The 60,948-nt window shown below is 42.6% G+C and overlaps 3 protein-coding genes and 1 long non-coding RNA gene across 7 annotated transcripts; all 4 read right to left on the bottom strand.

The window, feature by feature from the left end:
- Positions 1 to 6,952: 6,952 nt before the first annotated feature.
- LOC106840914 (leukocyte immunoglobulin-like receptor subfamily A member 6) lies at positions 6,953 to 19,033 on the bottom strand. Its single transcript, XM_070498769.1, has 20 exons — positions 18,913 to 19,033; positions 18,776 to 18,811; positions 18,310 to 18,594; positions 17,756 to 18,055; positions 17,427 to 17,471; positions 16,950 to 17,024; positions 16,342 to 16,392; positions 16,051 to 16,194; positions 15,798 to 15,803; positions 12,162 to 12,302; positions 12,024 to 12,059; positions 11,558 to 11,842; positions 11,009 to 11,308; positions 10,680 to 10,724; positions 10,534 to 10,578; positions 10,388 to 10,432; positions 10,241 to 10,285; positions 8,161 to 8,289; positions 7,477 to 7,526; positions 6,953 to 7,396 (listed from the first exon to the last, which is right to left on the bottom strand). The coding sequence occupies exons 1-20, from the start codon at positions 18,944 to 18,946 to the stop codon at positions 7,259 to 7,261; spliced, it is 2,235 nt and encodes a 744-aa protein (XP_070354870.1). The 5' UTR covers positions 18,947 to 19,033; the 3' UTR covers positions 6,953 to 7,258.
- A 2,027-nt stretch (positions 19,034 to 21,060) lies between these two features.
- LOC123281286 (uncharacterized) lies at positions 21,061 to 24,874 on the bottom strand. Its single transcript, XR_011498375.1, has 6 exons — positions 24,639 to 24,874; positions 24,342 to 24,456; positions 23,620 to 23,919; positions 23,292 to 23,348; positions 23,011 to 23,060; positions 21,061 to 22,864 (listed from the first exon to the last, which is right to left on the bottom strand). It is a non-coding gene; the product is annotated as an uncharacterized lncRNA (long non-coding RNA).
- An 8,923-nt stretch (positions 24,875 to 33,797) lies between these two features.
- On the bottom strand, positions 33,798 to 41,662 carry LOC123275627 (leukocyte immunoglobulin-like receptor subfamily A member 5). Its single transcript, XM_070498768.1, has 5 exons — positions 41,575 to 41,662; positions 36,500 to 36,535; positions 36,032 to 36,316; positions 35,480 to 35,779; positions 33,798 to 34,729 (listed from the first exon to the last, which is right to left on the bottom strand). Exons 1-5 carry the CDS (start codon positions 41,660 to 41,662, stop codon positions 34,572 to 34,574), a joined length of 867 nt encoding a protein of 288 aa, XP_070354869.1. The 3' UTR covers positions 33,798 to 34,571.
- A 1,278-nt stretch (positions 41,663 to 42,940) lies between these two features.
- Positions 42,941 to 46,685, bottom strand: LOC106840909 (leukocyte immunoglobulin-like receptor subfamily A member 5). Of its 4 annotated transcripts, XM_044759789.2 has the most exons (7): positions 46,530 to 46,660; positions 46,392 to 46,427; positions 45,925 to 46,209; positions 45,372 to 45,671; positions 45,043 to 45,087; positions 44,775 to 44,825; positions 42,941 to 44,629 (listed from the first exon to the last, which is right to left on the bottom strand). In XM_044759789.2, exons 1-7 carry the CDS (start codon positions 46,561 to 46,563, stop codon positions 44,484 to 44,486), a joined length of 897 nt encoding a protein of 298 aa, XP_044615724.1. In that variant the 5' UTR covers positions 46,564 to 46,660; the 3' UTR covers positions 42,941 to 44,483. The 4 variants fall into 4 exon arrangements, with proteins under 4 accessions (XP_044615724.1, XP_044615725.1, XP_044615726.1 ...); XM_044759790.2 differs by lacking the exon at positions 46,392 to 46,427 and having other exon boundaries at positions 42,948 to 44,629; positions 46,530 to 46,685; XM_044759791.2 differs by lacking the exon at positions 45,043 to 45,087 and having other exon boundaries at positions 42,948 to 44,629; positions 46,530 to 46,650.
- Positions 46,686 to 60,948: the final 14,263 nt, after the last annotated feature.

Below are 60,948 nucleotides of genomic sequence, written 5' to 3'. Positions count from 1 at the left end.
TCCCAGCACCTGACAACCACCAGTCTGCTTCCCGTCTCTATGGAGTTCCCTATTCTGGAAGTTTCGCATAAATGGAGTCTCACATTATATACGAAAGCTAACTCAAAATGGACCAAAGACTTAAATGTAAGAGGAAAAACCGAACGTTCGAAGGTATTCATGAGCCGCCTAAAGTTTTATGCAGGCTTAAGAGAAAGGACATTTCCTCACAAGTGTGTCTTCTCATATTAACAGAGGCAGCTGTGCTTCTCCCTTCCTCCCTCAAAAGGCAAAGAACCTCTGTGCAGGATCCTCAATACCCTCATTTTTTTCTAGTTTGCAGAGTCTCTTTTGGTCCTATGATCTCCTCAAATTTGTCTTCAGGTCACATTTACCAGCAGATTTCATATTTCTTCCCTTTTTAAAAGAAATGATGGTGACTACTCCTTCCCCAGTGCCATTTATACACCAATCAGGTGTTCAGTGTACAATTTAGCCCTTGTTGAAAGGGTCGAATGAGGTCATTGTGTAAAGATGATCCTCTAAAACATGGAGAAGGGAAATTTAGAGAGGTTAAGTGATTGCCAATTTTTATCCATATGTTGTTTTGAGCCAATATTGTAATCAAAGCAGTCTTATTCCAGGACCTGTGATCTCAATTCCTCTGCTAATTGATTCAAATAGATACCATCCCAACATCCCCAGTAATCATATGGAAAAATAAGGACAATTCAGAAGAGAAAATTCAACTGATTAAACACAGAATAAAGTATTCTGCTAAACTAGAAGGCAAATTAAGTAAAACTTGTCAAAACCTAATGAGTTTTCAAGGCCGGTAATCATTATCCGATACACATTGTATGATTACAGTGGAAAATAGAAAAATTATACATGTAACATGATTCCAATTGCGTCAATGAAAAGAATCTTACATGGAAATAGTATATAAACATCCAAAAGTTCTGTGATTGCATTTACATTGCAATGCAGTGGAAGATTCTTATTACTAGTCTTGAGCTTTCTGTCTTTAATTAGCATATATTTTATTTGTATGAGGACATATTTAATAGAACAATGATTCAGCTACATTATGGAGAACTGTCAGAGAAAGACCAAAAAATATCCTTTGTATTTAGAAGCTAGATTGCAGAGGATAGAAACATGCCTGAGATGTCTTGAGTTGGAGGCATGGGCCTAGAATGCTACTTCTAGGAACTTGGCTAAAAAGAGAAACAGGAGATGAGACACCAGCTTCAGGAAAAATGAGAGACTGGATACCAGCCACACACGGCAACACATTAACCCATTGACTAGCAAGGGTCCCTTCACCCTTGATAGCGTGAGATGTTTACACACAAAACATGTTATTCTATGTTGTTCTATTTGGGCAAAGTTAATCCAATTTACGTTCATGTTTCAGTGACCTTAGGAAGCTGAGGTTCAGCGAGAGAAAAAAAAGCTGTTCAAAGTTAGGGAAGGAGTCATCTGCGGAGGCTCCCTTCCAAGATTGTTTCCACATTTGCACAGAGGGGAGGTTAACTTGAAACCTCGGTAACCCTTTGAAGGCATGACACCCAAACATTCCAAGAAAGAGAGAAGGAATTCTCATTCCAGAGATTTAACAATTGAATGAAGAAATAGATAAATGAAGTAAAGAAGCAGGGATGTTACTCACCTCTCCAGCACCAGGACCTGCTCCCTGACGGTGTGTGCCATAGGTATAGAAAGCCTCCTATAAAAGAGTTTCCCCTTCTTCCCAAGCTCTGTGATTGGCCCTTGGGACCCAATCCCATTGCTGAGAAATTCCTGCATCCACCATGATGACTAACAGGTGGAGACCGTTTCCTCAACCTGAGTGTCGTGTTCTTCCTAGACTAGCTGTTCTCAACCTTGGCTCATCTACCTCTGGCATCATTCCAAAGTATCAATGCTCAGAGATTCTGATTTATAGGTCAGATTGGGGCTGCCCAGGCGCTGGGGTTCTTTAAAGATTCCCAGATGATTGTAATTGCAGCCAAGCTTGGGAACCACTGCTTAGAACCTTCAGCTGTGATTAGCTACTGCCTCATGTCATACCAGGTACGTTAAAATCCATCCACATTTCATGTTAAATACAAGTGATGCATTAAATACAAGAGGTACATCTGGAGCCACGTTCATCAGTTTTACACTGACAATATTAACTTTTGTAGATATATAAGTAACACTTCAAAATTTTGGATTTTGAAGTTTCCCTGTTTTAGAACCAATATATCTATGTCCACATCTCTTTCCCTCCTCTTCGGATGCTCAAACTTGAAGAGTCTTTAGACCAACACAGTATACTATACAATAAATTGAATACAGTAAAATAATACAATAAGCATGTACTATAAGTCACATATGTAATTCTAAATTTTCTCATAGGTACATTAAACAAGTAAAAAGAACAAAGTAAAATTAATTTTTACAATATATTGAATCCAATATATCTAAGATATTTCAACATGTAGTCAATATAAAAATAATTCAGATATTTTACATTCAACGTTTCGTACTAAGGCTCAAAATCTGGTCTGTACTTCACACTTACAAAAATCTGGTCTGTATTTCACATTTCATTTAGATTAGCCAAATTTCTGGTATTTGATAGCCAGATGTCGCTCGGGGCTACCATATGGGTTAAGTCTAGACCCAAGGACAGGAAAGTGCTCTTTGGCTTTAAAAGGGAGGAGAGTCAAGGGATGCAAAGGGCTGGTCTCCTGGCATGGGGCTGTTTCTTTGAGACTCTTGATATGGAGTCCCCCAGTAAGAGGGAGATGAGCCATGAGCCCTCAGACCTGAGAATCAACCCACCAAGAGCTGCTGTTCAGGTCACGGTACTCAGAGAAGGTTGGTCATCCCTCCAAACCTTTCTAGGCTGTGCAAACTTGGTCAAGTTCCTAACCTCTGTGCCTCAGTTTCTTTATTTGTAAGATGGGAATGAGAATAGCACCTGCCTCACAGGACTAGACTATTTTCAATGACTTACCACTTGTAATGGATTTAAACAGTATGTGGAAGAAAGGAACTGTTATCAATTTCCGTTTGAAGATAAACATTTTGCCACATGCCTCAGAGGAGATGAGATGTTGGCAAACATCCTGCTGAAAGAAAAGTAAGTAAACTAAAGAGAAGGAAAGCAGACAAGTTTACTCTTATTTACTCAGGGATGTTAGGAGAAAGATATATTGGCCTGGGATGACTGGGGTATCCTCAACAGAACAAGGGGAACAAAGAATGAATTTGAGAGGAAATGTTCAAAGGCTCTGCTTTCAGGTCAGTGTTTCATAAACTCAGGAATCTTCAACTTCAAAGACATTTTTATTTATGTTTTCATGTTGGTAATGACACAACACATCATCTATGCAGTAGGTATGTTGGGGTCATCTGGTTGACTGCCTTATACCCAAGGACTGGGAAGCAACATTCGTCCACACTGGGAGTCTTGGGAAAATGCTTTCTGTTAAAAGAAATCGGTACATGGATCACACATGACAATATTTGCTCTTGAGAGTAAAGATGCTCCTTACCCTAGGAGTGTGTGGTTTACAAGGGAAATTGAGATGGCTCGTCCAGTGTTCAAAGCTTATATCCCTCACATGAAACCAGAGTGGCAACCCACTGAAAGATATTATAACTGGGTTTGGGTTGGCAAACTTTAATTTTCCTGGAAGAAGAGCTTTCTTTACATAGAACCCCAAATGTTCTATGTCCGAAACATACTTTTGTGAAGTGGGCATTCCCTTTACCTTAAATCTAGAAGAGGAAATATGTGATCTTCTTCCTGTGCACACTCTGAAACACTGAGAGCAGAGGCCGTTCCACACAGGTGCCAGGGAAGCCATATTAGTAATGTTATACATAGTAATCATTTTAATGACTAAATATTTTAGCTCTTATAGACTGAGAATTAGCCATCCTTCAAAAAAATGTTTTTCGGGTTCTTATGTAAATTTTCATAGACATGCAAAAATGAGGCAATGAATATTTTAAAGTAGATTTATTTTTATAGAAATATTACATCCTCCTGATTCAAAAGACAGAGGTTAGTATTAAGAACAAAGTAAACATGTCCTTTCCTGCCATCCAGAAGTAATCATTGAACATGCTCATCTGCATCCTGTTGTTTCCCCTTAAAATTATATCTTGAACATTTTCACTCCTTTCTCTCTGTCTCTAATGTAAATGAACATGAATTATATATATATAATTATGTACATGACCAAGTAGAAAACCATTCAGTCATTTAAATCACGCATATAGTATAATAGATAACAGTATATATATTACGTCTAATATGTTATACATATATAAATATATAAATATGCACATATAAATATATCTGCATAATTATATTACATATTACAATGTTAATATATTTAACATGTATAATATATAGTTTATTAAATATTATATAAATATATAAATACATAAATATGCCTGATATAAATGACTGAATAGTTTTCCATTTGGTCATGTACATAATTGTCTTTATCATTCTCACAGTTTACTTTTATATATTTTTTGTGTTTGTGTGTTTATGTGCACATGTGTGTGCCTGTGTTTGTGTGTGTGTGTGTTTGTGCGGCTATTTAAAGAACACTGAACTGAGAATTCCTGAGAAAAGGAGTTCCGCATTGTGTAACCATCTCTTGATGTCAAGTTTCTGGAATGGGTTTGTTGAGTCAAACGTAACCCACATCTGATATTTTGAGACATGTTGCAAACTGCCCTCTAGAAATTCTGCACCAACTGACGCTTCCGCCAACTTCTTCCTCTGACTCAACCACAGAAGCGAGTCAGGCACCGCAGACTCTGCGTTGCTACCTTCTGTGCAGCTCTAAAATCTGCTCCTGCTTTCCACACCAATGACCTTATTAGGCTCAGACCTGACCTTCTGTAATGTAGATTCTTTTGCCAGTCTTATGATGGACTCTTGTCTTCAGTCTCCTCCCTTGTAGTCCAATCTCCACGGTGGCCTCCAGGAAGATCTTTCTCAAACATAGTTTTGATCCTGTCCCTGCTCCATTCAAAACTCCTCCTTGATTCTCAATCCCTTTTCCATAAAATCCAGACTTAATGTGATTTTCAAGACTTGTTTAAATCTGGCCTCAGCTGATTCCCAACTGTCTTATCTCTTTTCACATTTTTCCTCCACTTGGTGCTCAATCCAAGCTAAAGGTTCGTGGTTCCTAACACATGAGGTAATACTTATTTACAGCGTCTCTTTATCAAAAGTGATGGTAGGCTTTTTAATTTTATTTTTTAAATAAAAATTGTGTATGTTTAAGGTGTACATGATGACGACTATAGTTAATAATACTGTTTTGAACTCTGGAATTGCATCTTATAGACGTGGGTCCTTTGCTATCTGGGTCCTTTGCTATCGCCTCTGTGGTTGATTTCTCCCCATCCTGTTAACTCCCACTGGTTAACACCCCATTGGTTATCACCTCCAGATAACTTGACCAACTGCATTGTTACAGAATATTCTACCTAACTTTCTTCACCTGCTAGACCAGGCGTTGGCAATGTTTTCTGTAAAGGGCCAGATAGTAAATATTTCAGGCTTTGTGAACGCTAATTCCTATCTCAGAGACTCAGCTTTGCCATGGTAGTGCAAAAGTAGCCACGGGCAATATGTAAATGAGCGTGGCAGTGTTCTAATAAAGGTTTATTTACAAAGACAGGTGATGGGCCAAATTTGGCCCATGAAGGGTGGTTTGCCAATCTCTGGTCTGGTGTAAAGTTCACCAAAACTGCAGGCTGAGGGTCAGTGTCTTGTTTCTGTAAATAGAGTTTTACTGGAACATAGTCGCTCCAACCATTCATTTACATATGAAGTTTGCTGACTTCTGCACTATATCACTGGTTCTCAACCTTGGCTGCACGTTAGAATAACCTGGGAAACCTTAAGAAATTTTACTGCCTGCAAGAGATTCTTATCTAATCAAAATGGTGGAAGGTGGAAATCTTTGTTTCCAGGATTTAAAGATTCTTTAGTTGATTTAAATATGCAACCAAGATTGAAAATCACAGTACTCGAGCCATATCTCTTAAGTTGTTGTCTCTTAATTGTCTGAATTTGAAACAGTGGGATTTTATACTTTTCCCGAGCCATAGAATCAATCTTCAACTCTCCTTCTCTATCTCCTTCCCCAACAATTCTCATCCAAACTAAAGTTTGGGAACCATTACACTAGACCAGGTGTAGGCAAATGTTTTCTGTCAAGTGTGGAATAGTAAATATCTTAGGCTTTGAGAGTCACCTGTTCTCTGTTGCATCTCTTTAACTCTGCCATTACAGTGTGAAAGCAACCACAGGTAATATGTAATGTGCAAATGAAAGTGCATGACTCTGTGCCAATAAACCTTTACTTATAGACACTGAAATTTAAGTTTTTGTATAATTTTTACAAGTTGGAAAATATTATTCTTTTTTCATATACTTCCATCCTATTTGGGGTCCTTTGGTCTTCATGAATATGGCTATGCCTATTAGCTTGATTGTGGTGATGGTACCACAGGTGTTTGCATGTGTCCAAACTCATCAAATTGCACACATTAAATATGTGCAGTTCTTTGTGTATCAATCAACCTCAATAAAACTGTTAAAATAGTATTCTTCTTTTGATTTTTTCAACCATATAAAATGTAGTGATGGCTGTACAACAGTGTGAGCGTACTTTATTCCACTGAACTTTACACTGAGAAATGATTAAGATGGTAAATTTTATGTTATGTACACTTTACCATTAAAATGAAGCAAAAAAAGGGAAAAAATATAAAAATGTAAAATATATGGGCTGTACCAAAACAGGTCACTTGCTAGATTTGGCCCTTGGGCCATAATTTGTTGACCTCTACACTACACAAGAAACTCTTTGGCAAGTGGGATGGTTTTAGGATCTTTTCCATGCGTCTAGGTTGTAACACAAAACCTCACACTCAAGAGGATTTAAGTATATGTGTTTAATCGATGAATAATGAAAACTTATGAAAAGTTACTGCGTCATTCTTTTGATAACTTTGGAGGGTTGAGGAATTGCTGGGCAATGATAGTAGAGATTCTGGAACTGATTGGGTGATAATCTTGAGGTCTCTAGATTCAGAGGGGGTGGCAGGACTTCTGAGTGAGAGGGGTCCCCTCAACCGGGCTGATGGCCTCAGATTTAGCATCAGCGATTCCAGAGGAGGGACCTTCCAATGGGCAGCTGTAAGTCCTATTGCCCATGAAATGCTGGCACCAGTGTGTGGCTTATTTTAGGGCAAGTATTGCATACTCGCTAGTCTGGGTCTGTTTGGGCAACGAGGGTGTGGCAGCTGTCCCCTGTGTGGGGACACTGCAGGTCACCTGGGAATAGGTGACCTCCTGAGGGTCTACAGCTTCAGAGGCCTGAGGAAGAAAGGGAGAATATGAAAAGCGGGTGTGACATGGGGGATTTCTGGGGGCAGCGTAGAGGAAGAAACTCTTACTTGTCCATCCATTGGTCCATCCTTGAGCTGTCTCTCTTTCCTAGCAGCATCTAGAGGGAAGAGGAGATTGTCACGGACTGCATATTTGTGTCCCCTCAAAATTCATCTGCTGAAACCCTGACTCCCAATGTGATGGTATTTGGAGGTGGTGCCTTTGGGAGTTAATTCAGTTTGGATGACATCATGAGGGTGAAATTCTCATGCTGGGATTCGAGTCCTTCTAAGAAGAGGCCAGAGGTCTAGATGCCTGTCTCTCCACTGTGTGAAGACACAGCAAGACGGTGGCCATCTGCAATCGAACTCTCACCAGGAACCGAATTGTCAGCACCTTCATCTTGGACCTCCCAGCCTCCAGAACTGTGAGAAATGAATGTTGTTTGAGCCTCCCAGTCTACGGTATTCTATTATAGCTGCCAGAATGCACTAAGATGGAGGTGGTCATGTTTTCAGAGAGGGCTGTAGTGGATTCCCCCAGCTCTCTGTTCTGGTTTCCCAGATGGGAGCCGGGTTGCTAGAAGTGATGGTAATCACAGCAGGAGGCAACAAAACAGCCCACACCTCCTTGCCTCTGGACTCCTTCAACCGCCTCCCCTGCCCCCAGCAAACTCCCCTCCCCATTTCTTCTGTACAATTTGCACCACCAGGATCTCTGTGTGGGCTCCCCTCCCCCTTTCAAGAACATACTGTTTTTGGCCTTGCAACGGTGGAAGATGAATAGGAGGAGGAGGAGAAGGAGCAGGAGAGTAATGGCCACTGGGACTCCAATCAGAATGTTCTGGTATTTCTCCCAGGAGTTTTGGTTGTCAGGTGAGGCTACAAAAGAGACAATAGCTTTGGAGCAGCTGCCCTTTATAAGGTACCTTCACACAAGGCACAGTTTCTGGGTGCCGTCTCAGATCCCATCACAGTCTCAAAGCACAGAACTGTTGACCCCATTTCTTGGAAAAGAGGAATGAGCTTTGACCACCTCACAGTCATAGATGAGGAAGCACTTGGAAACGGAAATTTGTGTCAATATAGAGATCAGCACGTGACGCAGATCAAACCTGGCACATCGCTGTTACTGTGTGGCCCATGAGCTCAGAATAGATTTTACATTTTTAAACTGTTGACACAAATCGAAAGAGGAACAATATTTTGCAACACGTGAAAGCTATCTGAAATCCAAACTTCAGTGACCGTTCGTACCGTTTCGTGGGAACATGACCTTGCTCCCTGGCTTTTGTATATTATCTGTGGTGGCTTTGGTGCTACAAAGTCAGAGTTGAGTAGCTGGGGAGACCAGATGCCCACAAAGCCCAAAACATCTACTATGTGGCCGATTATGGAAAATATTTGCCCACCCCTGAAGTAGAGGAAGAACAGCTCAGGAAAGAGCCAGCAGAGAAATACAGAGTGTGATGATAGCAAAGCTGAGGGGAGAGCTCATTTCAAGAATTAAGAATTCAGCAGTTATATCGAAATTTGTATGGAAAAAGTATGCATTTGCACTTTGAAAAAGCAGCCACAGACAAGACATAAAGAATTCTTTATGTGTTGGCTAGATTCCAATAAAGCTTTTTCTTTTTTTTAACCAAACGAGCACCGAGCTGGATTTAGCCCTCAGACCATAGTCTACCAATCTCTGTTCTGTCAATCTCTTAGGTATTTTGACCCCAATAGATTTTGTTTGCGAGCGTATTTGTCTTTTCCTTTAGGATTCTCTTCTCCCACTACCCACAGTGCCTGGATTATTTTATCTACTTGCTTTGTGATCTTCATGCTCAGCAATTCCACACTTGTGTCTCCAGTCCTTCATCCTTCTGGCTCAAGATTTATAAAGCTAACTTCCCATTGCACATTTCCCCCAGAATGAAGCACGGCCAACTCTAAAGCAACAAATCCAAGTTGAAACTTCTCCTCTTGCCCTTGATCTTGGAAACTCCTCATGTGTCTATTTCTCTGTGAATGGTCCCCCAATGCACCCACATCACAGACACCGATAGAGAAGTGACTTGGGATTGGAAGTAAGTTCATATTAAATTCTTCTGAGCATATAGGCAGGGAGTGAGAGCGGCCGCACCACAAAAAGTCTTGTCTCAACAGTCCTTAGTCATGTACAGAATTTGCTTCTATATCTGTGGGGAAAATGATGCTCAGCAGAGGGAAAAGACTTACTGAGGGGGACACAGTGAATTAGTTGTAGAAACAGTTTCATAATTTTAGTGTCATCAGCCCCGTATAGGGATGAAGCCTCCAGAGAACCCAGTTGAGTCTAGAGCCCACTAGAGCAATTATCCTGAGCTGATACTATGAGTATTTGCCCTTCTGGGAGTAGGGCAAATAGGTAAGGGGCTGTGAATCCTGGACGCTCTCAGGAATATTGGAAATGTGGATCAATGACGAATGACATCTATGGATAGTACTGATTTTATTTGCAATCCATACACTCTCTAACCTTCTGCTCATCCTTGTGGAGTGCAGCCCCTATATCTGTTTGCTGTCTCTGCCTCCAGCCATCAGAACTCCTCTTGAAAAGCTGGCTGTATTTCTGGTGAATAGCCTTCTACTCCAAGTCTGAGAGAAGAGAAAATGGAAACTCTTCCTTTCAGTTTTCTGCCTAAACTCAGTTACTCCCCAGTTGAATTTTGGGGGTTCGTGGGGTCTCCACGGTCAGGAGATCCTGCAAATAGAGATGAAATGTGGGTGGTTTTCTTTCTCTTTGCTCAGGCTCTCTTCTATTTGGATGTTTTTTAAAGTTTTCAACCTAAACTCAGTTACTCACCAGTTGAATTTCGGGTGTTCATGGGGTCTCCACGGTCAGGAGCTTCTGCATATGGAGATGAAACGTGAGTGGTTTTCTTTCTCTCTGCTCAGGCTCTCTTCTACTTGAATGTATTTTACAGTTTTCCACCTAAACTTGGTCACTCACCTTTTGAATGTCGGGGATTCATGGGGCCTCGAAGGCCAGGAGCTTCTGTAAATGGGGATGAAATGTGAGTGGTTTTCTTTCTCTCTGCTCAGGCTCTCCTCCACTTGAATGTTTTTTAAAGTTTCAAGCTAAACTCAGTTACTCACCAGCTGAATGTTGGGGATTCACGGGGTTTGGATAGTCAGGAGCTTCTGCGAATGGAGATGAAATGTGAGTGGTTTTCTTTCTCTCTGCTCAGGCTCTCCTCCACTTGAATGTTTTTTAAAGTTTCAACCTAAACTCAGTTACTCACCAGCTGAATGTTGGGGATTCATGGGGTCTGGATAGTCAGGAGCTTCTGCGAATGGAGATGAAATGTGAGTGGTTTTCTTTCTCTCTGCTCAGGGTCTCTTCCAGCCAGATTCCCAATGAGTACACTGCCGTTCCCAGCCCATGGGCATGTGGTAGGAGAGCAGCATTGGGGGTGAGGGGGAGTGAGTTCCTCCGAGCTTTGGTATAAACAGATGGCTCTCACACGGCCTTCCCACCCCACTGTCCTCCCCTTTCCCAGTCCCCGCTCTACCTGGACACTGTCAGTCTGCAGGAGGGGACCTGAGGATGGATGGGCTGGGGCTTCCTCACCTCTGACCTGAAGATGCAATGGGTCACTGGGGTGAGACCACACATAGGGCTCACGTTCAAAGAGTCCGTAGCATCTGTAGGTCCCAGTTTGTGTGGAGGAGACTTGATTCAAAAGGAAGACAGCCTCATGATTACCACCCTGGTGGCTGACGAGTTGGTTCTGGATGATGCGATCTCCATCTTCTTTGCTAAGAATAAATGCTTCAAACTTGAGTGTGGAGAAACATTGCAACTTCACATTCTCCCCAGAAGCCACCACATTTCTCGTCATGCTTGATAGGGACGGTTTGTCATAAGCACCTGAGGAAGAAGGAAGTTTGGTGACAGAGGGAGGGACACCTGCATTGTCACTTTTTGTTTCCCGGGAGCAGACATGGCTCTGGTTTCTATCACCTCATTGTGCTGCCCTGAGGAGTCTGTCTCTGCCTCACCTCTGATTCCTTCCTAGGGATAGAGGTTTTGGTCCTCTGTGCTTGATATCTGCAATGTCTAGTACTTCGCTCTGCAAAGAGGTCAGTCCTGGCTCTGCTGCCTCTGTGTCCCACTCACCGGTCATCACCAGCTGCAGGGGGTCACTGAACGGGGACCAGCTGCCTCCACTCTGATAGGAACAGTGGTACAGCCCTGTCCCGTCTGGTGTCATCTCTGCGATACTGAAGATGTTGATCATCTTAGACAGCAGTTGTTTCTCTCTGTCCAAGGGCTCAGGGCTTCCCACTTTAGATATCACATATTCTTCAGCATCTGCAGGCCCTTGGCACAGGATGTTCACAGGATTCTTAGGTCCAACCGTGGATCCAGGCAGAGCTGTGATACGAGGTGGGGAGAGATTTCCTAGAAGGAAGGGAACAGGCATGGACTTACAGGTGTGTGGGTTTCTCATGCCGTCCTTCCACTCCTCTCCTCTTCCAGCCACTGGCCCAAATGCGGAGTCCCATCTTCCCAGCTGTCAAGAGAACTGATATCTGGCCTAAACCAGGAGTAGGGACTTGAGAGTATTTAGAGGAATACTCACCCTTCTGTGCCTGAGTGCTCTGGCCTAGACACAACCCTGGAAGAAAACAGCGGGTGAGACAGTTTAGCCTCCTAGAACCGCTGGACCTGCCCCCCTGTAGCCTGTATTTGTAGCTGGGCCCTTCTCTCTCAGACTCACCAAGACAGAGCAGGGAGGGAAGCACCACGGACATGGTCCTGTGCCCAAGTCGGCCTGCTGGCCCCAGCAGTGCTGCTCTGATCAGGAACAGGCTTCTCTGCAAGTGACACAGACCTCCAGGAAGTGTGGGATGGCGTAGTTCTCAACCTTAGAGTGAAGGCAATCCACATCCTCTTTCCTCCTCCTGGGTGGGGCTTGCCGAAGTGCCTGACATCATGAAGACGTTCATCACCTGAACTTCCATCTACAATCAGTCCAACCTGATCCCTACTTCCTGTCCCAATGCCGCATGAGCCTTTTAAAGTTTGTATATAAAGCCAGAGGTAAGAGAAATCACAGGCAAGGAGCAGGACCGAAATAACTGCCAGGACTGCTCTGAAAGACCGCGTGAGCTCATAGCTCTCGCTCTGTAACACTGAGATTATATCTCTTTGTGTACAGCAGGGGCAACGATAACGAACTTCTGAAAAGCTGTCCTCACAGCGTGAGCACGTTGTCCAGAACAGGCTCTGCTAGAGAGGCAGTAGCGTAATTATTAGTTCTTCCTCTTCGTCCGTCGATAGTCCCAACACGTTGTTGGCATCGATCCTGTCCATGGGGAAAATGGTGAACCTAGAGAAGTTACTTTCATTGCATTTTGTCACAGCTTTGTTCTCAAGCAATCACATTGGCTGAACCTTACTGAGCAGCTATTCTGTCCATTCTTCTGGATCCATATGTAATTTAGATTTAAAATCTTCCCCTCGGGGGCAGCCCGGTGGCACAGTTGTTAAGTGGGCATGTTCCTCTTTTGCGGCCCGGGGTTCACCGGTTCGGATCCCGGGTGTGGACATGGTGCCAATTGTCAAGCCATGCTGTGGCAGGCATCCCACATATAAAGTAGAGGAAGATGGGCACGGATGTGAGCCCAGGACCAGTCTTCCTCAGCAAAAAGACGGGATTGTTAGCAGATGTTAGCTCAGGGCTAATCTTCCACAAAAAAGAAAAAAAAAATCTTCCCCTCATTCTGTTGACATGAGGCATTCTTCTCCATAAATCTGAAATAATTTAATAGTAACCCTCACTGAGTTTTCATTTACGAAGATCACATGGGGGAAGGTTACTTATAATCTTCAACAAAATGGTGGTGGGTTGGATTATTCCACCAAGTTATTTAGTCACCGCTTAATTCATCAGATTCTTGGACCTTAGGTCCATTTGTAGAATCATATATAGTTCTGCAAAATCACAAATATCTCCTGCTTCTGCTCAAATTTCTGTTTGGTTGTTGGGCATTACCAGCGTCTTCACAGCCCAGTCAATTAGGCTCAGACAAATCAGATCCCTATGTCTGTAGCCTTGGGTCACGGCCTGGTCATAGAGAAACGTGATGTGGAGTTTGTGATTGGAGGTGTTGGTGGCTGAGGAGAAGGGGTTTCTCCAGGACTGAGAAGATAATGGAAGGTTCCAACTCAGAGGAAGAGGCCGACAGGTCAAAAGTGGTTACACAGGGCTTTCCTCTCTTTGACACCAGGGGAAGTATCCATATCTGTCTATCTGACTCTCTATCTATCATCTCTCTCATCTCTCTCTCTCTCTCTCATTTCTCTCTGTCTTTCTATTTATCCATCATCCCCCTACATATTTCCATCATGTATATCTCTCATTTATCCCTATTTATTTATCATTACCTACATCTATCTATTAAACTTTACCATCATCGTCTCTCATCCATACATCATCTATCATTTATGTGTCTTTTATTGCCCTATCAATACCTATGTCTCATCTGTCTATGATCTATCTATCTATGATCTATCTGCCTATGGTCTATCTGTCTCTGCCACTGAACCATTAAAAGAGTCAAGAACATAGCAGTCACTATTTCCCAGGAGAACCATTTCCAGTCACATTAATTACTGTTTCTTTGCTCTCAAACTATTTGGACTCATTTTTTTTTTTTAAAGATTTTTTATTTTTCTCCTTTTTCTCCCCAAAGCCCCCCGGTACATAGTTGTATATTTCATTGTGGGTCTTTCTAGCTGTGGCATGTGGGACGCTGCCTCAGCGTGGTCTGATGAGCAGTGCCATGTCCGCGCCCAGGATTCGAACCAAGGAAACACTGGGCCGCCTGCAGCGGAGCGCGCGAACTTAACCACTCGGCCACGGGGCCAGCCCCTATTTGGACTCATTTTTAAAGGATATCTCATAGGACTGGATTGTTGTGTTCTAAAACCTGCTGTCTATTTTTTACAGTCTGAGGACTAAGAACAATTTTTACATTTTTAAAGGATGGAAAAAAATAAAAAAAATTTAATATTTTGTGATTCAATGAAGATGATTTGAAATTCACAATTTAGTGTTTGTAAACAAATTTTATTGGAACCCAGCCAGGTTCGTGTGGCTCTGTGTCACCTACAGTAGCTTTTGTGCGACAACAGCAGAATTGAGTGGTCGTGAAGAAGATCAGAAGACTGACAAAGCCCAATATATTTACTATTTGTCTCGTAGAAAAAGCTGTCATTTAGAACATGACAGTGATGGCAGGAAGAGTCTGAGCAGGCGTTCAGATAAAACATCCAAGAAAAAGTTATGCATGTGCTAACACTGAGAAAAAGTGTAGGAATTAGCCAGAAGAAGGGAAATTTGGTGAGGTGACAGCAGCCAGTGTTAGAGAGCTCTTAGAGAGTGTCATCATGGGACAGAGAGGAGAACAAAGAACAAGTGGTGGACCTTAGAATCTACCTGTGTCTACAGAACGGAGTATCCTTCTTGTTAAACTCTGAGGATATTTGTGATTTACTTCAGTAGGTTGGAGCTAAGAAGTTCCAGATTGATTTCATCAACTCAGCTGTAACAGGAGTCTGATCTGACCATTCTGTGAGTCTGTTGTTTTAGTGCCATTCTCTTAAAGGTGTTCCTTTTCAGAAAAAACAAAAATAAACCCCAAACTGGAACAACGGCTAACATCACAAACATCGGTGTTACTTGAATCGTGAAACAAACACACCAACATAAACGTTCATACTTTTACATTTGCTTTGTATATCCTTTAAAGTAAAAGTAAAGGACGCTATTGAAAAAAATCAGCATTTCTATTCCTAGACCAAGTTTTCTCCCCTCAAGTGCAATAACTCCGGAACTTACACATTCAGACATACAGAACCAGGATTCGTTAAGCATCTCTCTCTCTCTATTTAGATCATGTCCTGTCTCAAATTCTAAAGAATATTAAATATTCAATCCCCACGTCTCCCCCAGGAGTTAGTGCACAAGTGCAAGCACAGCCCTGCGCTATGGTCAGATGTACTGAGCTGCTGGACGTCGGCTGAATGGTCCCCCTCAAGTTGTGCTCGTCTAATTCCCAGAACTGTGAGTGGGACCTGCCACAGCAAAGGGACATTGTGAGGTGAGGAAGATGAGAATCTGGAAACTGAGAGATTATCCTGGATTATCTTCTTAGGCCCAATGTCATCATAAGAGTCCTTATAAGAGGGAAGCAGGAGGGTGGGAGCAAGAGAGAGAAGAAGGCGGGAAGGAAGCAGAGGTCAGAGAGGAGAGAAGATGCTACACTGGTGGGTTTGGAGATGGAGGAGGGATCCAGAAGGCAAGGAATGCAGGCGGAGCCCAGAAACTGGAAAAGGCAGGAACACAGACCACAACCTAAAAGAGGAACGCAGGCCTGCAGACACTTTTTAGACTCCTGCTCTCTAGAACGAAAAGAAAATGAATTGGTGTTGTTTTAAACTGAAGTGTCTGGGGTAGGTTGTTACAGCTTCAACAGGAAACGAATCTTCTCCATTATCTCAGTAGATGACATGGCCAGGGCACTATCTCCTCTGGCTGCTCCCCCAGGGTTGACACAGTACTTAGATGCCAATAGAAGGACATCGGTGCTGTCATTACACTCAGGTGGGGGCTTGTCTGTGTCCATTTAAGGGCATCTTCCGGCTGTACCAGGCCTCAGCCAAGAGCACCCCCAGGACCAAGAGAATCAGGCCAGCCATGCTCAGCCGGACTTGATTCTCTGCAGAAAGATGCCAAGCAGCAGGCTCTGCGAGAAAAAGGACAGAAGGGTACAGAAGAGGCATCAAGGCCCATTCTGCTAACATACTCCAAAACCCGAGCCCATTTCTCCAGTCTACTGGCTCTGGCATGTAGCCTGCCCAGCAAACCCCTCACTGGATAAGCCATTTCTTACCTTTCGTTCCTCCTGTCATTGAGACTGTGGTGGTGATCCTGACAGGGAATTCTGTGATCAAGAAAGACAGGAGTTGGGAACAGGGTGTGTCTAGTTGCCCCGTTGGAGCCCTGCCTGCTCTTTCCTTGCTATTTCCCTGTGATAAGCCATGGACTCAGCAAACAGGGACTGTCCCCCTTGACACTCTGTGGGCACGTGAAGCTTCTCTCTACCTCATGCCTTTTGCACCTGCTCTTCCCTGTGCCTGCCCTGCTCCTTCTACAAAGATCAGCAGTTATCAGGTGAACGTCTGGCGTTCGTGGGATCGGGATCGTCAGAAGATTCTGCAAACGGGGCTGAAATAGGAGTGGTTTTCTTTCTCTCTGCTCAGGCTCTCTTCTAACCGGACTCATAAAGACTGCACGGCCCTTCCCTGGCCCCTGGGCTTGTGGTAGGATAGCAGCATTGTGGGTGCTTGGGGGTGAGTTCCTCTGAGCTTTATGTATAAACAGATGGTGGCGACATGGCCTTCTCACCGTGCTGTCCTCCTTTTCCCAATCAATGCTTTAGCTGGACACTGCCAGTCTCCAGGAGGGGACATGAGGATGGAGGGGCTGAGGCTTCCTCACCTCTGTCTGGAAGCTGCAATCGGTCACTGGGGTGAGGCCACCCATAGAGGGCATTGCTGAAGACACCGTAGCATCCTAGACACTCTCAGGAATATTGGAAATGTGGATCAATGACGAATGACATCTATGGATAGTACTGATTTTATTTGCAATCGATACACTCTCTAACCTTCTGCTCATCCTTGTGGAGAGCAGTCCCTATATCTGTTTGCTCTTTCTGCCTCCAGCCATCAGAACTCCTCTTGAAAATCTGGCTGTATTTCTGGTAAATAAGCCTTCTACTCCAAGTCTGAGAGAAGAGAAAATGGAAACTCCTCCTTTCAGTTATCCACCTAAACTGGGTTGGGGGTTCATGGGGTCTCGATGGTCAGGAGCTTCTGCAAATGGAGATGAAATGTGGGTGGTTTTCTTTCTCTCTGCTCAGGGTCTCTGCTACTTGATGTATTTTAGAGTTTCAACCTAAACTCAGTTACTCACCAGTTGAATGTTGGGGGTTCATGGGGTCTGGATAGTCAGGAGCTTCTGCGAATGGAGATGAAACGTGAGTGGTTTTCTTTCTCTTTGCTCAGGGTCTCTTCCAGCCAGATTCCCAATGAGTACACTGCCGTTCCCAGCCCTTGGGCATGTGGTAGGAGAGCAGCATTGGGGGTGAGGGGGAGTGAGTTCCTCCGAGCTTTTGTATAAACAGATGGCTCTCACACGGCCTTCCCACCCCACTGTCCTCCCTTTTCCCAGTCCCCGCTCTACCTGGACACTGTCAGTCTGCAGGAGGGGACCTGAGGATGGATGGGCTGGGGCTTCCTCACCTCTGACCTGAAGATGCAATGGGTCACTGGGGTGAGACCACACATAGGGCTCACGTTCAAAGAGTCCGTAGCATCTGTAGGTCCCAGTTTGTGTGGAGGAGACTTGATTCAAAAGGAAGACAGCCTCGTGATTACCACCCTGGTGGCTGACAAGTTGGTTCTGGATGATGCGATCTCCATCTTCTTTGCTAAGAATAAATGCTTCAAACTTGAGTGTGGAGAAACATTGTAACTTCACATTCTCCCCAGAAGCCACTACAGTTCCAGTCATGCTTGAGAGAGAGGGTTTGTCATAAGCTCCTGAGAAAAAAGGAAGTTTGTAGATAGAGGGCTGGGCATCATACATGCATTGTCCCTTCTTGTTTCCTGGGAGCAGATGTGGCTCTGGTTTCTATCACCTCATTGTGCTGCCCTGAGGAGTCTGTCTCTGCCTCACCTCTGATTCCTTCCTAGGGATAGAGGTTTTGGTCCTCTGTGCTTGATATCTGCAATGTCTAGTACTTCGCTCTGCAAAGAGGTCAGTCCTGGCTCTGCTGCCTCTGTGTCCCACTCACCGGTCATCACCAGCTGCAGGGGGTCACTGAACGGGGACCAGCTGCCTCCACTCTGATAGGAACAGTGGTACAGCCCTGTCCCGTCTGGTGTCATCTCTGCGATACTGAAGCTGTTGATCGTCTTAGACAGCAGTTGTTTCTCTCTGTCTGAGGGCTCAGGGCTTCCCACTTTAGATATCACATATTCTTCAGCGTCTGCAGGCCCTTGGCACAGGATGGTCACAGGACTCTTAGGTCCAACCGTGGATCCAGGCAGAGCTGTGATACGAGGTGGGGAGAGATTTCCTAGAAGGAAGGGAACAGGCATGGACTTACAGGTGTGTGGGTTTCTCATGCCGTCCTTCCACTCCTCTCCTCTTCCAGCCACTGGCCCAAATGCGGAGTCCCATCTTCCCAGCTGTCAAGAGAACTGATATCTGGCCTAAACCAGGAGTAGGGACTTGAGAGTATTTAGAGGAATACTCACCCTTCTGTGCCTGAGTGCTCTGGCCTAGACACAACCCTGGAAGAAAACAGTGGGTGAGACAGTTTAGCCTCCTAGAACCGCTGGACCTGCCCCCTGTAGCCTGTATTTGTAGCCAGGCCCTTCTCTCCCAGACTCACCAAGACAGAGCAGGGAGGGAAGAACCAGGGACATGGTCCTGTGCCCAACTCGGCCCGCTCTTCTGAGGAACAGACTTCTCTGCAAGCGACACAGACCTCCCGGAAGTGTGGGACGGCCTAGTTCTTCCCCTTAGGGTGAAGACAATCCACATCCTCTTTCCCCTTCTTGGGCGGGGCTTGCAGAAATGCCTGACATGCTGAAGATGTTAATCGCCTGAATTTCAATCTACAATTAGTCTAACCTGATGCCTACTTTCTGTCTCCAATGCCACATGAGCCTTTTAAACTTTCTATATAAAGCCAGTGGTAAGAGAGATCACAGGCAAATGGCAGGACCGAAATAACTGCCAGGACTGAACTGAAAGACACGTGAGCTCATGGCTCTTGTTTCTTAAGGCTGAGCTTCCGTCTCTTTGTTTACAACATGGGGCCATGATAATGAGCTTCTGAAAAGCGGTACTCACAGTGTGTGCCCAGTGGCCGGAAGAGGCTCTGCCAGAGAGATGGTAGCGTAATTATTAGTTCTTACTCTTCCTCTGTTACAGTCCCAACAATTGTTGGCACTTATCTTTTTTTTTTTTTTTTTAATTTTTTCCTTTTTCTCCTCAAAGCCCCCCGGTACATAGTTGTATATTCTTGGTTGTGGGTCCTTCTAGTTGTGGCATGTGGGACGCTGCCTCAGCGTGGTTTGATGAGCAGTGCCATGTCCGCGCCCAGGATTCGAACCAACGAAACACTGGGCCGCCTGCAGCGGAGCGCGCGAACTTAACCACTCGGCCACGGGGCCAGCCCCATGTTGGCACTTATCTTGTCCGAGATGAAGCACCTAAACACGGTACTTTCATGGGTTTGTCACAGCTTTGTTCTCAAACTATCACAGTGGCTGAACCTTCCTGAGTAGCTATGGCATCCATTCTTCTGGATCAATGTGTAATTTAGGTTTAAAATCTTCCCCTCGTTCTACCTATGTGAGGCACTTTTTTTCACGAATGTGAAATAATTTAATAGTAACCCTTCCTGAGTCTTTATTTATGAACATTATACGGTGGAAAGTTACTTATAATCTTCACCATAACAGTGGTAGTTTGGATTATTGCGTCAAGTTATTTAGTCAGCTCTTTTTTTTTTTGAGGAAGATTAACCCTCACCTAATTGCTGCCAATCCTCCTCTTTTCGCTGAGGAAGACTGGCCCTGAGCTCACATCTGTGCCCATCTTCCTCTACTTTATACGTGGGACGCCTACCACAGCATGGCTTGCCAAGTGGTGCCTTGTCTGCACCTGAGATCCGAACTGGGGAACCCCAGGCTGCTGAAGCGGAACGTGCAAACTTAATGGCTGCGCCACCGGGCCGGCCCAATAGTCAGCTCTTAATTCATCAGGTTCTCTGGACTTTGGATCCATTGGTAGACTCATATATAGTTCTTCAAAATCGGAAATATTTGATTTCTGACAGGTCAGAAGTGGTTACACAGGGCTTCCCTTTCTTTGACACCAGGGGAAGTATCCATATCTATTTATCTATGTCTCTTTATCTTTCGTGTACCTTATCTCTATCTGTCTGTCTATCTATCTGTCTATCTATCTGTCTATCAATCTATCTATCTATCTATCTACCTATGTACCTATCCTCTTTCTGTGTCTTTCTGTCTATTTATCCGTCATCTACCTAGATATTTGTATCATATTTATCTCTCATTTATCTATATCTATCACTTACCTATGTCTATTTATTAAACTTTACCATCATCGTCTCTCATCTATCCATCATCTATTATTTATCTGTCTTGTATTTATCAATCAATATCTATATATCATCTGTCTATAATCTATCTATCTATCTATCTATCTATCTATCTATCTATCTTCATCCTCTGAAATAGGGAGCCCTTGAACACACCAGTTGCTATTTCCTAGGAGAACCATTTCCAGACACAGTAATTACTGTTTCTTTTCTCTCAAGCTAAGTGTTTCTTTTCTGTCAATTTTTGAAGGACAATTCATAGGACTAGATTGTTGTGTTCTAAAACTTGATGTCTGTTTTTTACAGCCCCAAGAGTAAGAACAATTTTTACATTTTTAAATGCTTGAAAAAATAAAAAAAATTAATATTTTTTGGCCCATGGAGATGATCTGAAATTCAAGTTCAGTGTGTGTAAACAAATTTTATTGGAACACAGCCATGCCTTTGTGGCTATGTGTCACCTGAAGTAGTTTTGTGTGACAACAGCAGAACTGAGTGGTTGCAAAGAAGATGAGATGACTCCCAAAGAAGAGAAATTTAGTAAGGGAACAGCAGCCGGTAGCAGAGAGCTCTCCGAGAATCTAATCACAGGGCAGAGATGAGACCAAAGGGCAAGTGATGGAACTTAGTATCTCCATGTCTCTACAGAGCACAGTGTCCACCTGGTTTAAGTGTGAGGATATTTATTCTTTACTTCAGTAGATTGGAGCTAAGAAGTTCCAGAATGATTTCATCCACTCAACTATAACAGGAGTCAGATTTAACCATTCTGTTGAGTCTGTTGTTTTAGTGTCATGCTTTTAAGGACGTTCCTTTTCAGGGGCTGGCCCGGTGGTGCAGTGGTTAAGTACGCACGTTCCTCTTCTCGGCGGCCCAGAGTTCGCTGGTTTGGATCCAGGGTGCGGACATGGCACAGCTTGGCACGCCATGCTGTGGCAGGCTTCCCACATATAAAGTAGAGGAAGATGGGCACGGATGTTAGCTCAGGGCAAGGCTTCCTCAGCAAAAAGAGGAGGACTGGCAGTAGTTAGCTCAGGGCTAATCTTCCTCAAAAAAACAGAAAAAAAAAAGATGTTCCTTTTCAGAAAAAACAAAAATAAACCCCAAACTGGAACAATGGCTAACATCACAAACATCGGTGTTACTTAAATCGTGAAACAAACACACCAACATAAACGTTCATACTTTTACATTTGCTTTGTATATCCTTTAAAGTAAAAGTAAAGGACGCTATTGAAAAAATCAGCATTTCTATTCCTAGACCAAGTTTTCTCCCCTCAAGTACAATAAGTCAGGAACTTACACATTGTGACATACAGAAGCAGGATTCGTTAAGCATCTCTCCCTCTCTATTTAGATCATGTCCTGTTTTAAATTCTAAAGAGTATTAAATATTCAATCCCCACGTCTCCCCCAGGAGTTAGTGCACAAGTGCAAGCACAGCCCTGCGCTATGGTCAGATGTACTGAGCTACTGGAGGTCGGCTGAATGGTCCCCCTCAAGTTGTGCTCGTCTAATTCCCAGAACTGTGAGTGGGACCTGACACGGCTAAGGGACATTGTGATGTGAGGAAGACGAGACTCTGGAAACTGAGAGATTATCCTGGATTATCTTCTTAGGCCCAATGTCACCACAAGGGTCCTTATAAGAGGGAAGCAGGAGGGTGGGAGCAAGAGAGAGAAGAAGGCGGGAAGGAAGCAGAGGTCAGAGAGGAGAGAAGATGCTACACTGGTGGGTTTGGAGATGGAGGAGGGATCCAGAAGGCAAGGAATGCAGGCGGAGCCCAGAAACAGAAAAGGCAGGAACACAGACCAGACGCTAAAAGAGGAATGCAGGCCTGCAGACACTTTTTAGACTCCTGCTCCCTAGAATGAAAAGAGAATGAATTGGTGTTGCTTTAAACCGAAGTGTCTGGGGTAGGTTGTTACAGATTCAACAAGAAACAAGTCTTCTCCGATATCTCAGTAGGTGACATGGCCAGGGCACTATCTCCTCTGGCTGCTCCCCCAGGGTCCACACAGTCATTAGATGCCAATAGAAGGACATCGGTGCTGTCATTACACTCAGGTGGGGGCTTGTCTGTGTCCATTTAAGGGCATCTTCCGGCTGTACCAGGCCTCAGCCAAGAGCACCCCCAGGACCAAGAGAATCAGGCCAGCCATGCTCAGCCGGACTTGATTCTCTGCAGAAAGATGCCAGGCAGCAGGTTCTGCGAGAAAAAGGAGAGAAGGTTACAGAAGAGGCACCAAGGCCCATTCTGCTAACATACCCCCAAACCCGAGCCCATTTCTCCAGTCTACTGGCTTGGCATGTAGCCTGCCCAGCAAACCCCGAACTGGACAAGCACTTACTTACCTTTCATTCCTCCTTTGATTGTGGCCACAGTGGTGATCCCATCAGGGAATCTGGGGTCAAGAAAGACAGCAGTGGGGAACAGGGTGCCTCCAGTTGCCCCATTGGAGCCCTGCCTGCTCTTTCCTTGCTATTTCCCTGTGATAAGCCATGGACTCAGCAAACAGGGACTGTGCCCCTTGACACTCTTTGGGCATGTGAAGCTTCTCTCCACCTCATGATTTTTGCATCTGCTGTTCCCTCTACCTGCCCTGCTCCTTCTACAAAGATCATCAGTTACTCACCAGGTGAAGGTCTGGGGCTTGTGGGAACAGGATGGTCAGAAGCTTCTGCATATGGGGCTGAAACAGGAGAGATTTTCTTTCTCTCTGTTCAGACTCTGTTCTCCCCAGATTCCCAATGACTATACTGCCCTTCCCTGGTGCTGGGCATGTGGTAGGAGGGCTGCTTTGGGAGTGAGGGGAGTGAGTTCTTTAGAGCTTCTTGTCTAAGAAGACGGTGGTGACATGGTCTTCCCACCATGCTGTCCTCCTTTTTCCAGTCCCTGCTCTACCTGGACACTACCCATCTCCAGGATGGGACATGAGGATTGATGGGCTGGGGCTTCCTCACCTGTGACCCAAAGCTGCAATCGGTCACTGGGGTGAGACCACACATAAGGGTAATGACCGAAGACACCATAGCATCTGTAGGTCCCAGTTTGTGTGGAGGAGACATGATTCAAGAGGAACACAGCCTGGTGTCCACCACCCTCAGAGGTGGAGATTTGGTTCTGGATGGTGTGAACTCCATCTTTCTTCATAAGAATAGATGCATCAAACTTGAGTGTTGAGAAACACCGCAACTTCTCATTCTTCCCTGAAGGCACCATGATACCAGTCATGCTTGAGAGGAAGGGTTTCTCATAAGCTCCTGAGAAAGAAGGAAGCTTGTAGATAAAGGGCTGGGCCACATGTATGCATTGTCCCTTTTTGTTCCCCCAGAGTAGACATGGCTCTGGTTTCTATCCCCTCCTTGTCCTGCTGTGAGGAATCTGTGTCTGCATCATCCCTAACCCTTTCTAAGGATAGAGGTTTTGGTCCTCTGTGCTTCATATCTGCAACGTCTGGTTCTTCCCTCTGCAAAGAGGTCAGTCCTGGTTGTGCTGCCCTTGTGTCCTACTCACTAGTCATCACTGGTTGCAGGGGGTCACTGAACTGGGACCAGCTGCCTACACTTTGATAGGAACAGTGGTACAACCCTGCCCAGTATGGCGTCATCTCTGAGATACTCTAAGTGTTGGACGTCTTAGACAGCAGTTGCTTCTCTCTATCTGAGGGCTCAGGGCTTCTCACTCTAGATAGCGCATATGCTTCAGCTTCTGAGGCCCTCTGCACAGGATCATCACTGGATTCCCAGGTGGAACCGTAGATCCTGGTAGAGCCATGAGAAGAGGTCGTGGGAGATTTCCTAGAAGAAAGAAAACAGGTATGGACTTACAGGTGTGTTTGTTTCTTATGACCTCCATCCATTTCATCCCCTGTCATAGCCACTGGTTGGAATGTGGAGTCTCCTCTTCGCAGCTGTCAAGAGAGCTGATATCTGGCCTAAACCAGGAGTAGGGTCTTGGGAGTATTAAGAGGAATACTCACCCTTCTGCGCCTGAGTGCTCTGGCCTAGACACATCCCTGGAAGGAAACAGTGGGTGAGACACCCCAGCCTCCTAGAACCGATGGACCTGCCACCTGGAGCCTGTATTTGTAGCTGGGCCCTTCTCTCTCAGACTCTCCAAGACAGAGCATGGAGGGAAGCACCAGGGACATGGTCCTGAATCCAAGCTGGCCTGCTGGCCCCAGAGATGCTGTTTTTATGAGGAACAGACTTCTCTGGATTGACAAAGACCTCCAGGAAGTGTGGGTGTGGCCCCACTTTCACAAGGAGAGCAAAGGCAATGCACATCCTCTCTCCTCCTACTTCCTCCTTTGTGGGGCTTGCAGAAATATCTGATACACGAAGAGGTTCATCATCTGAACTTCAAGCTACAATTAGTCCAACTTGATCCCTGTTTTCTGTGCCCAGCACCACATAAGCATTTTAATCTTTCAATATGATGCAAGGGATAAGAGAGATACAGGATATAGAAGAGGAAAGAAACCATTTCCAATCATAAGACTGCTCTTAAATATCATGTGAACTCATGGCCCTCCCTTCTTAATTCTGCATTCCATTTGCTATATACAAAATGGAGGAATGGCAATGAGCTCCTGAAGAGCTCTAATCACATAGTATGTAAATTCTCCAAAATAGAGTTTGCTGGAGAGGCAGTCACATAATTATTATTTCCCCTCCTGCCCCGCTTCTGTCTCTATTCCCAACATAAAGCCAGTACTGATTCCCCATGGGTGTTAATTTTGAACCTAAAAGAGATACTTATACTAGTTTAAGTCTCACCTTTGTTCTTCAACTTTTCACACTGGCTGAGCCTGACTGCACAGCCATGCCACTGTTCTCCTGGATGAACAGGTAGTGCTGATTTAAAATCTTACCTTATCATACCTTCATAATTCTATCATCACCCAAAACCTAAAACAATTTATAGCCAATCTTTTATGAGTGTTCATTTCTTCTAGATAGGTAGATTACAGAGAGGGGGTTTGCATTTAATCTTCAGAAAACTTATTAGTATTTTAAGTGAATAGTTATTTAGTCATGCATGTAATCATGTTGTAAATCTAAACCTTTTGCAGGTAGGATTCCATGGGAGCCTCGGGACTACTGTGAGTGCCATGGAAGACAGGCTTTATTACAGAGATTAGAGCTTAGGCGATTGTGGTCCAGACAAAGAAGTCTGTAGAAGGCCACTGCCATTGCATCTGGTGTTCATTCTGATGTCACTAAGAGTCAGCCAGCTTGAGTGTTGAGAGGAAAAGCTGGATATGAGGTGAGACAGCTAAAGGGCACACTGGAGCCCTCAAGGGAATTTGGGGGCCAATCTCTCTTTCTCCATCTCCAACCTCAATGGTGTATGATGCTCTTCACCACAGATCTTCAAAAAGGCTAATGCAGGTGCCAGCCTAGTTGAAGGAGCTGAGGGAGCTGGAGGAACAGTGGGTTTGGCTGTGGGCTCACACCAATGGGTCAGCCAGCAGGTCCCATATAACATGTGTCTGTATAGCATTGTGTATAACATGTGTCATATAACATTCAGGTCTGTAGAAACAGCAGGGCCCACATCAAACCTGGTCTATGAGGGATTTGGGGCACTGCTACTGGAAGCTGATGCTGGAGGCCTGTTCACCAGCCCTCCAGTGGTTTTGATGCTTCACAGTATTATCTAATACTCATTTTAAGTGAATCAGGAGTGCAAGCTTCCACTGATATCATCTAAAAGCTGTGAGATTTAATGAGTGGTTGGTTCTGGGGCTGATAGGAAAGGGAAGAAGTAAGTATGGATGGCCCTAGGTTTTTATTTGAGTTACCGACTGAAGGCTGGTGCCATAATGAAGGATTGAATGAGCCTGCATTTTTGCATGTGTGTGTGTGGTGTATCGATGAAATATCTTCACTCACTGTATTACTTCATACGTTCTATGCCTTCAGGACAGAGGTGGGTCCTGGAGGACTGGCTGCTTCATATAATGGCTGCCAAACTTGTGTTACTGTTTATTTAAGGACTGTCTTTCCCTGTTTAAAATACCTCCATGTTTAGTCAATTTCACAAGGCAAAGTCTCTTTGACACTGGCCACCTCTTGCCAGAGACCCTGGTAGGGGTCCACATTCCCTATATCCACGGCTCTTAATTTATTTACTTCTATGGCCTTTGTAGACAATGGTAGAATCGTACGTAGTCCTTCAAGTTCAGAAATAGCTCTTACTTCCACTAGGATTTCCCTTTGGTAGTTGTGTATCAGTAGCATCCCTCTAAGCTTAACATTCTCATCATCATGGCCTGGCCAGTTAGGCCCAGACAAGTCAGAGCCCCTGTGTTTACGTCCTGGAGTCATGGCCTGGGCATAGAGAAACATGGTGTAGAGGCTGTAATTTGAGATGTCTGTGGGAGAAGAGAAGGGGATTCCCCAGGACTGAGAAGATCATTGAAGATTCCAACTCAGAGGAAAAGACAAACAGGTCAAAAGTGGTTAGAGAGGGCTTTCCTTTCTCTGACACTAGGGAAAAATATCCATATCCATATCTATCTATCTATCTATCTATCTATCTATCTATCTATCTATCTATCTATCTATCTATCTATCTGTCTATCTATCTATCTATCCATCCATGTTTCTAACCTATGTCTTTCTTTCTCTATCATCTTTCTACCTATTTATTATTTATATCTCTCACCTATCTTTCTCTCTCTATTTCTATATATATGTTACACACATGTGTATATTTATCTATTATTTTCCTAGCTTTCTGTATGATGTATATCTCTCATCTATATCTATTTTTCATTCATATACATCTATCAAACTTCATCATCATCTCTTATCTATTCATCCATCCATCATCTATCTATCCAACCATTATCTATCTATCTATCTATCTATTTCTTTTTCTATCATCTTCTATCTGTCTCCATCCTCTAGAGCCACAAAGAGCACCCTTGACCACAGCAATCACTATTTCTTAGGAGAACCATCTCTAGGCACATTCCTTATCATTTCTTTCCTCTCACACTGTTTTGGCCTCAGCTTCTTGGGGAACAGAATATAAGACTGGATTATTGGGTTATTAAGCCCCCTGTCGGTTTTTATATGCTCTGAGGACTAAGAATGATTTGTACATTTTTAAATGGTTGAAAAAATCAAAAGAAAATAAGTATTTTGTGACCCGTGAAAATGGTCTGAAATTCAAAATTTGGTGTTCCTATACAAAATTTTATTGGAACACAGCCATTCCCACTCATTTATGTGTCATCTACAGTTGTTTTTTGCTAAAACAAGAGAACTGAGTAGTTTGACGGAGACCAAAGATCTTGCAATTTAGTATTTGGCCTTTATAGAAAAAGTTAGCTGATTGCTGTTTAGAACATGACAGAGGCAGCTAGTAGAGTCTGAGAAGGCATTCAGAGGATACTTTCAGGAAAAAGCTATGCACATGCATATTTCAATGATTTTTAGTAAATTTACCAATTTATGTAACCATCACTGCAATCTGGTTTTAGAACATTCTATGGCCCCAATGAAATCTCAAATTTCACTTTATAGTTTATCCCATTGCTACCTCCAGGCTCAGGCAATCTACTTGGTGTCTCTATAGGGTTGAGCTTCTTGGAAATTTCATATTTCAGATTTCTTGGAATCATGATAGGTGGTCTTTTGCATCTGGCTTCCTTTCACTTGGCTTAATGTTTGCAGGGTTCATCCACGTTGTGGCATGTATCAGTACCTCATTCTTTCTTATTTATTTTTATTGATTGATTGAGATATAGATGACATATTGCATTGTGTAAGTTTAAGGTGTACAACCTGTTGATTTGATACATTTGTACATTGCAATATGATTACGACCATAGTGTTGGCCAGCACTTCCATCAACTCACATAATTATAATTTTTTCTTTGTGGTGAGAACATTTAATATCTACTGTCTTAGTAACTTTTGAGTGCATAATGCCATATTTTTAACTATAGTCACTATGCCGTACATTAGATTCCCACAATGTATTCATCCTATAACTGGAAGATTGTATCCTTTGACCAACAGCTTCTCATTTCCCCCACCCCTCAGGCCCTGACAACCACCATTCTACTCTCTGTTTCTATGAGTTTGACTTTTTTGGATTCCACATATAAGTGATACCATGTAGTGTTTGTCTTTCTCTGTCTGGCTTGTTTCACTTGGCATAATGCCCTCGAGGTTTATGCACGTTGTCACACATGGTAGCATTTGGAAAGCCTGTTTAGAAACAGGCGGTTTAGAGGGTGGTTTTATTTCTCCCTCCCCGGGTGACAGTCTTGCCTTGTCCAGGAGATTCATCTGCTCACTTGCAGAGCCCCATGGCCTGGCTTACATAGATTTTAATAGCACTGGACATTCTGGTGAACTATTTTTGATTGTGGCTCTTATCAGTTCATCCAGTGCTCTGTTCTGGCCACATAATTCCTCTTTTACATGTCCAATCACCTTCTCAGTCTTTGTCTACCCCAGAAAACTCATTGTTCCAACAGAAGTCTTTTAATTCTACCCCTTTCCCCTGCCACCATGAGTTACATGAACTTGGGGGTATTGCTTAACTTTTCAGTTTCAACTTATTCACTCTTAAATGAGGATGTTAAGAGTGCACATACCCCCTAGGGTGTAGGATGATTAAAAGAAATAATTTAACACTGGCTTATGGTACATATGATTCCATGGAGAAATATGCGATTATATTTACTTCTAGCTGATTTCCTAAACACTAAAATGTGTATGTGAGTGCATGTGAACAAATGAGTACACCTTTAATTTACGTTTTTTGTTATTTAGTGAGCTAACTAGCTAGTTATTGTGCTTAGCTAATAGTTCAAGGCACTGACTGTCATGCCATCCTTTCTTGATTTGAATGCTAGATCAATCAATTGCAATCCTATAACTCGCTGAGAATTAGCTTTTAACATCAGTAAAACTGAAATGATAATATTTCCTATTTCATAAATTTTATGAAGATTAAAAGATGTAACCACACAGAAGGCTATTAGAATAGTTTTAAGCAATAGTTTGCTGAGTAATTTTATTATTATTAACATTGACTTTTCATTTTAAAATTGATCACTAGTAATCAATACTTCATTTTAATTACACAGGTTAAGTCATCATGTTAAAATACTGTGTAGTATTGGATTCTGAGGCGTGGGCTAACATAACCTGTTCTGCAATGCTTACTTTTGGGCATTTGCTTGTTTTGCAGAAGCCTAAGCTCACTTACAAATGTATGAAAATCTTTCCATTATTTGTCAGGCATTCTTAATTTTTGATAGCTGTTTATTGATGAGGTTAATCATCAAGACACTTAATGGATTTGTATTTCAGTATTTCTGAGTTGTAAGTGTGAGTTTTGAAAAGAAGATGAGAGATGTGATTTTTACAGAGTGAAGGAGAAATATGTTTGGGGTGTGTTTGTTGTATGTGTGTATAGAAGCAGCAAAGTGATGGGCACTTTTTATAATCAGTGAGTTGAGACATGGCAAGATGTGGCTTCAATTAAATTCCCATTTGCTTAGGCTAATTAGTAGATCTAGCCAACATAACATTCCACAGTACAGTTTATTTTTCAGGGAGACAGAAAGATAAGCTGACAGCAGTAATCAAGGCTTTTCACCTATATTTTGAGTAATCATATCCAGAAATTCTCTGGCCAAAGGTCTTCCAGTTGTATAATCCAGCAGATCATGGAAAAATAGAAAACACTTCTTACATACCCACATGTACACACACACACAGACACACTGAGCTGTGGCTTTTTCCATATTTACCCTATTTTATCCATTCAAAGCCTGCAAAATAGCTGGTGGGAATCATGACTTTTTGTGTTTGAAAGTGCTAATTTACCTCTTCTTTCTCTAAGTTTAGAAGCAACTCTGGGTACATATCCAAGGGAAGTGAAATCAATATCTCAAAGAGATATCTGCACACTTGTGTTCACTGCAGCATTATTCACAGTAGCCAAGACATGGAAGCAACCTAAATGTCCACCAACAGATGAATGGATAAAGAAAATGTGGTATATACATACAATGGAATATTATTCAGCCATAAAAAGAAAGAAATCTTACCATTTGTGAGAACATGGATGAACTGGAGGACATTACACTAAGTGAGGTAAGCCAGACACAGACAGGCAAATATTGCATGGTCACACTCGTATGTGGAATCTGATATATGGATCTCATCAAGATTGTGGTATAGGTGGACTCTGAACTCACCTCCTCTGATGAACACAACCAGGTTACAACTATTCTTGGAAAAATCACTTGGGAGAGAGAACTGAAAACTGGATAAAAAGAACCTGCACAACCAGGGATAGTCCTGACTGAGGTGGACTAGGCAGAAATTCCTTCTGGAGAGAAAAAGAAGCCACCTTCATGAGCTGCAGAGCTTCACAGCAGCTGAGTGGGAGCCACCCTAAGGTACACAGCCCTCCCTGGAGTAGTGGGGGATCTGAGTGGGGGCATGTCACCACTGTAAGCATCCTTCAGACTCAGCACAACTGAGATGAGTGTCCTACTGTCTGTCTTCCCTGACTGTTAACTGCAATGGGGAATACCCCCAGACAAGCTATCGGAAGAAAGCCGAAACAACCTGGCTCTTAAATGGCCCATGCACAAATTCATCCACCTCAGAGAGCAACCTAAAATCATCATAAAGAAAGCTTCACAGTCCTTTGGTAAAAGAGACTCACCTGGTAGGCTCTGGGTGCATCTTGGTGAGAGGTGAGACCTCTCAGGAGACTGAGACATTGGTGGTGGTCACTGTTGTGACCTAGTACATGTGTGCTGACACAGACGCTGACAGTCACCATTGAAGTTCTTCCACTGGTCTGATAGCCCTTGGGTCTGCCACACCCACTAGAGTGTAGATTTAACCTACTTCAGCCAGGGCAGGCAGCCCACCCTAGGGACTGGCCCCACCTAACAGCAAGACCTCATGCTACTTGTCAGCCTGCATATACTGAGTGCCTTGCTCCTCTACAGGCAGGTGAGTGTGTCTGCCTCTGTGGGGCAGGGCTTGTGTGAGGACCAGGTGAACTGTGGGGTGCTTTGGTGGAGAAGTGGGGGCCTCTGCAGTGGGGTGACTGGCTATGCTCCAGGGAGTTGGGAAGTGTGCACGGACCAGTGCTGTGTTGACAGTGTGTGTGGACCTGTGGGAGGTGGGGCTTATCAGTGGCAGAAGACCTGTGCTTCACAAATATCTACAAAGAGGATCAGCCCTGTCTTCTGAAGCCTGAAACAATTGTGTTCCCCTTTCTGGGTCAGCCCCACTCAGTTGCAATCCTAAGAGAGCTGACAACAGCCTTGCAGGCCTGAGACCTACAGCAACTCTAAGCCCCTGAGCCTAGCAACCAGCTACACTGGGTACCAACCCAATTAAGAGGAAAACCACAACAGGAGTGTGCTATTAGACCTTGTAGTCAATGGTGCTGGGGCTCCGCAAACTGGATTTACTGACAGCCAGCCAGGGAAGGAAAGACTAGACTCTCTGGGTACCTGCAGTGAAAGCAACCCTGCCACAGCAGAAGGACACAAGTAGCCTACAAAGGGGTCACTCCTGGATCATTTGGACTGGTGATGAGAGGGAAGCACACTGCTGGGCCTCAAAAAGAGTCTCTTACATAAGGCCACTTTTCCAAGAACAGGGGACATAGCTGACTCACCTAATACAGAGATATAAGCACAGAGAAAGAAGTAAAATTAGGAGGCAAAGGAATACTTTCCAAGCAAGGGAACAGGACAAAACCCCAGAAAAAGAACTAACTGAAACAAAAATAAGCAATCTACCTGACAAAGAGTTCAAACAAAAACTCATAAGGATGCTCACTGATATTTGGAGAAGACTGGATGAACACAGTGAGAATGTCAACAAAGAATTGGAAAATATAAAAAAGAACTAATCAGAAATGAAGAATACAATACTGGAAATGAAAAATTCACTAGAGGGACTCAATAGCAGAGTAGATGATACAGAAGAATGGAAAGACTAGAGGAAATCACCCAAGCTGAACAGGCAAAAGGAAAAAGAATTAAAAAGAAGGAGAACAATCTAAAGCAACTCTGGGACAATACCAAGCACACTAACATTCGTTTTATAGGTGTCCCAGAAGGAGAAGAGAAAGACAATGGGACAGAGAATCTATTTGAAGAAATAATAGCTGAAAACATTCCTAACGTAAGAAAGGAAACAGTCATTCAGGTACAGGAAGCACAGACAGCACCAAACAAGATAAACCCAAAGATGCCCACACCAAGACACATTATAATCGAAATGCCCAAAATTAAAGATAAAGAGAGAATCCTAAAAGTGGCAAGAGAAAGGCAACAAGTGACATACAAAGGAAAGCCAATAAGGCTATCGGGGAACTTCTCAGCTGAAACCCTACAGGCTAGAAGGGACAGGAATGACTTATTTAAAGTGCTGAAAGGAAAAAACCTACAACCAAGAATACTCTATCCAGCAAGGTTGTCATTCAGAATGGAAGGAGAGATAGAGTTTCCCAGACAAGCAAAAATTAAAGGAGTTTATCACCAAGAAACCAGTTCTGCAAGAAATGCTGAAGGGACTTATTTAAGTGGGAAAGAGAAGACCACAAATAGGGATAAGAAAATATATAAAAAAACCCAAAACAGGCAATAAAATCACTGGTAAAGGCAAAAATACAGTAAAGGTAGCAGATCAACCACCTATGAAAATAATATGAAGGTTAAAAGACAAAAGTACTAAAATTACGGATTTCAATGATAAGAGGGTAATGGACAGACACACACAAAATAAGAGATTAGATATGATTGCAAAAACATAAAATGTGGGGGGAAGAGTGTAAAAGAGTAGAGCTTTTAGAAAGAGGTCAAACTAAACAGACTATCGACTCAATATAGATTGCTATATATGTAGAATATTATATAGGAACCTGATGGTAATCACAAACCAGAAACTGATAATAAGTAAACAAATTAGTAAGAGAAAAGAAATCAAACATATTACTAAGGAAAGCCTACTATCTGATTTTGACAGCCCCAGGACTAAGGACAATTTTTACATTTTTAAATGATTGAAAAAATCAAAAGAAAATTAGTATTTTGTGATCCGTGAAGATGATTTGAAATTCACAGTTTAGTGTTTGTAAACAAATTTTATTGGAACACAGCCAGGCCCATGTGTCATCTACAGTAGTTTTCGTGCCACAACAGCAAAATAGAGTGGTTGCAAAGAAGATGAGATGACTCCCCAACAAGGGAAATTTAGTAAGGGAACAGCAGCCAGTAGCAGAGAGCTCTTAGCGAGTGTAATCATGGGGCAGAGGTGAGACCAAAGGGCAAGTGATGGAACTTTGTATCTCCATGTGTCTGTAGAGCACGGTATCCACCTGGTTGAAGTCTGAGGACATTGATTATTTACTTCAGTAGACTGGAGCTAGAAGTTCCAGAATGACTTCATCAACTCCAATGTAACTGGAGTCAGAGTAAACTACTCTGAGTCTGTTGTTTAGTCTCATATTTTAAAAGATGTTTCCTTTTCAGAAAAAACCCCAAAACAAACCCAATATAGGAACAATGGCTAACATCACACACATCTGTGTACCTTCAATCCTGAAACAAACAAAGCAGCATAAATGCTCATAATTTTACATTAGCTTTCGATAAACATTAAATCAAGAAAAAGGATATTGAAAAAAAATTCAGTATTTCTATCCTTAGACTAATTTTTCCCCCTCCAAATACCAGCGATCTTAGGAATTTATACTTTACCTTATACGTAAATAAGCTTTATAGGCATGTCTCTCTGTTTAAATCATGTCCTGTCCTAAATTCTAAAGAGTGTTAAGTATCTCATCCCCACGTCTCCCCCAGGAGTTAGCACACAAGTGCAAGAACAGCCCTGCTCTATGGTCAGATGTACTGAGCTCCTGGAGGTTGTCTGTCTCCATTGAAGGGCATGTTCCGGCTGTACCAGGCCTCAGCCAAGAGCATCCCCAGGACCAAGAGAATGAGGCCAGCCATGCTCAGCCGGACTTGATTCTCTGCAGAAGGATACCAAGCAGCAGGCTCTGAGAGAAAAAGGACAGAAGGTTACAGAAGAGACACCAAGGCCCATTCTGCTAACGTGCTCCCAAAACCCAAGACCATTTCTCCAGTCTACTTGATCTGGCATGAAGCCACCTAATCCACCTCCCACGGGAGAAGCACTTACTTACCTTTCATTTCTCCTGTCCTTGCTGCCATGGTGGGGATCCCGTCAGGGAATTTTGGGGTCAAGAAAGACAGGAGTGAGGAGCAGAGTGCCTCCAGTCTGTCCCATTGGAGCCCTGCCCACTCTTTTCTTTCTTTTTCCCTATGATAAGCCATGGACTCAGCAAACGGGGACTGGCCCCCTTGACACTCGTGGGCATGTGAATCTTCTCTCTACCTCATGCGTTTTGTACCTGCTGTTCCCTCTGCCTGCCCTGCTCCTTCTACAAAGATCAGCAGTTACTCACCAGGTGAAGGTTCAGGGTTTGTGGGATCAGGATCGTCAGAAGCTTCTGCTAATGGGGCTGAAATGGGAGAGATTTTCCTTCTCTCTGTTCAGACGTTCTTCTACCTAGACACCCTAATGACTATACGGCACTTCTCCATCCCCTGGGCATGTGGTGGGAGAGCTGCATTGTGGGTGAGGGGGAATGAGTTCCTCTGAGCTTTGTGAGCTTTGTGGTGACATGGTCTTCCCATGGTTCTGTCCTCCTTTTCCCAGTCCCTGCTCTACCTAGACACTGTCTCCGGGACGGGACATGAGGATGGATGGGCTGGGGCTTCCTCACCTCTGACCTGAAGATGCAATGGGTCACTGGGGTGAGACCACACATAGGGCTCACGTTCAAAGAGTCCGTAGCATCTGTAGGTCCCAGTTTGTGTGAAGGAGACTTGATACAAGAAGAAGAAAGCCTCGTGTTTATACCCCTGGTGGGTGGAGATTTGGTTCTGGATGGTTCGATATCCATCTTCTTTGATAAGAATAAATGCATCAAACTTGAGTGTTGAGAAACATTGCAACTTCACATTCTCCCCTGAAGCCACCACAGAACCAGTCATGCTTGAGAGAGAGGGTTTGTCATAAGCTCCTGAGAAAAAAGGAAGTTTGTAGATAGAGGGCTGGGCATCATACATGCATTGTCCCTTTTTGTTTCCTGGGAACAGATGTGGCTCTGGTTTCTATCCCCTCTTCGTCCCACCATGAGGAATCTGTGTCTGCATCCTCCCTAACCCTTTCTAAGGACAGAGGTTTTTGTCCTGTGTGCTTCGCATCTGCAAAGCCTTGTTCTTCCCTGTGCAAAGGGTTCAATCCTACTCTGCTGCCTCTGTTTCCCACTCACCGGTCATCACCAGCGGCAGGGGGTCACTGAACTGGGACCAGCTGCCTCCACTCTGATAGGAACAGTGGTACAGCCCTGCCCTGTCTGGTGTCATGTCTGTGATACTAAAGCTGTTGGTCATCTTAGACATCAGCTGTTTCTCTCTGTCCGAGGGCTCAGGGATTCCCACTTTAGTTATCATGTACACTTCAGCTTCTGCAGGCCCTCGGCACAGGATGGTCACAGGATTCTTAGATCCAACCATGGATCCAGGCAGAGCTGTGATATGAGGTGGGGGGAGAGATCCTAGAAGACAGAAAACAGGTATGGACTTACAGGTGTGTCGGTTTCTCATGCCATCCTTCCACTCTATCCCCTCTTACAAGCCATGAATCAGAATGCTGAGTCTCCTCTTCCCAGCTGTGAAGAGAGCTGATATCTGGGCTAAACCAGGAGCAGGGACTTGGGAGTATTAAGAGAAATACTCACCCTTCTGTTCCTGAGTGCTCTGGCGTAGACACAGCCCTGGAAGGAAACAGTGGGTGAAACAGCTCAGCTTATAGAACCACTAGACCTGCTCTCATTAGCCCTGTATTTGTAGCTGGTCCCTTCTCTCCCAGACTCACCAAGACAGAGCAAGGTGGGAAGGACCAGGGACATGGTCCTGCATCCACACTGGCCCGCTGGCCCCAGCAATGTGCACTTATGAGGAACAGACTTTTCTGTATGTGACACAGACCTCTCGGAAGTGTGGGCCGTCCCAATTCTCAGCCCAAGTGTGAAGGGAATTCACATCCACTTTTCTCCTCCTGGTTGGGGCTTGCACAAGTGTCTGACATCTTGAAGCTGTTCATCATCTGAACTTTAGACTACAATCAGTCTGACTTCATCCCTGTTTTCTGTTCCTAATTCCACATCCACATTTTAAACTTTCTATATAGAGTGAGTGTGAGAGATTACAAGGCAAAGAGCAGGAGAGAAATAATTCCAGTCTGAGGTCTGCTCTGAAATACCAAGGAAACTTATGACCCTTGTTTCTTAATGCTGAGATTATATCCCTTTATGTACAAAATGGGGCAATGATAATGAGTTTATGAAAAGTGGTACTCACAGTGTGAGCACATTGTCCAGAACAGGCTCTGCTAGAGAGACAGTAGCATAATTAACAGTTCTTCCTCTTCGATAGCCCCAACACATTTTTGGCACTGATTCTGTCCAAGGGTAAAATGATGCACTTAATATGGTATTTTCATTGGGTTTTGTCACACCTTTGTTCTTAAACTATCACACTGACTGAACCTTCCTGAGTAGCTATGCCGTCCATTCTTCTGGATCAGTGTATAATTTTGATTTAAAATCTTCCCCTGAATCCACCCACATTGGGCACTCTTCTCCACAAATCTGAAAAAATTTAATAGTAACCCTTACTGAGTTTTCATTTTTTGAGGGTTACATGGGGGAAGGTGACATACAATCTCCACTAAAACGGTGGTAGGTTGGACTATTGCTCTAAATTGTTTTGTCAGCTTTTAATTCATCAGACTCTAAGGACTTCGGAGCCACTGGTATAATCATAGATAGTTCTGCAAATTCAGAAATACCTTCTACTTCTTGTAGAATTTCCCTTTGGTTGTTGTGTATCACTATCATCTTCATGGCCTGGCCATTTTGGCTCAAACATCAGGTCCCTGTGCTTGTATCCTTGGGTCATGGCCTGGGCATAGAGAAAGGTGATGTGGAGGATATAATTCGAGATGTCTGTGGCTGAGAAGGAGTTTCCCCAAGACTGAGAAGATAACTGAAGGTTCCAACTCAGAGGAATAGGCTGACAGGTCAATAGTGGTAACACAGGGCTTTCCTTACTCTGAAAATATCTGGGGGAAAATATTCACATCTAACCTTCTGTCTCTTTAGCTCTCTTTGTCTTTCTACCTATCTATCTATCTATCTATCTATCTATCTATCTATCTATCCATCTATCTGTCTGTCTGTCTGTCTGTCTATCTATCTATCTATCTATCTATCTATCTATCATCTATCTATCTATCTATCTGTCTATCTATCATATATCTAGTCTATTCATAGCATCTGTCATCTATATCATCGCTCTGCCTTTCTCTATTTATCCATTATCTACCTAGATTTCTATCGTGTATATTTCTCATCTATCTATAGCTATCACTTACCTATGTCTATTTATAAAGCTCATCATCATCGTCTGTCATCTATTACCTATCATTTACCTATCTTGTATTCATCTATCAATATCTATGTATCATCTATTTGAATATCATCTTTCTGTCTTATTTGTATATCTATCTGTCTATCTATCTATCTATCTATCTATCTATCTATCTATCTATCTATCTATCTATATCTATCTATCTATCTAATCTATCTATCTATCATCTATTTCCAACTGCTAAGGAATCAAAAGGGAGTCCTTGAACACAGCAGTAACTATTTTCTAGTATAACTATTCTCAGACACGTTAATTAGTGTTTCTTTGCCTACAAGCTATTTGGACTCAACTTTTATTTATTTATTTCAGCACCAATAGTATAGTTTTTACCTGCCAGCATACACACGTGTCCCTTTGCCCTTTTCGCCCTCCCACACTCCCCTCCTTCCTCTGGTAACCACTAATCAGTTTCCTTATCTATGTGTTTGTTTGTTTACCTTTGAGATATCGGTGGAATGTTATAATATTTGTCTTTCTCTTTCTGACTTATTTTCCTTAGCATAATACCTTCAAAGTCCATTATGTTGTTGGAAATGGCACGATTTTGTCTTTTTGATTTGGCTGAGTTAATATAAATTTATATTCCATTGTCTGTGCATATATATGTACCACATCTTCTTCACCCATTCATCCATTGGTGGGTATTTGGGTTGCTTCCATTGGATTGCTTCCATATCTTGGCTATTGTGAATAATGCTGCAATGAACAGAGGGGTGTGTGAATCTTTTTGAATTGTTGCTGTCATATACTTTGGCTAAATACCCAGTAGTGGAAGAGCTTGATCATATGGTATTTCTGGTTTTAATTTTTTGAGAAATCTCCATAATGTTTTCCATAGTGGCTGCCTCAGTTTGCATTCCCAACAGCAGTGTATGAATGTTCCTTTCTCTCCACATCCTCCCCCAAACTATTGCTTCCTGTCTTGTCAATTATGGTCATTCTGACAGGAGTGAGGTAATATCTCATTGTAGTTTTGATTTGCATTTCCCTAATGATTAATGATGTTGAATGTGTTTTTTCACATGCCTGTTGGCCATCTGTGTATCTTCTTTGGAAAAACGTCTGTTCACATCCTCTGCCTACTTGTTTATTGGGTTGTTTGTTTCTTTTTTGTTGAGTTGTATGAGTTCTTTAAATATTTTGGAAATTAACCCCTTGTCAGATATACGATTTGCAAATATTCTCTCCCAGTTGGTGGGTTGTCTTTTCATTTTGTTTATGATTTCCCTTGCCTTGCAGAAGCTTTTTACTGTGATGTAGTCTCATTTGTTTATTTTTTCTTTTTTTCCCTTGCCTGAATAGATACGGTAGTTGAAAATATACTGCTAAGATCAATGTCAAAGAGTGCACTGCCTATATTTTCTCCAGTACTACGTTGAATAGGAGTTGCAAGAGTGGGCACCCTGGTCTTGTTTCTGTTCTCAGAGGAATTGCTTTCACTTTTTTCCCACTGAATATGATGTTGGCTGTCGTTTGTCATATATGGCCTTTGTTATGTTGAGGTACTCTCCTTCTATATCCATTTTATTTAGTGTTTTTATCATAAATGAATGTTGGATCTTGTTAAATGCTTTCACTGCATCTATTGAGATGATCTCATGATTTTTGTTCTTCACTTTGTCCATGAGATTTCCAAATGGATTGGTTTGTGGATGTTGAATCATCCCAACCTCTCTGGAATAAATCCCACATGGTGTATGATCCTTTTAATGTATTATAGCATTCCACTTGTTAATACTTTGTTAAGGATTTTTGTATCTATGTTCATCAACGATATTGGCCTGTAATTTTCCATTTTGGGTTGTCCTGATTTGGTATCAGGGTAATGTTGGCCTTGCAAAATGAGTTAGGAAGTGTCCTGCCCTCCTCAGTTTTTTGGAATAGTTTGATAAGGATGGGTTTTAAATCTTCTTTGAATGTTTGTCACAATTCACCAGAGAAGCTATCTAGTCTGGGCTTTGTTTCTTTGGAGGTTTTTTGTTACTGTTTCAAACTCTTTGCTGGTGATTAGTCTATTCCGATTCTCTATTTCTTCTTGATTCAGTTTTGGGAGGTTGTCTGAATCTAAGAATGTATCCATTTCTTCTACATTATCCAGTTTGTTGGTGTATAGCTTTTAATAGTATTCTTTTATAATCCTTTGTGTTGTCTGTTGTAATTTCTTGTCTTTCATTTCTGATTTTATTTATTTGAGTCTTCTCTCTTTTTTCCCTATTGAGTCTGGCTAAGAGTTTATCCCTTTTGTTTATCTTCTCAAAGAATCAGCCCTTAGTTTCATTTATCCTTTCTATTATTTTTTTTCTCTCTGTTTCATTTATGTCTGCTCTGATTTTAATATTTGCTTCCTTCCTCTGACTTTTGACTTTGTTTATTGTTCTTTTTCTCATCTTTTTAGGTATAGGGTAAGCTTGTTTATTTAATATTTTTCTTGCTTTGTGAGGTAGGCCAGTATTGCTGTAAGTTTCCCTCTTAGTACCACTTTTGCTGAAAGCCTGATGGGGTTCCTTTGTCAGTTATTTTCTTTTCTTCGGCTGCTCTTAATATTCTTTCTTTGTCATGGACTTATGTCAGTGTTAATACTTTATGCCTCGGAGAAGGTCTTTTTGCATTGGGGTAATTAGGAGTTTTATTCGCTTCACATATTTGTGTGTCCAGTTCCTTCCTCAGATTTGGGAAGATCTCAGCTATTATTTCTTTGACTAAGCTCTCTGCTCCTTTTTCCCTCTGGGATATTTATAATCTTTATATTACTCTTCCTAATTGAGTTGGTATTCTGTCAAAGAATTTTTTCATTTAAAAAAATTCTTAGTTCTTTCTTCTCTTCTTCCTGGACCATTTCTGGGTTTCTATCTTCAAGCTCACTGATTCTCTCCTTCATAATATCTGACGTATTTTTTATGCTGTGTGCCTTTTTTCCATCTCATTAATTTAATTCTTCATATCTTGAACTTCTGTTTCGTTCTTTTTTAGAGCTTCAATATTTTTGGTGAAGTATGCCTTCTGTTTGTTAATTTTGTTTCTGAGGTCATTGAACTGTCTTTCTGAATTTTCTTGTAACTTGAGTTTCTTTATGGCAGCTATTTTGAATTCTCTGTCAGTCGTCTTGTATTCTTCTATGACTTCAAATCTGGTTTCAGGAGAGCTGTTATTCTCCTCTTGTTCTGCCATGTTACTGTAATTCTTCATGGTGTTTGATGACTTGACCTCTGCCAGCACATCTGTGGTAATAACCACCTTTCTTATTTGGGTACAGCTTTGGTTACTTTGTTCCTGAGCTGCTTCTGCTTTTATTTGAGAGCCTGAAATTTCCACCCTCCATTACCTCTGCTAGAGGCATCATCAGTGCCTTCCTTGTCCTTCTTGTTCCTCTGAGGTTGGTGGTACCTTGCTGCTTTCAATGTCATTGCCATCTCAGGTGTTGCCACTGGGGTCACCAGGTTATGAGCACTTCTGCTGCTTCTGGGGTTGCCTGGGTCTCATGTTCCCCTACTTGATCTCTGTAGGCTTTCCATGGGCTTGGGTGCTTCTGCTCCATGCACCACCTGCACCACTGCTCCTGGGTTACCTGGGGTGCTGGCAGCACTGCTTTCAGGGGCACTGGGTGCACAGGTGTTGCTGTTGCAGTTTGGGGCCCAGGTTATTGTTTGAAGCCCCTGCTGTTGGTAGAGCCAGTGTTGGAGTGCCCCTACTTGGGGCTGGGTCTCAGTTTCTGCTCTAGTTGCTGAGGCCTCATGTCATAGGTGCCACCTGCCACTTCTGGAGGAGGAGTAGGGGCTAAGCTGTAAGTGTTGTTGCTGCCCTGCAGTCTCTGGTCACTGGTGCCCACCACTGTGCTTTAGAGACCTCAGGTCAGGGCACCCTGCTCCTGCAGGTGGAATGCGAGCTCTGGTTGCTGTCCCCCCTGCTGGAGACACTAGTGCCACTGCTGGGATGAGGATGGGGCCAGGTTGCCGGTTCCATTCTGTGTTATTAAGTCTCAGGACATCTGTCTCACTCGCCACCACTGGGGGGTGATAGGGGCCAAGACACAAGTGCCATGTTAGCCCTTTCAGCTTGTGTCACTGGCATGCACTCTGGTGTGAGGATATGCATTTTGGATCTCTGCCATCAGGGGTGTGGGAGGGGGCTGCTTCCTAGCCCCAATACACCCAGGAGGTCCAGTCCACCCACCTGCAGCTGTGTAGATGCATGGGCCACTCAGGCATTCTGATGTGCTGTGCAGGGAGTCCTTTGTTGGTCACTGGATGTCTAACTTGTTATAACATACAGGAGAGAGACAAGGGAATGACAAACTGCCATGATGCTGATGTCACTCCTGGTCTCACCTTTTAATTTTTGCTGAGGAAGATAAACCCTGAGTGAACATCTGTGCCATTCTTCCTGTATTTTGTATATGGGATGCTGCCACAGCATAGCTTGATGAGTGGTGAATAGGTCCCTACCCAGGATGCAAACATGCAAACCTTGGGCAGCAAAGCAGAGAACACAAGCTTAACCACTACACCACTGGGCTGGCCCCTGGACTCAACTTTTTGAAGGACAATTCATAAGACAGAATTGTTGAGTTTTAACACTTGCTGTCTGTTTTGTACAGCCCCAGAGTTAAGAATGATTTTTAGATTTTTAAATGATTGAAAGAACCAAAAGAAAATTAATGTTTTGTGACCTGTGAATACGACTCAAAATCCACGATTTAGTGTTTGTAAACAAAATTTTATGGGAACACAGCCATGTCCTTGTGGTTATATGTCACCTACAGTTGCTTTTTTGCCACAAGAGCAGAATTGAGTGGTTGCAAAGAAGATCAGATGATGACAAAGCCCAAAATATTTACTAGTTGGCCTTACAGAAAAGTTGTCATTTAGCACATGAAAGTGACAACTAGCAGGGTCTGAGAAGGAGTTCAGAGAAAACATCCAAGAAAAAGTTATGTATTTGCTGACACTTATAAAAAATGTAGGAATTAGCCAGGAGGGTGAGGGAATGGCAGCCAGTAGCAGAGAGCTCATAGAGAGTCTAATCATGGGGCAGAGATGAGAACAAAGAGCAAGTGATGTAACTTAGAATCTACCTGTCTCTACAGAACACAGTGTCCTTCTGGTTAAGTCTGAGGATATTTATTAGTTACTTCAGTAGATTGGACCTAAGAAGTTCCAGAATGATTTCATCAATGCAACTGTAACGGGAGTCAGAGTTAACCATTCTCTGAGTCTGTTGTTTTACTCCTATGCTTCTAAAGATGTTCCTTTTCAGAAAAAACAAAAATAAACCCCAAACAGGAACAATGGCTAACATCACAAATAGCCATGTGACTTCAATCCTGAAACAAACCAACTAAAATAAATGTTCATACTTTTCCATTTGCTTTCTAGAATCTTTAAAGAAAAAAAGGGATACTATTGGAAAAAAAAAATCAGCATTTCCATCTCTGGACTCATTTTTCTCCCTCCAAGTACAAGCACTCTTAGGAATTTATACTTTACCCAAACTGAAGCAAGGTTTGTTAAGCATGTCTCTCTATTCAAATCATGTCTGGTCCTAAATTCTAAAGAGTGTTAAGTGTCTCATCCTCACATCTCCCCCAGGAGGTAGTGCAGAAGTGCGAGTCCAGCCAGATCAATGGTCAGATGTACTGAGATCCTGGAGGTCGGCTGAGTAGTCTCCCTCAAGTTGTGCTCGTCTAATCACCAGAACCTGTGAGTGGGACCTGCTGTGGCAAAGGGACATGTGCTGATGCAAGGGCGTTAAGAATCTGGAGACTGGGATATTATCCTGGATTATCTTCTTGGGCCCTATGTCATCACAAGGGTCGTTATTAGAGGGAAGCAGGAGGGTGGTAGCAAGAGGGAGAAGAAGGAAGGAAGGAAGCAGAGGTCAGAGAGGAGAAAGGATGCTGCACTGGTGGATTTGGAGATGGAGGAGGGATACAGAAGGCAAGGAATGCACACAGAGTCCAGAAACCAGAAGGGCAGGAACACAGATCAGAACCTAAAAGAGGAATGCAGGCCTGCAGACACATTTTAGACTTCTGCTCTCCAGAACCAAAACAGAATAAATACGTACTGTTTTAATCCACTGTGTCTGTGGTTAGGGTATTACAGATTCAATAGGAAACGAATTTTGATAGTCTCAGTAGATTACATAGCCAGGGCCCTATCTCCTCTAGCTGCTCCCCCAGGGTCCACACAATCCTCAGATGCCAAAAGAGGGACATCAGTGCTGTCATTACACTCAGGTAGGGGCTTGTCTGTGTCCATTGAAGGGCATCTTCTGGCTGTACCAGGCCTCAGCCAAGAGCACCACCAGGACGAAGAGAATCAGGCCAGCCATACTCAGCCGGACTTGATTCTCTGCAGAAAGATGCCAAGCAGTATGCTCTGAGAGAAAAAGGAGAGAAGGGTACAGAAGAGGCATCAAGGCCCATTCTGCTAACGTACCCCAAACCCGAGCCCATTTCTCCAGTCTACTGGATCTGGCATGTAGCCCCCCCAAGCAGCACCCACAGGATAAGCACTTACTTACCTTTCATTCCTCCTGTCATAGTGGGCAGTGTGGTGATCTCATCAGGGAATTCTGGGGTCAAGGAAGACAGGAGTGAGGAACAAGCTGCCTCCAGTTGCCCTGTTGGAGCCCTGTCTACTCTTTCCTTGCTATTTCCCTATTTCAGCAAACAAGGACTGACTCCCTGACATACCCTGGGCACGTGAAGCTTCTCTCTACCTCATGCCTTTTGCACCTGCTCTTCCTTCTGCCTGCCCTGCTCCTTCTACAAATATCAGCAGTTACTCACCAGGCGAAGGTCCGGGGTTCGTGGGACCGGGATCGTCAGAAGCTTCTGAAAATGGGGTTGAAATGGGAGAGATTTCCTTTCTCTCTGCTCAGACTCTTCCACCCAGATTCCCAATGATATACACTGTCTTTCCCTGGCCCCTGGGCATGTGGTAGGAGGGCTGCTTTGGGAGTGAGGCGGAGTGAGTTCCTAAGAGCTTCTTGTCTAAGACGATGGTGGTGACATGGTCTTCCCACCATGCTGTCCTCCTTTTCTCAGTCCCTGCTCTACCTGGACACTATCCATCTCCAGGATGGGACATGAGGATTGATGGGCTGGGGCTTCCTCACCTGTGACCCAAAGCTGTAATCGGTCGCTGGGGTGAGACCACACATAGGGGTGACGACTGAAGACACCATAGCATCTGTAGGTCCCAGTTTGTGTGGAGGAGACTTGATTCAAAAGGAACACAGCCTGGTGTCCACCACCCTCAAGGGTGGATATTTGGTTCTGGATGATGTGAACTCCATCTTTCTTCATAAGAATAAATGCATCAAACTTGAGTGTTGAGAAACACCGCAACTTCACATTCTCCCCTGAGAGTGCCATGATACCAGTCATGCTTGAGAGGGAGGGTTTGTCATAAGCTCCTGAGAAAGAAGGAAGTTTATTGATAAAGGACTGGGTAACATACATGCATTGTCCCTTTTTGTTCCCCAGGAGCAGACATGGCTCTGGTTTCTATCCCCTCCTTGTCCTGCTGTGAGGAAGCTGTGTCTGCATCCTCTCTACCCCTTTCCAAAGATAGATGTTTTTGTCCTCTGTGCTTCATATCTGCAACATCTGGTTCTTCCCTCTGCAAAGGGGTCAGTCCTGGCTCTGCTGCCCCTGTGTCCCACTCACTAGTCATCACCAGCTGCAGGGGGTCACTGAACTGGGACCAGCTGCCTCCACTCTGATAGGAACAGTGGTACAATCCTGCCCAGTATGGCGTCATCCCTGTGATACTCCAAGTGTTTGTCTTCTTAGACAGCAGTTGTTTCTCACTATCCAAGGGCTCAGGGCTTCTCACTCTAGACAGCACGTATGCTTCAGCTTCTGCAGGCCCTCGGCACAGGATCATTACAGGAGTCCCACGTGGAACCATAGTTCCTGGTACAGCTGTGAGAAGAGGTGGTGGGAGAGTTCCTAGAAGAAAAGAAACAGGTATGGACCTACAGATGTGTCTGTTTCTTATGCCCTCCATCCACTTCTTCCCCTCTTACAGCCACTGGCCCAAATGTGGAGTCCCATCTTCCCAGCTGTCAAGAGAGCTGATATCTGGCCGAAACCAGGAGTAGGATCTTACGAGTATTAGGAGGAATACTCACCCTTCTGCGCCTGAGTGCTCTGGCCTAGACACAACCCTGGAAGGAAACAACGGGTGAGACAGCCCAGCCTCCTAGAACCGATGGACCTGTCCCCTGTAGCCTTGTATTTATAGCTGGGCCCTTCTCTCCCAGACTCACCAAGACAGAGCATGGAGGGAAGAACCATGGACATGGTCCTGATTCTATGCCAGCCTGCTGGCCCCAGAGGTGCTGCTCATATGAGGAACAGATTTCTCTGTATTGACAAAGACCTCCAGGAAGTGTGGGTGTGGCCCCACTTTCACCTGGAGAGCTAAGGCAATCCACATCCTCTCTCCTCCTACTTCCTCCTGGGTGGGGCTTGCAGGAATACGTGACACATGAGTAGGATCATCATCTGAACTTCAAACTACAATTAGTCCAACTCGATCCCTGTTTTCTGTGCCCAGTGCCACATAAGCATTTTAATCTTTCAATATGATGCAAGGGGTAAGAGAGGCACAGGATATAGAAGAGGAAAGAAACCATTTCCAATCACAGGACTGCTCTGAAATATCATGTGAACTCATGGCCCTCCTTTCTTAATTCTGCATTCCATTTGCTATATACAAAATGGAGGAATGGTAATGAGCTCCTGAAGAGCTCTAATCACATAGTGTGTAAATTCTCCAAAATAGCGTTTGCTGGAGATTCAGTTGCATAATTATTATTCCTCCTCCCTCCCCACTTCTGTCTTTATTCCCAATGTAATGTCAGTGCTGATTCTTCATGGTTGTCAATTTTGAACCTAAAAGAGATACTTACATTAGGTTGAGTCCCACCTTTGTTCTTAAACCTTTCACACTGCCTGAACCTGATTGCACAGCCATGCCATCTGTTCTCCTGGATGAACAGGTAGTGCTCATTTAAAATTATCCCCTATCATACCTTCATGATACTGTCATCATCAAAAACCTAAAACAATTTATAGCCAATCTTTTATGAGTTTTCATTTTATTCCGGACGTGTAGATTACATGGAGGGAGTATGCATTTAATCTTTACAAAACTTATTACTATTTTCAAGTCAATTAATTATTTAGTCACCTGTGTAATCATGTTGTAAATCTAAACCTTTTGCAGGTAGGATTCCATGGGAGCCTCGGGACTACTGTGAGTGCCATGGAAGACAGGCTTTATTACAGAGATTAGAGTTTAGGCGATTGTGGTTGTAGATAAAGAAGTCTGGAGAAAGCCAGTGCCATTGCATCTGGTGTTCATTCTGATGTCACTAAGTCAGCCAGCCTGGGTGTTGAGAGGAAAAGCTGTATATGAGGCGGGGCAGGTCAGGGGCACACTGGAGCCCTCAAGGGAATTTGGGGGACAGCCTCTCTTTCTCCATCTCCAACCTCAATGGTGTATGATGCTCTTCACCACAGATCTTGAAAAACGCTAATGCAGGTTCCAGCCTAGTTGAAGGAGCTGAGGGAGCTGGAGGAACGGTGGTTTTGGCTGTGGGCTCACCCCAATGGGTGAGACAAAGGGTCCCGTATAACATGTATGGGCTGCAACACACTAACCCTACACTTCACACACTCACCGCCTAGGGATAAACATGCGTGTGGGTTCACTTCCACCTTCTACATCTTGTGCCAATTTCTGTTGTGGTCATCCAGAACCAGAGAGGGAAGAAAATTCTAGGAGACAGAGTTCAAGCTTAGCTAAATTGACATGGTGCAGAGCCACCATAGCTGCTCCTCATCAACTTGGATTCCATACACACATCTTTTAACCATTCTTCACTTTCAGATACAGCAATAGCAAAACCATGGTTTCACTGGACATGATGCAAGTGCTCTTTATGCAGCTAGACACATGCCCATCACCTCCCAGGAAGATATTACAAAGCCCTTTTATCTATCATGGGATACTATTCAGTCCTTTCCTAGTCGAATCATGCTCTTATTTTGATAATCTGTTTGGTAAATCACTGAGATGTAACATTAACATCTAAGCCTTGACTTCAGAATCAATTGGGAAATTATGGTGAAGTCTCATTTTTTTAAGAGTAAGAAAGGATGGTGGTCATAGAGATGGACACAGGTGGGGGCAATGCAAGTGATACATGGAAGGCACATGCACCTTCATGGCAATCTTGACCGTCTCTGATTTATTTAAACTTAGTAGCATCTAATACCCATTTCTTCTTGGCCCAGGGCCCACTTTAGTATTGTTACTGCGACATGGCCATGACTTCTTCCCCTTCTGAAGCAGTAAATGCTAGGCAGTCCTCTCCCCAGCCTCCATTCCATGAGATCCATATTCTGGACATGGATATATAAGCTGGCTTTGACCTGGAGCATCCACGGCCTCTCTCTGCCTGCAGGGTGCCGATGCTAGCTGAGAGCTGGTACTGTTGCGGGTGAGTAATTGCAATGAAATGAGGTTCCTGGTGTTGGGGTTGCATCAGTGCAAGGTGAAGCACATTGAGGTCTGTTGTAGAAACAGCAGGGACCACATCAAACCTGGTCTGTGGGGGATTCAGGCTGCAAGCTGAGCCTGAAGACTCGTTCGCCAGCACTCTAAATGGTTTTGACCTTTCACACCGTTATCTAATACTCATTTTAAATGAATGAAGAGTGCAAGATTTCACTGATATCATCTAAAAACTATGAGATTTAATGAGAGGTTGGTTCTGGGGCTGATAGGAAAGGGAAGAAGTAAGGATGGGTGGCTCCTGGTTTTTTTATCTGAGTTGCTCACTGAAGGCTGGTGCTATATTGAAGGAGGAAATGAGCCTGCATGTTTGCATATGTGTGTGTGTGTGTATGTGTGTGTGTGTGTGTTGTACCAATGAAACATCTTCACTCACTGTATTACCTCTAATATTCTATGCCTGCAGGACAGAGGTGGGTCCTGGAGGACTGGCTGCTTCATATGATGGCTGCCAAACTTGTTTTAGTAATTATTTAGGGACTGCCTTTTCCTATTTGAAATACCTCCATGTTTACTCAATTTCATACGGCAAAGTCTTATACTCTCTTTGACACTGGCCACCTCTTGCCAAAGACCCTGGTAGGGGTCCACATTCCCTATATCCACGGCTCTTAATTTATTTGCTTCTATGGCCTTTGTAGACAATGGTAGAATCGTACGTAGTCCTTCAAGTTCAGAAATAGCTCTTACTCGCACTAGGATTTCCCTTTGGTAGTCGTGTATCAGTAGCATCCCTCTAAGCTTAACATTCTCATCATCATGGCCTGGCCAGTTAGGCCCAGACAAGTCAGAGCCCCTGTGTTTATGTCCTGGGGTCATGGCCTGGGCATAGAGAAACGTGGTGTAGAGGTTGTAGTTTGAGATGTCTGTGGCTGAAGAGAAGGAATTTCCCCAGGACTGAGAAGATAATAAAGGTTCCAACTCAGAGGAAAAGGCAAACAGGATAAAAGTTGTTTGACAGGGCTTTTCTCTCTCTGATACTAGGGAAAATATCCATATCCATATCTATCTATGTGTCTATCTATCTATCTATCTATGATCTGTCTATCTATTTTTCTATCTGTCCGTCCATCCATCCATCTGTCCATCCATCCATCCATGTATGTATCTATGTATGTATGTATGTATCTCCATATCTCTGTATCTATCATCTTCTATCTGTCTCCATCCTCTAGAGCCACAAAGGGTGCCCTTGAACACAGAAGTCACTATTTCTTGGGAGAACCAGCTGTAGGCACACGCCTTAGCATTTATTTCCTGTCACACTGTTTTGGCCCCAGCTTCTTGGGGAACAGAATATAAGACTGGATGATTTGCTTCTTAAGCCCCCCCGTCCATTTTTATACGCTCTGAGGACTAAGAATGTGTTTTGTACATTTTTAAATCATTGAAAAAATCAAAAGAAAATCAAAATTTTGTGACCCGAGAAAATGGTCTGAAATTCAAAATTTAGTCTTCCTATACAAAATTTTATTGGAACACAGCCATTCCCACTCATTTTTGTGTCATCTACAATTGCTTTTTGCTAAAACAAGAGAATTGAGAAGTTTCACAGAGACGAAATATCTTGCAATTTAGTATTTGGCTTTTATAGAAAAAGTTAGCTGATTGCTGTTTAGAACATGACAGAGGCAGCTAGTAGAGTCTGAGAAGGCATTCAGAGAAAACTTTCTGGAAAAAGTTATGCACATGCATAATTCAATGATTTTTAGTAAATTTACCAATTTATGTAACCATCACTGCAATCTGGTTTTAGAACATTCTATGGCCCCAATGAAATCTCAAATTTCACTTTATAGTTTATCCCATTGCTACCTCCAGGCTCAGGCAATCTACTTGGTGTCTCTATAGGGTTGAGCTTCTTGGAAATTTCATATTTCAGATTTCTTGGAATCATGATAGGTGGTCTTTTGCATCTGGCTTCCTTTCACTTGGCTTAATGTTTGCAGTGTTCATCCACGTTGTGGCACGTATCAGTACCTCATTCTTTCTTATTTATTTTTATTGATTGATTGAGATATAGATGACATATTGCATTGTGTAAGTTTAAGGTGTACAACCTGTTGATTTGATACATTTGTACATTGCAATATGATTACGACCATAGTGTTGGCCAGCACTTCCATCAACTCACATAATTATGATTTTTTCTTTGTGGTGAGAACATTTAATATCTACTGTCTTAGTAACTTTTGAGTGCATAATGCCATATTTTTAACTATAGTCACTATGCTGTACATTAGATTCCCACAATGTATTCATCCTATAACTGGAAGATTGTATCCTTTGACCAACAGCTTCTCATTTCCCCCACCCCTTAGCCCTTGGCAACCACCATTCTACTCTCTGTTTCTATGAGTTTGACTTTTTTGGATTCCACATATAAGTGATACCATGTAGTGTTTGTCTTTCTCTGTCTGGCTTGTTTCACTTGGCATAACGCCCTCCAGGTTCGTCCATGTTGTCACACATGGTAGCATTTGGAAAGCCTATTTAGAAGCAGGCAGTTTAGAGGGTGGTTTTATTTCTCCCTCCCAGGGTGACAGTCTTGCCTTGTCCAGGAGATTCATCCACTCACTTGCAGAGCCCCGTGGCCTGGCTTACAGAGGTTTTAACAGCACTGGGCATTCTGTTGAACTATTTTTGATTGTGGCTTCTTATCAGTTCATCCAGTGCTCTTTTCTGGCCACATAATTCCTCTTTTACATGTCCAATCACCTTCTCAGCCTTTGTCTACCCCAGCAAAACTCACTTGCTCCAGTAGAAGTCTGTTTAAATCCATCCTTCTCCCCTGCCACCATGAGTTATGTGAACTTGGGGATGTTACTTAACATTTCGGTTTCAATTTCTTCACTCGTAATTCAGGGTGTTAAGAGCACACATACCTCATAGGGTGCAGGATGATTAAAAGAAATAATGTAATGAATGGCTTATGAAACATTTGATTCCATGGAGAAATATATGTTTATATTTCCTTCCAGCTGATTTTATAAACCCCAAATGTGTATGTGAGTGCATGTGAATAAACAACAGTAGACTTTTTAAAAAAAGATTTTATTTTTTTCCTTTTTCTTCCCAAAACCTCCCAGTACATAGTTGTATATTCTTCGTTGTGGGTCCTTCTAGTTGTGGCATGTGGGACGCTGCCTTAGCGTGGTTTGAGGAGCAGTGCCTTGTCCGCGCCCAGGATTCGAACCAATGAAACACTGGGCCACCAGCAGCAGAGCGCGTGAACTTAATCACTCGGCCCTGGGACCAGCCCCAACAACAGCACACTTTTAATTTACGCATTTGCTTATTTATTTAGTGTGCTAACTAGCTAGTTCAAAGCACTGACTGTCATGCCATCCTATCTTGATTTGAATCCTAGATCAGTCAATTACAATCCTATAACTCACTGAATACTAGATTTTAACATCAGTAAAATTGAAATGTTAATAGTATTTATTTCATAAATTTTATAAGTATTAAAGGATGTAATCACACAGAAGCCTGTTAAAATAGTTCTGAGCAATAGTTTGCTCAGTAATTTTATTATTATTAACATTCATTTTTCATTTTAAAATCGATCATTAATCATCGATACCTTCTTTTAATTACACAGGGTGTTAAGTCATCATGTTAAAATGCTGTGTAGTATTGGATTCCATGGGGTGGGCTAACATAACCTGTTCCAGCAATGCTTATTTTTGGGCATTTGCTTGATTTGCAGAAGCCTAAGCTCTCCTAGGAGAGTATGAAAATCTTTCCATTCTTTGTCAGATGGGTTTCCAATAAATGCTATTTTCACTTTTTGATAGCTGTTTATTGATGAGATTCATCAATACGTTTACTGGATTTCTATTTCAATATTTCTGAATTATAAGTGTGAGTTTTGAAAAGAGGATGAGAGATGTGATTTTTTACAGAGTGAAGGAGAAATATGTTTGGGGTGTGTGTGTTGTATGTGTGTATAGAAGCAACAGAATGACAAGTTCTTTTTATAAACAGTGAGTTGAGACATGGCAAGATGTGGCTTCAATTAAATTCCCATTTGCTTAGGCTAATTGGTAGATATAGCAAACATAACATTCCACAGTACAGTTTATTTTTCAGGGAGACAGAAAGATAAGCTGACAACAGTAACCAAGGTTTTTCTCCTGTATTTTGAGTAATGATATCCAGAACTTCTCTGGCCAAAGATCTTCCAACTGCAAAATCCAGCAGATCAGGGCAAAATAGAAAACACTTCTTACATACCTACACATACACACAGACACAGACACGCTGAGCTGTGGATTTTTCCATATTTATCCTATTTTATCCACTTAAAGCCTACAAAATAGCTGGTGGCAATCATGACTTTTTGTGTTTGAAAGTGCTAATTTACCTCTTCTTCCTTTAAGTTTAGAAGCAATTCTGGGTACATATCCAAGGGAACTGAAATCAATATCTCAAAGAGATATCTGCATCCTTATGTTCACTGCAGCATTATTCACAGTAGCCAAGACATGGAAGCAACCTAAGTGTGAACCAACAGATTAATGGGTAAAGAAAATGTGGTATATACATACAATGGAATATTATTCAGCCACAAAAAGAAAGAAATCTTACCTTTTGTGAGAACATGAATGAACCTGGGGGACATTATGCTAAGTGAAGTAAGCTAGACACAGAAAGACAAATACCGCATGGTTGCACTTATATGTGGAATCTAAAAAAGTCAAACTCACGGAGGCAGAGAGTCAAATGGTGGTGGTCAGAGGTTGAACAGGGAGAGGAAAGGGGAGACATTGGCCAAACGGTGCAAACTTTCAGTTATAAGACGAATATGTTCTGGGGATCTAATGTACAGAATGGTTACTATTGTTAATAATACTGTATTTTCTACTTAAGTGATGCTAAGAGAGATCTTAATTTTCCTCACCACAAATAAAGTGGTAGTTATGTGAGATGGAGTGTATGCTAATTAGCTTGATTGTGACAATCATTTCACAATGTATATTTATATCACATAATCATGTTGTACACCTTACATGTATATAATTTATATTTGTCAATTATACCTCAATAAATCTGGGGAAAAAAGACACCTTGGTGAAAAGACAAGACACAATTGAGAAATAGACAAGATAATATACATGAGTTTCCAACACACTATCCATTTTATTGTTGATTATTTCAACTCAGACTGTGTATTTGGAGCAGGTGCTGGAGATACAGAAATGAAGAAGACAGGTAATCCCCAATCCCTCATCGATACCATATTATTCTGGAGATAAATATTTAAAAATTCACATTAAAAAAAGATAATTTCAGGCAGCAATTGCTGTGAAGAAAAAAACAGATAATGCATAGGAAATGGGTGGAGATGGATTAAATTTTATAGTTAAACGAAAAAGTCATATTCAGCCTGAAATTCCAGCTATATGATGATTATAGGAGGCACATTTCAAGCATTTGAATAAGGATTTTTAAGGTAAAAGAAGGCTTGAAAATTTATGTTAGCCAAGCATTTACCAATAAACCAGCCATATCTATATCTATTTTGGAAAAATATATTTTCAGGAAAAAGTCATTATTATGAATAAAGTGGCTCATTTTTATAGTGAAACATGAGTTAGTCACCATGTAGTTATAGCAACTCTAAACATGTATGCAAATAATAAAGGAACCTCAAAATGTATAAAGCAAAAATTAATAGAAAAACAAGATTAAGTTGACAAAATTACTATCTTTTTTGGAGGTGACAAGACAGATATCTCAATTATAGATTGATCAAACAAGAACAATATCTATTGAACGTCTGAACAACCCAAATGACAGGATCGATAACTACATCAATATATGTGTACGTAGAATCCTGCATCCAACACAAATTGTGATTGTGTTCTGTGCCCTAAACAGGTCATGTATTTGTATATTTGAAAAAATCCCCTGTGTAATTCATAGGTCAAAGAAGAAACAAAAAGGGAATTAAAAAAATAATTAGAACTGAGTGAGAGTGAAATTATTATTGACATTTGTGTGTTTCACTGATGGAAATGTATCCATGTAAATATTTGTATTAGAATACAAAATAATAGCTTCCAATTATTGAATTGTGTCCAACTTAAGGAGGCGGAAAGAGAATAACATCAAAATATAGAAGGAAGTTTTCAATAATGGTAAGAGCAGTGATCCATGAAATAAAATGCGGAAGTGCTAAAGAGAAGAACAAAGGAACAAGTTGGTTCATGGAAAAGACTAATAAAAATGATAAACTTTACAAAGATTGATAAAAAAGACGAAAGACATGTAAATAGTAGCAGTGAAAAACTGGACACAAGCCATACATAGAGCAGAGAATATGTGATAATATTATATTATGAACCATGTTGGCCAAATAATTTGAAATCTTGGACAACACATTTGTTTTTTTTTTGCTTTATTTATGTCTATTTAGTAAACATTCTACTTTAACAATTATAATGAACATTCTACTTTATAGTGAACATTCTACTTTATTCACCTTATAGTGAACATTCTACTTTATTCCCATTGATCTTTATCAAACATTCTACTTTATTTATTTTATTTTTTTAAAAGATTTTATTTTTTTCCTTTTTCTCCCCAAAACCCCGAAGTACATAGTTGTAGATTCTTCTTTGCGGGTCCTTCTAGTTGTGGCATGTGGGACGCTGCCTCAGCGTGGTTTGATGAGCAGTGCTATGTCCACACCCAGGATTCGAACCAACGAAACACTGGGCCGCCTGCAGCAGAGTGCACGAACTTAACCACTCGGCCACGGGGCCAGCCCCCATTCTACTTTATTTTTTAAGTGATTAACAAATACAGTGAACATTCTATATTACTGTAAAATGTGAAAATTTCTCATGTCAATCAATATTCTTATGCAACACAATTTATAATATATCCAAAGTACTCCATTAATGCATAATCATTTCTGATGTGTTTCAAAATCGACGATGTCCTCTTTCCTTAGTAGAACTCTTCACACCTCAGCCCTTTGAAAAATTCACCCCTGTATTTCTGGAGGTTCTTGCGGGTGTCTTACACGTGCTTGTGAACAAACCTCAGTCTGTTGAGTGGCCAGAGCTCCTGACTGAGCCTCTGTCCTGGACACTCAGCTTCACCACGTCTACCTAAGCTTTGCTGTTGCTCTGTTGGCCAATCGCCGCACTATCCAGGTCCTGTCTCCTAGAACCCTCAAGCTCTAGATCTCTGAGATGCAGAAGCTGTGCTGTTTCCTCCTGGACTCAATGCCTTCAAAGCCAGTTTATTTATTTTACTTCTTTTTATTTTTTCATTTTCTTTTTTTTTCAGGTGTACATCATAATATATTTTGAATTCTGTGTAGATTACATCACATTCACCACCCAAAGACTAAATATAATCCATCACCACACGTGTCCCTAATCATTCATTTCACCCTTGTCCCTCCTCCTTCCCCTATGGTAACCACCAATCCAATCTCTGTTGCTATGTTTGTTTGTTGTTGTTTTTATCTTCTACTTATGAGTGAGATCATATGGTATTTGACTTTCTCCCTCTGACTTATTTCACTTAGCATAATACCCTCAAATTGGACAACGCATTTCTATACAAAAAACTTATCAAAACTGACTCATGTTGGTCAAAGGGTACAAATTTTCAGTTATAAGATGAATAAATTCTGGGGATCCAATGCACAGCGTGGTGACTAGTTAACAGTACTGTGTTGTATATTTGAAAATCGCTAAGAGAGTAGATCTTAAGTGTTCTCACTCCCCTCCAAAAAAGGGTAACTATTGAGGTGATGGTTGTGTTAATTAGCTTAATTATGGTAACCATTTCATAATGTATACATACACCAAAGCATCACGTTGTACACCTTAACTATACACAATTTTATTTCAATTATAATGTCAATAAAGCTGGAAAAATAAACCCTGACTCATGAAAGAAAGCAAAATCTAAATATTCCTAGAGAAACCAAAGAAATAAAATCAGTAGTTTAAAATCCCCCTCAAGAAGGAACTTCTGCTTTTAGCTATCACAGCTTATATCAGACCAGATGCTTCACTGAGAATAACAATAAACATTGGATTGCAATCACACAGTTGTATCCTTCATTCACTTATCAGCAAAGGCTGCAAGACCCCCGAATGTCTGAGGACTCCTGGTGGTCAGGGTTGGGAGGATGAGACCTCCTTCTACCTTTAGAGAAGAATTTTATTGGAAAGAAGCTTTAATATCTCTCTGATCTGGGTTTTTCCTGCCCTGATAGTTGAGACTTTTGTCAAGCTCTGCAATATCTTTGATCTTTACTTTCCAAATTGTACATTTGAAATATTGTCCTCTTCACAGATGTGTGGTGGAGACTTCACATTTGATTGTGTTGAGAACCCACTGTGATGCAGAGAATGCTCGTGAAATAATTTAATTCTCATTTCTTCTTTATTCCTTTATCTACTTTCTTCCTCCCTCCCCCTACTTTCTTCTATTTCTCCAATTTAAAGTAGAAAGTATAGAATAACAGTAAGAGGAAGGCCAGCAAACTATGAGCAGTGGCTGAATCTGGCCCACCACTAGTTTTTTTCAATAAAGTTTTATTGAAACACAGTCAACCCATTCACTATGTATTGTCTGTGGCTGCTTTCTTGCTGCAATGGAAAATTGAATAGCTGCAACAGAGACTGTCTGGCCTGCCAAACTGAAAATACTTACTATCTGGCCTCTGGTTAAGAGTATGTCCTCTGGAATTTGTCTTTCACACTCTCCATGCCTCAGGCTTATCATCTGCAAAACAGTTATGACATTAGTAATACCTATTGTTTTGGGGTTGAATGAGTTAATTTATGCCATGGGCTTAGAAAGTACATGACACATAATCATCGCTAAATTTTATGTTTTTATAATAATTACTATTACTACTGTTATTACTATTGACATGACCATTTTTACCTCGGTGCTTTATTTCTCTACCCCTTCTTTCCACTTTTCCTAAGCGTCAAAGTTAGATAAGTCTAAAATTCTCTCTCTCTCTCTTTCCTGAGACCCATAATCGTGGAGATAAGCAAGTGTCTTAGAGAGAAAATTATAAGCTGAAAGAAAAAACCCAAACAAACAATCCTCCTGAAAAAATCCCACAATTTATTGAATTCTTTCATCCCTCTTATACAGCCAGAGGCTGCTTTTCAGTCATAGAGCCTAGAGAGTCCTCAATTCTTTCCTGGAAAAAAATTGCCTCTCAAATAGGCAAAATGAGTTAAAATTAATATCCATGAGAATCGATACAAAATTAATACAAAATAAGTCAAATGAATGTCAACATAAATTAATGCCATCAATTGTAGAACTAACAAGCTTGGCCATTTTGATGTGTAAATTTTATTTAACACAGAATATAGATGCATTTCAATATAGTTGGTATGATGGAGAGAGGCAGCTAATTGTAAGTACGTCAGTGGTTCTCCATCAGGGGCTATTTTTCCCCCCACCCCCGGGGGGGATATTTGACAGTGTTTGGAGAAATTTTCGGTTGTCATAATTGGAGACGCTACTGCCAACTAGTAGGTAGAGGTCAAGGATGCTGATAAACATCCTGCAGTGCACAAGACAGCCCTCCACAACAAAGAACCATTCATCTCAAAATGTCAATAGTGTAGAGATCGAAAATCCTGAACCAGATGGTTTAGGAGAGAGACTGAATATTAGAATCACCCGGGGACCTTCTGAAGACTCCTGGTTCCCTAAAGCCCACTCCAGACCAATTCACTTAGGATTGCCAGGTAATTTCAATGTGAGCCTCTTGTTAAAGGTTGAGAACCACCTGTTGTTAATCATGTGAGGCCATTCCACCTTTGGTGAGGAAGACCTGCCCCTCTTCTCCCCAGGGTCCCACTGGCCAATCATGGAGCTTGGGTCAGCAGACAAATTCCTCTTATTGGAGATTTTGTTTGCATGGGATACCCACTGGCTGCAAGTAAGCCCTATACTAAGGGAGGTGAGTACCAGCTCTGTACATATTTCTCTGTCTTATTTTTGAAGTAAATGGTAATTATTGGTTGAGTCTCTAGCAGAATGTTGCAAGCTTTAGTGGTTGGTGTGAGGCTTTTTGAAGTCCTCAAGCTGAACTCTATAAGGAAGAGAAAACAGATTTGGAGGGGATAGCTGCCAATGGTTCCATATGTAGTATTTTCTAATGTTATTTTTATTTTTAAGTATTTCATTGAGGTATAATTTCCATCCCATAAAATCCACTCGTTTTAAACGTACGATTTTTGGTAGACTTATAGAGTTGTACAACCATCAGCACAAGCCAATTTCAGAACATTCCCGTCACCCCAAAGAGATCTCTCATTCTCATCTGTGATGTCCTTGCTTTCCCACTGTAACCTCAAACAGGGCACTACTGTCTCTAAGCCTCGGTTTTTCATCTATAACTCCTAGATCCCAAAAGACGGATGCAAGTGTCATAGTCATGCAGGCTGAAAGAGAGTGATGTGGTCATGGAATTTTTACGGGTTTGCATTTCCCCCCTCAAATACCTGTGGTGACAGAGTATTAAGGAAAACTGAAAAAGCAGGGGCTGGAGCTAATTATGCATGTGGAGTCTTTGATAATTCTGCAGTTTGAGGCTTTATTGTATGACTTCCTTTCAGCAGGTGCTTCTGATTTTATTTTGCCTTGAGGACAGAGCCTCTCAGGGTCATTCTGGCTCAGCTCCTAAGTTTATTAGCACTGCTGTTCATCCTTACATCACTCACTCCTACTTAAAATCAAGAACTGCTTTCTCACCCCTCCAAGGGTAGAGCCATTCCCCTGGAGTCCCACTGGGACTTGGCTCCAACACCAACTCACCCTTTCTGTTATTCATGTTCTAAGGCTACCTCTCAAGGCCTGCTTTTATCTGCCTATGAATATACCCAAGTTGCTGACTTCCTTTTTTCCTCACCTATTCATTCTGGGTGGTAACAACCCTCTTTTGCAATGATCAGAGCAGAGAGCATGACGAGAGTGCCTCTGCTGCTCCCCTCATAAGGCACATCGCTCAGGGAAGGAGCCTCCATACTCCCAGCATCGCATGGTTGCACGTGCAGCAGTTGGCTGACCAGGTGGATCAATGGGAACCAGAATTAAATGACGTACTTTCCAGTTACTTCTGCGGGGTCGGGGGGGGGGGGGCGGGGAGCAGAAGGTTTACAATAATCCCTTCTCTGGGGGTTCTTGAATGTGCATGGTCATGCTTGCACATTTGTGCAAAACCAGAAATTCTTCTTTTTTCTTCCTTCTCTGACTTCCTTTGGGTTTGCACTCAGCATCTCCGACAGGGTGTTATGCACCACCCCCTGGGTGGCCTGGAGAGCTGACAGCCCCTGTGCACCCTTCAGGCTTGGGCATTCACCTTCTCGTTTTTCCAGGCAGCTCTGTGGTTTTCTGTACAGGGCTACCTTGTTTAGTAAGTGAGCAGTTCTGACTGCAGCCCTAGCTGGTTGTCTCTCAGTCATGTGAGAACTGAATTGTTGGTCTGTAAGCACTCTGGGTAGATCCAGATAAGGACTTTCTGCCCATCTTAATGCCTACTTCATGCTGAGCTCTTCTGTGTGTTCCACCTTTAGGTGCAAACCCTTTCCCCTTTCCTTGTCTATATCTAAAGTTCCATCAGACTTCATGTTCCCTCATGTTGGTTTGCTTATCAAGGATCTTCACCCATCCCTTCACGTTGGGGGCTCTTAAAGCTGGATCCTAGGGTCTCACTCTCCCATCAGGTGTCTATGAATAGGTTGCAGATGTTTCCAAGTCCTCACCACTCCACTGTGTCCGGACCACTCAATGGCTGCTATCCTCCTAACCCCAACACCTTCCTGAAATTGCTTCCTTTGGTCTTAACTGAAAAGCATAACAGATGCAGCACATTCGCCCTTTGATGACTCTCTATGACCTGGGTGACCTGTTTTGCCTCTTAAGTTTTTTTCCTCACAAAACCAATGCATGCTGATCAAAGGCAGCGTTGGAAGAAAACAATAATAGGATAAAATCATCCATAGGTATTGACATTCAAGCACAGCCATTGGGTGGTGGGGGTCTATATGCTTCCAGCACTTCTCTCTGAGGTGGTGGTAGTCTTGCTTCAATTGGAC

The sequence above is a fragment of the Equus asinus genome, chromosome 26 (genome assembly GCF_041296235.1).
Source record: "Equus asinus isolate D_3611 breed Donkey chromosome 26, EquAss-T2T_v2, whole genome shotgun sequence".
NCBI lineage: Eukaryota > Metazoa > Chordata > Mammalia > Perissodactyla > Equidae > Equus > Equus asinus.
Note: the sequence above shows the minus strand (reverse complement) of the source record. Positions and strands in the feature narration are given on the sequence as shown.

Coding starts and splice junctions, on each gene's coding strand:
- LOC106840914 (XM_070498769.1), bottom strand. CDS start 18,946: ATGTCCCTGGTTCTTCCCTCCCTGCTCTGTCTTG. Junction 11,309..11,557: donor CCTGCAGCTGGTGATGACCG/GTGAGTGGGACA, acceptor CTTCTTCCTCAG/GTGCTTATGACAAACCGTCC. Junction 10,579..10,679: donor GAATCCCCAACATTCAGCTG/GTGAGTAACTGA, acceptor CTCCATTCGCAG/AAGCTCCTGACTATCCAAAC.
- LOC123275627 (XM_070498768.1), bottom strand. CDS start 41,662: ATGGCAATGACATTGAAAGCAGCAAGGTACCACCAACCTCAGAGGAAC. Junction 36,317..36,499: donor GAGCACTCAGGAACAGAAGG/GTGAGTATTTCT, acceptor TCTGTCTTCTAG/GATCTCTCCCCCCACCTCAT. Junction 35,780..36,031: donor CCTGCCGCTGGTGATGACCG/GTGAGTGGGAAA, acceptor CTTTTTTCTCAG/GAGCTTATGACAAACCCTCT.
- LOC106840909 (XM_044759789.2), bottom strand. CDS start 46,563: ATGTCCATGGTTCTTCCCTCCATGCTCTGTCTTG. Junction 46,428..46,529: donor TCCCTCCATGCTCTGTCTTG/GTGAGTCTGGGA, acceptor GTTTCCTTCCAG/GGTTGTGTCTAGGCCAGAGC. Junction 44,826..45,042: donor GAACCCCGGACCTTCGCCTG/GTGAGTAACTGC, acceptor CCTTGACCCCAG/AATTCCCTGATGAGATCACC.